This window comes from Bidens hawaiensis, unplaced genomic scaffold, assembly GCF_021521415.1.
Source record: "Bidens hawaiensis isolate Kalapana, Puna unplaced genomic scaffold, B.hawaiensis_p1.1 tig00033911_1, whole genome shotgun sequence".
Taxonomy (NCBI): domain Eukaryota; kingdom Viridiplantae; phylum Streptophyta; class Magnoliopsida; order Asterales; family Asteraceae; genus Bidens; species Bidens hawaiensis.
The window spans coordinates 86,017-149,636 of NW_027505302.1; the positions used below are offsets into that span (position 1 = coordinate 86,017).

At 38.8% G+C, this 63,620-nt stretch overlaps 2 protein-coding genes, 1 non-coding gene and 2 pseudogenes across 3 annotated transcripts; 1 reads left to right on the forward strand and 4 right to left on the reverse strand.

Moving 5' to 3' along the window:
* The first annotated feature begins 12,641 nt into the window (after positions 1–12,641).
* LOC143612213 (uncharacterized) lies at positions 12,642–24,060 on the forward strand. Its single transcript, XM_077086250.1, has 3 exons — positions 12,642–12,919; positions 23,122–23,395; positions 23,505–24,060. The coding sequence occupies exons 1-3, from the start codon at positions 12,857–12,859 to the stop codon at positions 23,654–23,656; spliced, it is 489 nt and encodes a 162-aa protein (XP_076942365.1). The 5' UTR covers positions 12,642–12,856; the 3' UTR covers positions 23,657–24,060.
* Positions 24,061–31,119: 7,059 nt separating this feature from the next.
* On the reverse strand, positions 31,120–33,661 carry LOC143612215 (subtilisin-like protease). Its single transcript, XM_077086252.1, has 2 exons — positions 31,384–33,661; positions 31,120–31,287 (listed from the first exon to the last, which is right to left on the reverse strand). The coding sequence occupies exons 1-2, from the start codon at positions 33,409–33,411 to the stop codon at positions 31,120–31,122; spliced, it is 2,196 nt and encodes a 731-aa protein (XP_076942367.1). The 5' UTR covers positions 33,412–33,661.
* Positions 33,662–36,181: 2,520 nt separating this feature from the next.
* Positions 36,182–47,181, reverse strand: LOC143612210 (pentatricopeptide repeat-containing protein At1g33350-like; annotated as a pseudogene).
* Positions 47,182–52,911: 5,730 nt separating this feature from the next.
* LOC143612218 (U5 spliceosomal RNA) lies at positions 52,912–53,031 on the reverse strand. The gene has a single exon (XR_013149910.1). It is a non-coding gene; the product is annotated as a U5 spliceosomal RNA (small nuclear RNA).
* A 2,088-nt stretch (positions 53,032–55,119) lies between these two features.
* Positions 55,120–56,121, reverse strand: LOC143612211 (lysine histidine transporter-like 2 pseudogene; annotated as a pseudogene).
* Positions 56,122–63,620: the final 7,499 nt, after the last annotated feature.

Here is a 63,620-nt window from a genome sequence, read left to right on the forward strand (position 1 = left end):
AGAGAAATGATTCTCATTCTCCATACCAATTCTCTTTCTCTACAATTCCATTTCTATTTCTATTTTCTCTCCTTTTCCATTCTCCATGCCAAACACCCCCTTATAATAAAACAAGCTTTTTATGACAGATGTCTTCTTTATAACCAGCCTCCTCTTTTATTTTCACTTCATCTAAATTTGACACCTGGCCTCACCACAATTAGGATTTAGACAGTTATGTATTACGGTTTTAGCAATTCTAGATTTACAAGCTTCCTTCCGACAACCTGCAATTGAACGATTAAACGGTTAACAAAACGTGAAGGATAATTCTCAGCCTATATTAAATCGTCACCATCGATTGTGCCGAATATCTTCGGTTTTTTGCTTTGCTTATTCGTCGCCATCTATTACTGATAATCCATCTCCTGTTAATTTTTCATTTATAGTTCCAAATTCCAATCATAGTCGATATATCTACAGTTTACTTCTGTTGTTGTATGTTGATTTGGGAACCTAATTTTGTGCAGCCGCGCCACTCATTATCCATCGATATCTTCGCGACATCATTTACAGATAATCAACATCCTCTTAATCTCTCATTTTTACTTCCAGTTATATATTTATAGTTCATGTTTATGTAAGTTTTTATTACTCATAGATGGTAATCGAGTAATTTTGTAGCACGTTTGTTGTTTATGGCTTTAGGGACTGTCGAGTCCCCTTTTTCACCCAAACTAAATATACCATGGTTCACTAAAGGTAAGGTAATTAATATATATATATATATATATATATATATATATATATATATATATATATATATATTTTGGGTTACTAAATTTCGCTTGTTTATGATGAACGACATATATTATAATTGTTATGTATTTTTTTTCTCTTTTCAGTTTTAACAGAATTTTATCATTTGTACTTATTTATGAATGGAATCATTCACCCCTGCTTTCACCCAGGTACATAATTTACAAATTGTGCAGAAACTTTAGGGTTTTGTAAACTTAAAAAAGTTGAATTTAGTATTTAGAGGCATTTTAGGTTTTCAGTTTTTAAGGTTTATATGAGTTCTGTTGGGATAGGATGTTATTCGCATTTGTGTTATTTAATTTACCATTTGATTCATCCCCAGAAGATGTAAAAAGGAAATATTGTAATGTAATATCTTTGTTTTTATGGGGTAAGTCAACCAGGATTCATATTTTGGTGTTTGCTATTTTCATAATAAGCCATGTATAATACCTCTAATATTCACAACTATATTTCTTATGGAAATGGAAATACATACTCTATGTGTACATTAGTTTGTTGTTATGCCAGGTTTGTTTTGTATCTATGTTATTATAGCATGATTAGAGGAAAAAAAATCCAAGTATATATGTTTTTGGTGTGATGCAGGCTTTATTAGGCTTTATTTGGATTACTTCATGGTTACGTACAAATTTGGATAGCTACATAGGTCACATCCCACTTAAAACCGATCCTCATGATAACATTAAGTATGAAGTGCTTTGTAGAGAACATATTTGTACCGAGAGCCATGCAAACATCTTTTCAAGTAAGTGTCTGTATTAAATATCGCAACAAGACATTCCGGTTGAAACACGTTCAAAATATTAAGAATAATTGGTGCATCATTGTTGTGGTAGGAATATATTTTGGATGGATGACTCCTCTTATGCAGGAGGGCTATTGAAAATCTATAAAGAAAAGATGCATGGGTGTTAATTAGATATGTGTGACCGGAGTGATCCATTGAGTAAAAAGTTTGTGATTTAAATATTTTTATCCATTCTTTAGGAGGTTAGCTAAAATGATTAGTCGTAACTGAGTGTAGGTTTCAGAAATGTTGGGCTGAAGAAGCTCAAACGTCAAATCCCTTTATTTTACGATGCCTAAATAATCGTGTTGGAGAAAGGTGACTTAATTACCAGTTTGGCCATGATAAGATTCATAATAAGTTATGCCAGGATTTGATACTTAACGATTGGTTTTTTGTTATTATCTGCAGATTCTGGTTTGGAGGGTTTTTCAAAGTAATTATTTCATTCTCCTAATTAGAAGTGGCAAAAACGGGTGGGTCAGATGGGCTGGGTCAAAATTTGTGGGTTGGATTGGCTAAACACTTAAAACTAATATTTTTTTTTTTCCAAAAATCGAATAGTTTGACTGCAAGAATTATATTACTAAGCTATAATCTAATTTAGCGAACAAAATGATTAAGAAGGATTTATACACTAAAACTACAATTCCATCGACTTTCAACGAGTTTGACCTCTCTTTTTTTTACCTATCTTGATGGATTATCCATTTTACTTTCTTGAGTATAAGCTAAAAAGCATAAACTGAATGTATTCCTAATATATCATTTAGTGATTTGCAATGTAATCAACTAAGGCAATATCTAATCTCAGTGACTTGTAGGTGGACAATGATCTTTCTTAGGCAAGTTCCATCTTGAGAATTCATTACTAGCTAAATGATGTATTTTGTTATTTGACTTTATTCTTGTATGAGGGTATAGTTTTCTTTGCATTTCCCTTTTCTTTTTAGGTTTTGTTATTACTTTATATAGAACTAAACTTATGAAGTTACAAGTTGTACATAAATTAAGGACATCTTGTATTAGTATAAACTTTTGCTCTCTATGGGCATCTAAATGATATGCAATTCTTATGGAAATAGACTTAATAATTTATTTTATTCAATTTTGCAGATTCAAGGTAAGGAGGGTTCTCTGGTTATGAGTTTTTTGGGTATGTATATCTTAACTTAGTTTCTATGACTTTGATGAGGAGTCACTACAGTTTGAGTCTCATGACTACATGGCTAAAATTTTTCATTCTCTTTTTCCTTTTTGAAAGGGTTTGAACCTTTTTCATTCATTCATCCAATTTAATAACATCTTACTTATTTTTAATAAAGATATATGATGCACTTTCAATTTGTATTTTGTGATAGTTTTCATAAGTAAATAATTCTTAACAATTACTATTGCTCTTGTCATTGCAAACACTTGTGTTTTGTAGGTACTAATGCTAATGCTGGTGAAATAATGTCATTAGCAATTCCTCACAAAGTCAACCCCATAGACTCAAAACAATGAAGGCAATCTTGGGATTGGTAATGCAATTTTAGACCATTTGAGCATGACATTGCCTATTTCGCGTTAACATGTATTTTCATACATTTACTCCTTTATAGTTTATATTCAAGTATATGATCCTAAAGCCTATGCCTTAATTTCTATAACAATTGTAGGTGATGAGAGGATATGGTGTTGAAGAGCCTTAGGAGAAACTAAAGGAACCTAAATTTAGTTTATAAATGTAAATTATTGGAATATGATGGAGGCAATTAAATGTATACAAAAAGGAGCAATCCAAGTAATCAATTTTTAGTAATTTGCAGAGCCAAGCCCGTTTGAGAATGGTTAATATGCAAATGATATTTATAGCTAGACTTTAATATATATGCTTAAAATGAGCATTAATGATGATTCGACAATGTAAGCTCACACTTAAAATTGGCTACTACTTTTATGATTTGATTACTAATGAAGCCTGAAAGGTATTACGGATTAATTGCATCATGCAGTTATAAATCGCTACTATTTTAAGTCTTAAATGAGTGTTTAAAAGTACATGGATGCTCAAGTAGAATAATATGCAAGTGTAAATGAAACAATGTTTAATATAATTTGTATGTACTTATTACAAATTTTTCTTAATTTTAAAATGTTTGGTACCTCGTCCCGTGTAATACACGGGTTATAACCTAGTATCTAATATATTTTAGGAAACCTAAATATTATCATGAAAAATAGCTCCAGTTCCCCCGGTTAGACTACCTTTTTAGTAAAAGACCATTATGCCCATACTAAAAAAGGTCAAAATAAAATAAGAAGGAGCATTTCGGGAAAAGAAATACAAATTAGATATCGTGAATTAGTATTTTGTTTGGCATATCCCGAACATCATAAGCATTATCTTCGCCACTATAACACTATTAAAAAAATCAAATAATTACTTTTAATTTATATAATTTATATTTTTTCAATGGTAATTTTGGATAATGACGGGTCATTGACCCACCCGTTCATTTATTTCTTAAATATCACAGACCGCCTATAAAAGAAAACATGTCATAAATGAGAAAACTCCTTTGCCTAACCCAAAACCCCTATATTTTGTTGGAGGATAATTTATTTACATTTTTAAGCCATATTTATTTCAGTAATAACTAGCAAAAGTGCCCGCGCGGTGCCGCGGGTTCACGTAAATTATCCCCTCGTATTGGTTTATGCTGTTTTGTGTGGTGTATAATAGGTTATCAGTGTGAGCGTGATGCCGCAAGTGCATATGATTTGTTAGATTTTTTTGTGTGGGGGTGCGTACTAAAATATTCACGTATGTATATATAGGATGCATTGTGTTTGTGAAATATTTATTAATAAAGTAGGTTTATGGGTTTTGTGATTTTTAATTGAATGTGTGTTAATTTGTGAGTAGTTAGAATTGAAATCTAATCAGGCATGAAAGCAATGCTCAAATTGAAGCCATAAAGTTGTCTGTCAACGAATGGTAAAAATGGTAAAGTTGTGGGCATACGTGATTTGGTTGTGCACATGCATAATGGCATATGCATATATTGGGTAGATGGTGTTATAAAGTGACTGATACTTAACTTACAGAAACAAAAGGTTTTTATTTATGGCATTAAAAACTGACAAGTAGGAATGCGACAGGAATTAAGAAAACCATAAGGCAGACATACTTAAATAGCGGGAGAGACAGGGGTCTCAGTGAAGACCGCCCTTTTTTTGTTGGTAAACCGGTTCATGCGATAGACACATCCCAACGGTTTGGTGGGGACACAAATCTGATATACTATTGTTGTGCCGGCCATAGCGAACAGTTTTTCGTTTGTAATGTAATGGGTAATGGGATCCACCAGTGCAAGGATATTGGTGGGATTGCGGGAGTTGTGAGGATCCACCGGTGAACATGAAGATTCACTTATCTCGAAGCAGAGACCATAGGTTGTATGATATGTTGCGGGTTCCATGAGTTAGGAGCATGTGTAGCGAGTTTTCAATGTTTCCCAAATGGGTACCAAAGCAAAACGTTCAATGTATGTGCCAAGCGTCATAACACAATGTTAAACGAAAAGTATGTTAGTTTTAAAATGTCAACGGGATTACGATCTGAATCGTTAGAGTGATAAAAAAAGACTAAAAAGAAGATAAATATTGTTTAAAAGAAAATAAAAGAAAACTAAGGATGTGGTTTGAAATCGGTAACATAAATTATTGTTTAAAAATAAAAAATATTTAAGTTCCGGGATGTATGATAAGTTTATTGAAATTAAGGGGTAGAAAGCCTAGTTCAGGGATGTATGATAACGTAAGTTGGTTAAAAAACGAAAATAAAAAACAAATGAAAACTTAGTTTATATTTTACTAATACGATATATAAATACAACTAATATGCGCAGTAGTGTATTACATGTCAACTCATTCCTAGTTTTAAACATTTTATTCCGTCCACCCCAAAATAGGCGTAGTAGTGTCTATCGAGCGTATCAGTGTAAGTCTAATACGTTAATTCCAACAATTTATTGGCCCCTACGTCAACTATATATGATTTAGTCGGTATGAGGCTGACAGTTTCATTATATAAGTACACAAATTTGGTATATGGAAAGAAATCAAAAATCTCTAAATGACCAAATCACTCTAGTAGGAAACCCGTGAGATGCTGTAACATGGACAATTTACATCGCATTACTCCTTGTTAGTGCAAGCCTTCTGGACTCGATCAACACCCAAAAACCGAACACAAATTGCCTCTCATTTGTCATTGTTTCCGATGTACTCGCGCATTCAATTGGATATCCTTCATGAAGAATATAATAAATTTGTAGGGTCAAGTTATTATACAAAGGCGGACTAAAATGAGAACGTTTAAAAGGATTTATAGAAAAAAAAACCCTCTAAAAAATAATGAAAATTAATAAAAAAAAAATCATAACTAAAATTTTAATAAGAAAACGAAAAATGTAAAAATGCAAAAATGTTCCACCGTCTTCCTCGTTCTAAAAAAACCTTGAAAAAGACACAATGTTGAGGGAAAAAGATTATTGTGTCTTTTTGTTTATCATTATGTTTTGTGTTTATTTTCGTCATTGATTGTGTCTTTTCTTGATATTGTGTTATATTACTCAACATTGTGTTATATTTAGTCTAGCGTTGTATTATATTTTGCAATTTATTGTGTCTTTTTTTGTTTATGATTGTGTTGTTTGTTCATTTTAGGCATTGTGTCTTTTTTTCTCGGCATTGTGTCTTTTCGCCATTTTTTGTGAACGAGAATGACGGGGGGAAACAGTTTGGTTTTAAATTTTTTTCGTTTTTTATTTATATGTATTGAGTTATGATTTTTTATGGGTTTTTTTTGTGTGAACACAAACCTTTCTCACACTTTTTATGTTTATCTCCCTTTGTATTTTAACTTACCCTAAATTTGTATACTTATAACTCTTTAGGACATAAACTTGAGATTCATCATTCAGTCATCTACAAATTCTCAATAAAATAAAATATTAAACATAGCTCGTTATCGTAATATTATTAGGGGATGTACAAATTCTCAATAAAATAAAATATTGAACTTACCTTTATAATCAATAACGTGGGTGTGATGTACCATCTTTATAACTTATGCATCAAAACACATTGTCAATGAATAAATAATATCATACTATTGAATCATAAGGTAAGAAACTATAAACATCTAACTCTATAACGGTTTATAACTAATTAATCACAATGAGATATTGCGAAAATGGATTTTAATAAGCTTCTAGCTAATGTGTTGTAACATTTGATGGGTCAACCCCGTTTGACTTGTAATATTCTTTATCGGCACCTGATATGTGCTCGGGAAACATTTTCCACTCTTTGACATCTGTGTGTCACCCCGTCACAAGGCAGTTACTTGTTTTCTCCTTTATCCTACAAATGAAACAATTACAGGTAAGCGCATATTAATACTAAGACCATCCGTGGTTGCAACACGTTGTGGCTTTTTGATTTTTTTTTCTTCTTTTTTTTTGTCATTTTAATTTTGTTTTCTTAAGTTTTATCAATAAAAATAAAAATACAAAATGCCCCCTCCAAGCATTTTGACTACACCCTCTTTTTTCAGAAAGCCAAAACTCTGACTGGGCACCACATGACGCAAAATGCCTAAGGATAGGGCTTTTTAACTACACATGGTCTAAGAACCATAATACTTCACAGGGGCAAAACTAAAATTTTTTAATTTTACTTGATTCCCGAGTTAAGGTAGACCTTGATGAACTATCTATTGTGCATCAACAACTCCAAACTTTTCATGTGCATGTCATGTCACAAAAAATTAAATAAACTATGAGTGTAGAACCAATTAACTTTACTTTTATTTTTTTCATATAATGGCGACTTTATATTATACGATAGGTAGTTAATATCAACACCTATTTGGAGAGAAAACTCAATACCATACCCCATTCATGAACCAAGTCATTCTACATTACAATTGTTGGTTAAAAATAAAATTTGAAGAAAGGAGTATCAAAAATCACATTTTGACATTTTTGACCATTCTAATTATACCCATAACTGGATTAAAATAATAAAACTAAATTAAAAGGAAATTGAATCAGAAACAACAGAAAAAAAACATAATCCTTAACCAGTGGTGTAATCGCTTCGAGCAATATAAAACTTGTTGTCGCTTCTAAATCTGCCTTCGTGCATTAACTCCTGGATTTCGTCCTTGACTCTGTAACCGTTTCACTACCTCTATCATTATGAATAAACATCAAATGCAATATACGATTAAGAAATTAAATCAGTAAAATAAAGACCAAAGCCATTCAATTAATAAAGACAACCGAAATAAACCCGTAAGAACCTTATTGAGAGGATGCAAATAAGGAGGAATGATTAAAGAGAGAAAGAAAACTATGATTTGGAATGAGAAGCTGAGGTCTTAAAGAAGACATCAACTGAAATGGATTTGGTAACGAATTGAATTTCCAATTGTTGTCAGGGTCCCTTTTTCCTATTGCATTTAATTGAATAAAAGATATGTTTGCCCTCCACCCTTTGCGTTTAAATGAGTTTAGGCCCAAAATAATAATAATAATTATAATAATAATATACATATAGATATTTGGGTATTTTAGTTATCTATATTAAATAATAATTATTATTATTATTATCATTATCATCATCATTAAAAATGCATTACTTGTGCTTTATTAGATGTACTTATTGTAGTTATTAAATAATTATTATTATTGGCCAAAATTTAACAAACCTTTTGTATGCAAAAGATGGAAAAGTACTTTCACAAAAACTAAAGCTCCGTCAAATTGTATCAAAATCTTTGAGAACGGATCAAGACAAACTTTGAGAACGGATAAAGACATTGGAAAATTACTTTTTCTACCCAATTATGAAATGTCATTTCTATCATTGTCCTTTAATTGTGAAATTACTATATTTGTACATCACTCCTCCTTAATAATATAATAATATAGATTAGTAAAGTATATTAAGATAAAAAGTTATCTGTTACTTATCTCATCATCTTGTTGACCGGTCAAAGTTCAGTTCAGACTAATGTGATATCAAAGGCCGCATCACGTGCATTTAGGCTTGGTTCTAAGCCAAGTTTTGTTCTTGGTGATTCAATGCATCCTTCTGTTAAATGGGCAGAGGAAGATGCTGGAGTTGATCAAGACGAACTTACTAAAGTGTTAATTTATCTCATTTTGTTAACTTGCATTGTTTGTTGTACACATATTTATACTTTCATTTTTGTATTTCCAAGTAAAAATAGCATTCATGAATTATGAAATGTCATTTTTATCCTTGTCATGCAATTATGAAATGATATAAGTAAAAGGATAAAAAAGTAATTTCATAAATCATGAATTATGAAATGTCATTTTTGTCTTTGGCATGCAATTATGAAATGACATTTGTATCCACCACTCTTCCTTTATATATAAATAGATAATAATAATAATAATTATTATTATTATTATTTGTTATTATTATTAGGAAAATTGGAAATAAATAATCCCAACTTTTGTGTATTGGCCGATAATAATCTCAACTTTAAAAATCTCTATCAATGGTCCCAACTTTCAACTATTTTTGTCTCAATGGAACCATATTAAAATCATTTAATGTCGTTAAGTTTTTTTTCTGACTTTCAAAATGATGTTTTAGGGATTTTGATAGACATAGCGATACGAGTCGACCGACGTAAAACTTATCTCGAAATGGTGATCCAAGCGACGAAACAATGTTTCAATTCGGGTGTTTGGATTTCCAATTAACAAAAAACAAGTTATTTAGATCACCGTTTCGAGGTTAGTTTTACATCAGTCGAATCGTATCGTTCTTCCGATCAAAAGCTCTAAAACGTCGGTTTGAAACTCGGAAAAAAAACTTAACGACGTTAAGTGTTTTTAACGAAGGTCCATTGAGACAAATAGTTGAAAGTTGGGACCGATGGTAGTGATTTCTAAAGTTGTGATTATTATCAGCTAATACACAAAAGTTGAGATTATTTATTTTCAATTTACCTTATATTATTACTAGCTTTAGAAACCCGTGTATTACACGAGATAAATTAATGTATATTTACAATGAATAATTTAATACAAATAAAAAAATTAAGTCTCTTTATATATAATTATTATATATATTAATCTTTTTTATATTAAGTATGTTTAGAATATAATCTATGGCATTAATAATTTAATCAATGGAGATTGACTAATAATACGGTATGCTGAATTTATAATCAATACTATATTTAGAACCAATATTTTTTTTCCTTTGCATCAATAGAAGAGAAGTGATTTTAGAGATAATTTGATAGTTAGAATTAACCTCAGAATGCATGTATTTAGAATTATTTTCTTTTATTAGTTAGGTAGATTATTATTATTATTATTCATTATGACTTTTTTATTATGCATAGGAGTATACAACATCAAATACAAATGTGATGAGACAACTGCGTATATGAGAAGGATACAAGAAGTATACAATAATCTATTTTAGAGGTTTAATGGTAAATGATTCAAATCATGCAATATGCAAATATAGATAGTGTTAAGAGAAAATAAAAAAATGATTTTATGATTGATATGACAAGAATGTTTCTTTCTCATGAATTAAACAAAATACTGAAACGATACACGATATTTCTTAGTCGTGAAATAAGTCATTTAAATAAATAAATTTTATTTTTATCATTTATATGAAAAATCGTCTGAGTTTTAGTCCTTTATAATAACATCCATTCAAACTCCTAGTAAAATGACACCCATATACTCCGATGTAATTTTCATAAAAAGAATTAAAACCAAAAGCTCATACTTTAATTATAATTATTAATAATATAAAGGACTAATTTGTAATATAATCTAAAAATACGATATATTTTAAAGTAAAAATTTAATTTGCTTAAAACTGTTAATAAGTTTGAGCTCAAATGATATTAGAGGGAAAAATGATATTAGAGGGAAGTGAAGATTTACGCCGGAGGCCGAAAGGTTTAAAGTCCGAATCCGATCTCAACAAGGTTTTTATCACAAAGTCTTTTCGGCAGACAAGTTTTTCTCAAATATTACGTATGAGATCGTATTTTACCATTGAATTACCCGGTAGCCGGAAATTTATTCATTGGCTTGTTAAAGAAAAAAATAAATAAAAATTAAGCCTCAAAGAGTCAAGATCCATAAAAACAAAAGTAACGAGATTCGCATGTGAAGACTAAGATTCAACGTAGGAACTTGAAGCAATCTCTTGTCTCTTTAAAACCATCCCACAATTCAGACTCTGCAAATGACTTCTTCCATTTACATTAACATACAACCCAAATCCCAAATTACATTATATCCCCATAATAAAACCATTAATTTCCAAATCAAATGTCAGATCACTCAATCAAGACACCTCTACTTCCAAATAATCAAACCCAAAGCCCAAATCAAGAAACCCAACAACAAGAAACAACCCATCTACACAAAACCCTTGAAAGATTCAAACTTTACTTAACCTTACTGGGTTTCGATCAATCTTCTATATTGCGATTTGGGGTTTCATGGGTTACGTTTTTGGTGATCGGTGTTGCGTTTCCCGTGGCCATACTTTCGTTGCACGCCAACTGTTCGACGTATTGCCTCTACGAAATTGAAGGCTTTGAGCTTGTTATTATCGTGTCACATGCTTGTCTGGCTGCAGTTGCTCTGCTTTGTCTTTCGCATAATTTGAGGAAGTATGGAGTTCGTGGGTTTCTTATTGTTGATCAGTGTAGTGGTCATGTTGAAAGGTTTTCAAAGGAGTATGTTCAGAAGATCTCTGTAAGTCATGCTTTGTTTAGTGATAATATTATGACTTCATGGATTGATATCAAGATTGTTGATCACCAAGTTTGGTTGTTATTAGTTTGATCAATTATGATACTCAGATTATTAGATGTCATGAAAGTACTGTATGTAGAGTACAAATGCAACAAATGTATGTCTTTGGTCCTGCTATCGGTACCGTACGCCACTCTCAAAAGTGTAAACGAACTGAACGTTCAAGGAACTGTTTGTGACACAAATATTATTTGTATAAAGTTTGTTGTATGTTTATTTAAACGAACGAATGAACGAACATAGACACAAATATTTGTTCAAATAAATATTCGTATTCGTTTAAAGTTAAATGAACGAACACAAACATGCCCCTGTTCGTGTTCGTTAGGTTCGTTTACACGCCTTCCCAAAAAGTGTACACAAACTTGTCTGTTAGATCAGCCGCATGACTTGTATGATGTCATACAAACTGTATGACAGGGCGAAAAAAGTTGTCACTGGTCACATTAGTCGTTTCTTTGTCGGTGGTTTTCATACAGCCCATATACTTTTCTCGCCATATCATACTACCGTATGATACTTACCATTTCGAACCTTATACAAAAGGTTTTTCCGTACCAGCTCCTTCTACCTATACCGCAGTTGAAGCACCTAAAGGAGAATTTGGTGTCTTTCTGGTCAGTAATGGAAGCAATCGTCCCTACCGTCGTAAAATAAGAGCACCTGGCTCTGCGCGCTAAGGGCATTCCATCCAGTGTAAGCATCTGGATAATCTGGAATGCGACGTGGCATACCCGAAAGCCCTAAGAAATGCATGGGAAAGAAGGTCGGATTAACCCCGAAAAAAGTGATCCAAAAATGGATTTGACCTAAAGTTTCAGGATATGTTCGACCAAAGATTTTACCGACTACCCGTTTGACCACTTTTCGCACTACCATATGGCCGTATGGTTATACAAGCTGTATGACACATCAGTGGTGTTTGGATAATTAGATGTCATAAAACTGTCTATAGAATAGAAATGTATTGTCATATTTAAGGAATGAAGGTAGTATGTTTGTTAATTATACTTTCTAATGTCAGGAATCTATACGCTTGTTTGTATTATGGGTTCTACCATGTCTTGCTTTGAAGATTGGACTTGAATCGATTCGTATTATCTATATGCACCGAGTATCATGGTGGAAGTCTTTTGGCATTCTTGCAGCGTTGAACTTTATCTATTTATCTTCATGTCTCGTGTTCCATTTGGTTTGTAATCTGCAAATTATCCATTTTGATGATTATGGAAGACTCTTGGAAACAGAAACCGATGTTTTGGTATCAATAGAAGAACATGATCGGTTACGTCATGATCTTTCGAAAATAAGTCATAGGTTCAGAATTTATCTCCTTCTTGTGTTTGCTGTTGTCACATCCAGCCAATTCGCAATGCTGTTTCAAGTCACGGAGATTAGTAACAAAGTAACTTTCATCAATGGCGGTGATTTTTCTGTAAGTTTAAACCATAAACCCTGAATTGGAATATATGCGTTTATCTGATTCTTGTGATAGGCCCTCCTGGATCTTCCCACACCACCCTGGATCTTCATACACCATTTTTTGTCCTATACGGCTCGTATACGGCTATACGGTCGTATAGGACCTGAATCGTGTCAGAGGTTGTCTGCCATCGTTTATTGTGCCTCGTATAGGCCTATACGGGTCGTATAGGCCTATACGGCCGTATAAACACTTTTTTTAAAAAAGAAATGATGACCATATATACAATATATGTGATTTATATGGGTCGTATTTGGCTCGTTTATAGACATTTTAAAAAAAAAAATGATGACCATATATACAATATATGTTATTTATACGGGTCGTATTTGGTTCATTTATTGAAGAAACACTAACCGGACCCCGGACAGATTACTGGTAACCTGGGGGTTGGATAGCTGTTTCCCACGAGGGGTTAGACCCTTGGAAGATGGTTCTTCTGATAACCTGCAAAACAGACACCGTGAGCTCGTCACTGAGAAGGGGGGGGGTTCCTCCTTGTGACCACCCTCCGGCGTGAGAATCAGACTAGATTGCTCTTTAAATATAAAAGTATATTAAGAGATTGCTAGAGCAGATATCAGGTATATTATGATGATAATATGATAATGTAATGTGTCGATGATCATACCATTTGGGGTATTTATAGCCGAAGGTAGGTTTCCAAGGAGGTATGGCCGGCTGCAACAGTGTTCCTGTTCATCAACAGTAGCCTACGCACGTGCCCTACTGGTAGTTGGTGGGTAGGCAGCGGCTGATAGTGACCAGGCCTGCTGTATACTGTTCCCTTTCCACCAACTGCCGGCTACGCACGTGGTATGACAGTAGTTGGTGAGTAGGCAGCGGCTAATAGTGATACAGTACAGGAGCATGCTGCTCGCCATGCTGTATCAGTGAGCTGTCGTATCTCTGATCAGATCTTTCGCCCATACCTCGTCAGGTACAGTAAAAGGTCCTTCAGTATACAGACTGGCTTATTTGGGCGGGAGTATTCCCCCTCCCGCCTCTGTGCGGGATTGCTCCCGGCTTTGCTCATTCCTTCAGGTGACACTGAATGATCGAGAGCTAAGTACCTAGTGCGTGTAGCCATGCTGCGCGGGTGGCCTTCCCTCATGGCTTGTATCCGAGGCTGCGGGAACAGGCGGAGTCCTTCACCATGGGAGGCATTTCCTGCGGGAACAGCTTGCGTACTGCGCGTAAGGACGTCACGTCTCTGAGCATGGTTGGTCCTGCGGATCCAGTTGGTTTTTGCGCAGACGTCCCTGTTTAAGGTGAGTCTTGCGGGACCAAATGGGCTCTACTGGGACCTACCTCTTCAAGTCCCCCCAGTCCAATGTTCTTCTCATGCGTGTTTAATAAAGTGAGGTGAACTTTTGGACTTTGAGCAAAGGGTTTTGAAAAGGGTTTTGTAAGGTTTTCCATGGGGATTCTTTCCGCGGAAGTCCTTGTCACTTGCAGAAATGCCCGAGTTTCCTGCTTGGTCTTTGGGTATGATGCGGGTAGGTCTGTAACCTCCTCGCAAGTCAGGAGCATTGAGTCCCAGTTGTATGGATTTTCCATGAGGTTTTGGTAGTTTTGAACATAGTGATCAATTATGTTAAGACCACCAATTCCATCCTGGAGCTTCAAACAACGTAGTTCTCGACGTTCCCGCTATGCGGGGATGTTATTTCCGTTTCCGCTAGCATTGCCCAGAAGATCCTTCTTGGTTTCAATTCCCAGCGGAGCGCTAGGTATGTGAAGGGTTTTGCCTTGACACTGTACCTGCGCTCGTCTTACGGTTACTTTACTTCCAAGGTATTCCTGGCGTCAATTCCCTGCGGGTGCTAGGTATGTGGAGGGTTTTGCCTTTATACTGTACCCGCACCCGTCTTGTAGTTACTTGGTTGCCGAGGAATACTTGGCTTCAATTCCCTGCGGGTGCTAGGTATGTGAAGGGTTTTGCCTTAACACTGTACCCGCGGCCGTCTTACGGTTACTTGTTTGCCAATGTTTATTTGGCTTCAATTCCCTGCGGGTGCTAGGTATGTGAAGGGTTTTGCCTTTACACTGTACCCGCATCCGTCTTACGGTTACTTGTTTGCCAAGGGGTAAGGGGTATTTTCCCGCTTACCTTTTGATATTTTCAAATTTTTTGAATTTTGAAATTCGAAGAGTTGGTGAAAAGATAAGAACAGTCCAAACCTATGAAACGTCGTGCGACGGTTTCTTCTGACTGTGTCAGGACGTGCAGGAAGTTATGGTGACGTGACAGAACATGGTCATTCCAGACGCTTTTCCTGGCGCTGTGGGCACGATTTTTCGGGCTCGTGGCCGCGAAATTACTGGCACACGTCCTGTCAACAGCTGTTGCCAGCCTGCTTTTTGCCACGTGTCATAGTTTCATTGCACCTTCGATTTCTCTCTCCTCCGCATTAAATTCACCGCATTAATTGCGATTAGTATATAAAGGGGGAGAGGCCTCTTTGTAATCCACACTTTCACCTCTCTTCTTCTTCTTCTTAGTGATTTCCGGCAAATACTCCCCTTTTTCAGGCAAGCATTTTCCCGAAATCACTTCTTTCTGCAAAAATGTCTTCTCATGATGCTAAAGCTGTAGCCGACGATAGGAGTACTGCTGGCGAGTGCCAGTGTGCTCTACCTGTCGATCAGTACCAGTACATCGTCAGGAAGTTCATGCTCGAGTCTCTCGAGCCTGAGTTTCCTGAATCCCACCAGACTGTGTACGATGCCCCCAGTGGCAAGATCGGGGTATATGCTGCATTCTTTGTTTATGGGAACCTTAGGTTCCCATTGACAAAGTTTGTGTACCGTGTCCTGGAGAGGCACGGGGTGCACCTGACCGAGGTGCATCCGATGGCGATTGCCAAGGTCCGGCACTTCGAGTGGGTGTGTCGGATTCTGGGTATTGAGCCCTACGTGGACCGCCTGATGACCTTTTATACTTGGAGGTGCGTCCAGGGGTGGTACACCCTGACAACCCGTATTAAGGGTTTGAAGATCTGCGTGACCGAGCGCAGTCTCCAATCGTGGAAGCGGGAGTTCTTCTACATCTCTGCCCGCGCCATCCCCATTGCTATGAAGTTCAAGAAGGGTCAAGCGCTTCCGAGCCTTCACGCTTCCAGCTACCAGGAGGCGGAATGGTTCGCGAAGATATCCCGGGTCCAATCTCCGGTTTACCGGTTTGCGGAGTCCGGGATGGTGCTGTTGGGGATGAGCCGGGTATGGAAGGATGCGTCCCGGTTTCCCATCCTTCTTGAATATGGTTTTAACTCTATTCCTTATGGTATGTCTTGTCTTTCTTGCTGATATTAGTTAATTTTCTAACTGTTTCTTTTTCTTTCAGAGGGGAATAATTTGGAGTCGCTCCTGTTCCCGCGGGAAGCTGACAGTCCCGTGCGGGTGGGCACTCGTGCTCTGGACGACAATGAGTTGCCCATCCTGGAGCAAACGGCGGATAGGTTTGTGGAGGTCTATCCGCCGGGCCAAGAGATCCTGAGCCACCGGCGGCCAGGTAAGGAGATATTCTATCCTGAACCCCTCAATGCTGTACCCGTTGCTGGAAATCCTTACATCCTGTCTTCTTCTGAGGAATCCGCAGATGGTCCTCCCCTTGTGCGGAAGAAGAAGGCTGTTGCCGGCGTGAAGGGGAAGGAGAAGGCCTCCACAGCTGATCCAGTGGTTCTCTCTGACTCGGAGTCAGATAGTGAAGAGGTGGCGGGGAAGCCCGGTGGTGAGGAGACCACTACTCCGGAGGCTACGACCGTTACCTCCGGAGAACCAACGAAGACGACGATGACCGGTACCAAGAGGCCGGCTCCATCGGGTTCCTCCCCGCCCGTCCGTACGTTCAGGGTCAAGAAAACCCGTAAGTACAATCGTAATGTCTGCAGATTTATCACTATAAATTTATCTAACACTTTCTTCTTTGTGCAGGCGTGGGTGTTGACGCATTCCGGGGTGAAGCGCAGGGGAGTATCCCCCCGCCAATGACGGTAGGCTCGGTCAGCCTTCCTGAGGCGTCGACCCAGGCGCCTGCGCCTGCATCCGCTGGTCCAGTTGCTCATTCCTTTGAGCCAACTGTTCCGGCAGAGATGACGTCACCGCCGGCTGTGAGTGCGATTTTTACAGCATCCTTCACAGAGCCGGCGGTTACTGCTGCTGCTTACAAGGCGGCGACCACAACGGCGACCACGGCGGCTGCCGCCATGCCCGCGCCACCGGCACCGATGGCCGGACCATCAGGTACGCGCAGGGCTTCCCGTCGATTTTTGCCACCTTCCCGTCTGCCTGACCTGTTGGATGGATTTCCTTTAGGTTCAGGTGATGGGTTTGGCGGCTATCGGCCTGTCATTGACCCTACAGGTGCGTAGGGTTCCTTTCTTTTTCCCTTATGTTTTTTATCATCTTTTCCTTACTGCTTTTGTTTCTTTTGCAGTGTCGGATTCCAATGAAGTGTATGTTCCTCGATGGAACATACGCCGAGGAACAACCCTTCGCACACCTGTGGAGTGCGTGGACTGGGCTCGCCACGCTGCTCCTCCGGGTGCGTTGGGGGAAGCCATGGTTAGCTACCAGGAGGGTAGGCTAACTAATGAGCTTCGGGTTCTCCAGGCCCGGATGCAGCCGCGCGTCGAGCTGCTTTGTCGTGAAAACGACAAGTTGAAAGCAGCTCGCGCCAAGGACATATCTGAGGCGCGTGCTCTTCGGGAGGAGAACCAACAGCTGGCGGCAGCTGCCGCCGACAAGGAGAAGGCCTTCAAGGCCCTCGAGGTTGAAGTTCAGGCGCGACTCGAGGCCCGCTCCAAGGCTGCCCAAGCTGTGAATGGACAGCTTCGGCTGGCCAGGGAGACTGCGCGAAACGCAACCGAGAGGGCTGCCAAGGCTGAAGCCGTTGCTGAGCCTTTGCGTGTGGAGAATGAGGAGCTGAAAGGCAAATTAGAGGCTCTCCAACGCGCTCATGATGCCTTGGCAATGGAAGATGCCAAGAAACTCCAGGAAATCCTGGACCAGAGGGGGGTGCTTGACCGACCCAGCGGAAGCTTAAGGGCGTCGAAGAGGCTGCCGCAAAGGAAGTTTTACTTGCCAACCTTAACAAGAGCGAAGCCGAACGTGCCCATAACGAAGCTCAAGCTGCCCTCCAATGGCTTCTTCGAGAAGCGTTGCCTCAGGTATGTTTAGTTTTATCTTCACGCTTTTCTTTTGTAAGAAAAGGTTCTAATACTTGTGTTTTCTTTGTAGGTTGTGCGTCGGGTCTTTTCAGAGACCTCTTACGATGATGCTATGACCGCAGCCCTCAACGCTTCTCATGAGGATGGGGAAAAGGCCGGCTTCTTGCTTGGTCTAGGGTTTGTTGAGAAAGGCTTCCCGCCTTCCAACTTCCCTTTGTTCAATGTGGATACCGAAGCCATTTATGACCAAGCATTGAACCAATACGCCGCCTTCCCGCATCCAGTGGTGGAGAAGGTGGACGAAGTAGCTGCTGCTGATGATGGGTTAGCTGTCCTCAAAGCGTTCCTCGAACCACCCCGTTCTTCTGACGGAGCGGGTCCAAGTGGAAGCGTCCCTGAAGCTTGATCCTGAAGATCCCTTCCCATTGCTAAGACTTGTATAGTTTTTTTTTTTTCTTTTAGGCGGGTAGTTTCCCGGCCATTCTTGTAATATATTCTTGAAATATTAATCTTTTTGCGTATAAGATTGTTATTTCCTTCTTTGGGTTCCTTGCTTTATAAACTTATGACTTGCATACTTAGTTTAAATTAGCAATTTTCCAAGTGTTTAGAATAAGAACCTTTGAACGTGGTTGATAGTGGGTTAAAGTTTCGCTTCCTCCTTCGTGATTGTGCGGGTGGAACCGTCACTTGCACTTGGTAGGATGGCTAAACTTTAACTTATATCTGACCTGCGTGTAGGTTTTCCTTTTCGAAATTTCTAAGGCATTAAGATAAGTTGACCTTTGAACGTGGTTGATAACAGGAAGTCTTGCTTCCTCTTTCGTGATTGTGCGGGTAGAACCGTCACTTGCACTTAGTAGGATGGCAAAACTTTACCCTTATCTGACCTGCGTGTAGGTTTTTCTTACCTTTTGAGGATAAGTTAACCTTTGAACGTGGTTGATAATAGGTGTGAAGTTTTGCTTCCTCTTTCGTGATTGTGCGGGTAGAACCGTCACTTGTACTTAGGATGGCAAAACTTTACCCTTATCTGACCTGCGTGTAGGTTTTTCTTACCTTTTGAGGATAAGTTAACCTTTGAACGTGGTTGATAATAGGTGTGAAGTTTTGCTTCCTCTTTCGTGATTGTGCGGGTAGAACCGTCACTTGCACTTAGTAGGATGGCAAAACTTTACCCTTATCTGACCTGCGTGTTGGTTTTTCTTACCTTTTGAGGATAAGTTAACCTTTGAACGTGGTTGATAATAGGTGTGAAGTTTTGCTTCCTCTTTCGTGATTGTGCGGGTAGAACCGTCACTTGCACTTAGTAGGATGGCAAAACTTTACCCTTATCTGACCTGCGTGTAGGTTTTTCTTACCTTTTGAGGATAAGTTAACCTTTGAACGTGGTTGATAATAGGTGAAGTTTTGCTTCCTCTTTCGTGATTGTGCGGGTAGAACCGTCACTTGCACTTAGTAGGATGGCAAAACTTTACCCTTATCTGACCTGCGTGTAGGTTTTTCTTATCCTTTTTAAGAATTTTGTTTTGAACCGTTCGACGCGCGGTTGTCGATAGGTTATTAATTCAGTTTTCTTAATGATTCATGCGGATAGACCGACACTTTCATTTTTGGGTGCTGAACTTTTTCCCCTTCAACTGACCTGCGTGAAGGTTTGTCACGTTGCTGGGTTCGTGCGGGTAGGACCGCCTTCCCATGCAATGACGACGTAATTATGCGGTGAAAACCGGCATATTAGTTCAGAAAAGTATAAATGTAAAATCATCAGCTTCGGTGTTCTTAAAGAGAATCATTTCCATTAGAAGTGGCTCTTGGCCTTTTCTTTACAAATTGGAATTGATTTACATGCAGACTGTGTAAATGAGCTCCCTTCCATGTTGGGATGGGAGTGCCATCGAGCCGATACGCACCTGGTTCGGGATCTCGTTCTTTACGCAGCATGTAGTCTCGATTTTGAAGCTGGAATTGATTCGTGTTTTCCCCAGCTGGGGTTCTATATGCACTCGCCTGCTCAGCCTTTATTACGCCACGAGGTGCGCGAGCGTCCCATCTCTGACAAATGCTTCGACCATATCTTTTACATCTATGCATTCTTCAGTGTTGTGGCCCTTTGTCTTGTGAAAGTCACAGTATTTGCTCCGATCAGCATCTTGACGATGTCGGATTATTGGAGGCTTTGGCCATGGGAGCTCTTCAGTGGCGAATATCTCAGTGACGCTTTTGGTGAGTGGCGTCCATCTGGAGTTCCGGTGCGACTGTACATTATCCCTTCCGTCCAACCGATGTTGCAAGCCGGATGAGGTGTCAAAGTTTACCCTTGACTGCCAAATGCCTAGCTTTCGTTTTTTATTTAGTCGGGCGGTGAGGACGTTGTCTTCTCTCGTCCTCTGGGTGTAGAGGTTTGTGCTCTGTGGGAGATCTCTACCCAGTTGCTTCTCTGTTTCCGCATAGCGTTTTGCTGCTGTCATGATGCCATCCCATGTGGATGGCATGCCATCTTTACCCGTTAGGGTGCGGATGAGCTCTGGGTCATGTGCGCCCTGGATGAAGGCAGCGCGAACGAGATCTTCGCTGATATTGCCCAAACTTAGCTTCTTTGAGTTGAAGCGAGTGATGAAGTTTGGCAGAGATTCATCTTCCTCTCGTATGCATTTGAGGATTGTCCATTGCTCCTCGGTATACTTTCGTTGCTGGCTGAAGTGTTGGCTAAACTTCTGTTGGAAGTCTGCCCAGTCGTAGATGTGGTTGACCGGTAGACGATCGAACCATGCTCTAGCAGCCCCCACCAGCGTCATTTGGAACATGTAACACCACGTGGGTTCCGTCCAATTACTGACGGTTGCCCCCGCTATGAACTTGTTCAAATGATCGTCTGGATCAGATATACCGTCATATGTGCCTATGTTAGGCATTTGTTTGGCACTCTTTGGGGCGATTGCTTCAGCAATGTCCCTTGCAAATTTGGACGTTCCTGCATTTGCAACGTTTGGTCTGAACGTTTTAGAGAAGTCCCGTGGACTTCCACCTGTGCTTTTTGGTTTGAAGGCTTGTCCAAAATGCCTTTTCGGTTGGGATTCCGTTTCCTTACGCTTCCCTTTTGCCCTATGGCGAGGGTTCGCGTCGGAGTCGGATTCCTCCGAGTCATCCTCCCAGTATTCGAATTCGTCGGCCTGTTGCACGGAACGCAAGCGTTCGTCCAACTCAGCCTGGAATTTCTTTTGTCGTGCCTCCGCCCATGCCTTAACTTCATCGAGAGTCTGGCGGGGGAGTCTTCGTTTCTCAAACTGGATATCGGTGGATCCCAATAGGTGATCATTTACTGCACTTGCCCCAGCTTTGGTAAGTGGGGTAGTGTTCGTAAAATTTACTTCACTTGCCCCGGCTTCGGTAGCCGGGGTAGTGTTCGTAAAAACTGTGTTGCCGGTGTTCATCCCAGTAGCTGGGTTTGTGGTTACCGGAATTTCTCTAACCATCTTTGTAGAAGTTTGAAAAAACTAGAGAAAAATAAAGTTCTAGCTTTATGCACGGATGGCGCCAATGAAGAAACACTAACCGGACCCCGGACAGATTACTGGTAACCTGGGGGTTGGATAGCTGTTTCCCACGAGGGGTTAGACCCTTGGAAGATGGTTCTTCTGATAACCTGCAAAACAGACACCGTGAGCTCGTCACTGAGAAGGGGGGGGTTCCTCCTTGTGACCACCTTCCGGCGTGAGAATCAGACTAGATTGCTCTTTAAATATAAAAGTATATTAAGAGATTGCTAGAGCAGATATCAGGTATATTATGATGATAATATGATAATGTAATGTGTCGATGATCATACCATTTGGGGTATTTATAGCCGAAGGTAGGTTTCCAAGGAGGTATGGCCGGCTGCAACAGTGTTCCTGTTCATCAACAGTAGCCTACGCACGTGCCCTGCTGGTAGTTGGTGGGTAGGCAGCGGCTGATAGTGACCAGGCCTGCTGTATACTGTTCCCTTTCCACCAACTGCCGGCTACGCACGTGGTATGACAGTAGTTGGTGAGTAGGCAGCGGCTAATAGTGATACAGTACAGGAGCATGCTGCTCGCCATGCTGTATCAGTGAGCTGTCGTATCTCTGATCAGATCTTTCGCCCATACCTCGTCAGGTACAGTAAAAGGTCCTTCAGTATACAGACTGGCTTATTTGGGCGGGAGTATTCCCCCTCCCGCCTCTGTGCGGGATTGCTCCCGGCTTTGCTCATTCCTTCAGGTGACACTGAATGATCGAGAGCTAAGTACCTAGTGCGTGTAGCCATGCTGCGCGGGTGGCCTTCCCTCATGGCTTGTATCCGAGGCTGCGGGAACAGGCGGAGTCCTTCACCATGGGAGGCATTTCCTGCGGGAACAGCTTGCGTACTGCGCGTAAGGACGTCACGTCTCTGAGCATGGTTGGTCCTGCGGATCCAGTTGGTTTTTGCGCAGACGTCCCTGTTTAAGGTGAGTCTTGCGGGACCAAATGGGCTCTACTGGGACCTACCTCTTCATTTATCTTAACGGGTTTAAATGTTGAGTTCAAGCTTAGCTCGTCAAAAGCTCAAGACTGTCTAGGCATATTTGTTGCTTACATATAATAAAAATTTGAGGTCTTTTTAACATCTAGTCAACATACATTAAAATAAAAATGCACCCCAAAATTTGAGGGTTTTTTTAAATCGTTTTCCGGCAGCGATTAAGGCAGTCTGAATGTTTATGCAAATGTTTTCTATACGGTCGTATAGCCCTATACGACCGTATAGCTTTTATGGTTTTGTCTGAATGCAATACGAGACATTTAATGCCTATACGGTCGTATAGGCTGCAAAAAGCTGTTTTGTTTTGTCCCTTTGTCAGGCATGTATACCCTATACAATCGTATAGGCCTATACGAGCCGTATAGGCATGTGGGGGTCGTGTGGGAGGATCACATCCCGCCTATTCAGTATCACGTATTTTAAATATATGTGTTTGCCAGGTGTCATCAATTGCACAAGTGGTGGGATTGATTCTGTGTTTAAATGCTGCAGCGAAAATTTCTCACCGAGCTCAAGGCGTTGCAAGAATAGCAACTAGATGTCATGCTTTAGCATCGTGTGGTTCAGATGACGTGTCACATGCAAGACTTACTGATAGATTGATAAATGACGGGTGCTCAGAAAGCGATTTGGAGGCGATGAATTATATCTCACTTCATAATAGCACACAGCTTGATTCTTATTTGTCTTCTTATCTCAGAAGACAAGCATTTGGTAAGCAAATCGTATGGATTACTTTGTATGGTTGACTTTTTATGTCAAAGTTTTGACTTTTTAGTCTTAAAGTTCAGACCTTTGATGTATGATGCTAAACTTTGTGCAGTTATGTATCTTGAAAATAATCCTGGAGGGATTACCTTATACGGTTGGACTGTGGATCGAAGTTTGATGAACACAATCTTCTTCATCGAGCTGTCTTTGGTTTTGTTTGTGTTGGGCCGAACAACCGTGTTTACATATCAGAGTTTACCATGATGTTTTTGTAGAACCCAGATTGATTATCCTCGCGACTTAGATCCAAGTTTCATGATTTTGTCATTCCAGTTTTGTGAGTAGCATTAGCATAGTTAGTTAGTTATTTAGTTTCGTTGGGATGGCAAATTTGAATATTTTTGTGCTTCCAATATTTGTTTTCGATTCGTTTTTGAGATGTGATGATGGGTCAGGATCCTATGCGAGGTTGCGTTGGTCAGTATTGTACATATAAGCTACTGTTAAGAAATGAAATGATACAAATGTTAAGTTCAAATTGTTAGTAGAGACTAGAGAGTAGTGATATGTAAGTATGCATAATAACTACAAGCAATTGATTAACTTTGAGCATGACAGGTAGTCAATTTTGATGGTTGGTGTGGGTCTCATCAATCATCATTGTATATAATTTTTATGTCCTAACGCGTGTACCAGTCAATTGTTATTAAGACTTGGAAGTATCCATTTCATGTATTATGATGTATGGATGTTACACTAAATTAATGCTTGAAATTGGTGAGATGTGTGGTTGTGATTTCTTTATATTTTCAGTGACTTTAAACTCACTAATAATTCTTTTGGATCTTGGAATAATCACTTTCAGATTAATGTAATTTGACAGTACTTTAATTCTTTGGTAATAAACAAGTATGCAAATTTTGTTGTGAAAAACGTACCATAAATTAAACCTAAAACTGTCATTATTTAGGTCGGAAACCAACAAAACGACATGTTACAACATCATGAAAAGATTATAAAAGTTGTGGTTATAACCGGGAATAAGTTGGATAGTTATATCGGTAGGTCAAGCGTTTACAGACGATGAAACCTAAGTTACATTTGTTTCAAGTTGTCACTGTTTTAAGTCGTCATTGTTCCAAGTTGGCACTACTAGCTATTCACAACTCATGTAAATCTGAGGCAACTTATGGTGTATAACTAACAAGAAAAAGTATTTTTTTTCTCGATCCCAGCTAAAGCGTTGTCACTTGGATCCCCACAAGGGGTGATTGGAACCATGGTCACCAGGTTAAAAAAAAAAGAAATGATAATAGCCTTGTACACTAAGAACTAATTTACTAAAATATATAGATATAAAAGTCTGAAACTATAGTACCTGAGAAAGCCGGGGCCCGGCCATAGTTCTTGGCGGCCGGTGGTAAAAAATATACAAATATCTATACATAATATTAAATCAATAGGCTTTAACTCAACTACCATCTTCCTATTAGTTGTTTCCTAAACTTTCCATCTATATTTATCACCTCTCTAATTTTTCATTTAAATAAAATTAATCAAAAATAAATTAAAATAAGATACAAGCAATTCTCTTTAACTTTAATTTAATCTTTAATTTAATAATGATTAACCAATTTATTTATTAATTAATTACAATTTTTATTATTTATGTTATTTTTATTATTCTGTATATACTATAATATAACTTAACCTAGAAACCTAAATCAATTTTCCTTTTTCACGCCTCCATTCTCATTGATGGTTCCATCCTGTTCCACATATCACTACCTTCAATTCATTTATCTGTCAAATTCACGATCCACCATCGATGAAGGTGCTCACCATTAGCGTTACCTCCGGCCAGTTTAATCATCAGGCTTCCTTCCAGGTTTAATTTATTTGAGATAATTAATTGATATTTCATCCATTGGATTCAATATAAAACAACCTAATATACAGAGATTACGGATTTAACTTTACTATAATTGTTTCTAATTTTATATTTATGAAATATCAATTTCTGTAAATTTAGGGATAAATTTTCCATTTGATTAAGGAATTCTTTAATTACAGAATTTCTATATTTTAATAAATTATGATATATCATTTGATTATTTGATTAAGGTTTTGATTAAGCATCCTTAAGGGTAAAATACTGATTTTGACCGATTGACTAATTCAAAATTAGTCATCAAAGATTTTAATACATGAGGCTGATTCTAATTTGAAATATATGTTAATTTATAATTATTATTACTACTTACCATATGTTATATCAATGACTCAATTTTTAAATTGTTGTTTATTATATTAAAATTGTGTTATTGTTAATACATAAAAAAAAAAGAAATTACTTAGTTATTTTTACACAGCTTATATTAGTTACTTAATTATCAAATGCTTATTAATTATATTATGTTGATTATTTTTATAAATTTCAATCATATGATTCACAATTTATATATATCATAATTGATTATAATTTTAGATATTAGATATACGGTAATTGATAATCATTCAAGATACATGGTAATTATTTAATTGATTGAATTGATGATTAATTATATTCATGTAAATAAAAAAATTAGTAACTTATTTTTCCACATTAAAAAGTTAATTCCGTATGTTTAAATATATTCTAGAATTAAATATTTGAATTGAATTATTTTGTATTTATAATATACTTTAACAACATTACATTTTAGAAATTCAAAATTTGAAAATCCCTTAATCCTCATTCGCTAATTTTCGTCCATGATTTAATGTAACTGAAGTTTCCTAATTTTATGTTTTTAATTAATTTCGTATATACACTCCTTCTTTATTCATTCCTTCCAAAATTCAATCATTTACTATAAACTATATATAAATATTTCACTTTCACACAAGAATTCTTATACTATCACACCAAATTATGCTAAAACAATTTTCTTGGTTTCTAAGGTTTATATTTTTGTTGTTTATATCATTCATTTTGTTTTTTTTAATTTTTGGTTAAAATTGTTATTGTTCATAAATTAATGTTTTGTTTTTTTTCACCACCAGGAAGATGGAGCCAACAAACATCACAATGTTGAACCAATTGGATGCGCTAAACAGCGACTGTGTCCTCAAGATGCATATTTTGAAACTATGGCGTCTCAAGGACAATTCAAAGCTCGGAGAAGATTGGTCGATAGAAATGATTTTGCAAGACGAAATGGTATATTCAAAGCCCGGACCAAAGTTCCGCTTAGTCCAAATAATATATTGTTTAACATTTACTTAATTTTATCATTTCAGCTTATGACTTCCAACTAGAATAGCTAATGTCATGGATGAAGTATTTGCTGCAAAAATGTCTTACTTTTTGTACAAGATTGGCTGTACTTTTTTTTATTATTCATGTATTTATGTATTTTTCACAATTCATGTAATTTAATTGATTTTTATATAATCAATCTTATAAATTAATTTATTTCTGTTTTTAAGAACCGAATTTGAACATTTTTTTTTAGTTTTAATATTCTCCAATTACAATAAACTTTACATCTTTTACATTTAACCAATTTTTAATTAGGCATAAATGTCAAGAACTACCGATTCGTCTAAATTATTCCGGCCAAATTAAAAAATAAACTAATAAACTAAATAGAAAATAAAAAAATTTCATCTTTTATATTTGACCAATTTTTAATTAGGCATAAATGTCAAGATAAAAAAAATTATCTAATGAAATTTATTATTAAATAAGGTAATGAAGCTAAAATCTTGACAATAATTTCGTGATAATTAAAAAATTAATATTATATTGCTTAGTTAGTAAACTTCTAAAAAAATGGAAAGTTTTTATAATAATATTTCCATTTATTTATTTATGTTTTTAAAAACCGAGATTGACCTCTCATGCAACAATCTTTTGTAGTTTTTAATAGTCTTTAATCTCAACAAATTTTCCATCTTTTATATTTGACTAATTTTTTATTAGCATAAATGACAAATTTAATGTATACTGAAAATTTAAATAATTTACTTTTGATTATACTCGAAAGTTAATAAGTTTTGTATTAAATACACATTAACTTATTTGACCAATTTAATATGTTGTTGGTATTTTGGTTTGACACTGCTTCACACCCAAAAAGAAGGGTATCCTGAGCAATTGCAATAATCGGATTTATTGATATTCCTGGTATAGTAGATGCTATTTCAAATTTATATTTAAAAAATCTTAGATATTCACTACAATTACTTGTTAATGCTAATTATTGATCATCTTTAGTTTTAATGATAGATTCCAATCATTCATACATTTATATATTTTTTCTTTTAAGAACCGAATTTTGATCACTCTTTTGTAGTTTTTAATAGTTTCCAATCTCAATAAACTTTCCATCTTTTATATTTGAATAATTTTTAATAGACATAAATGTCAAGGATTACCGATTTGTCTAAATTATTCTGGCAAAATTAAAAAGTAAACTAATAAACTAAACAGAAAATAAAATTTTTCCATCTTTTATAGTTGGCCAAACTTTAATTAGGCTAAATGTCAAGATTAATGTATAAAATTGAAAAAATAATTAGTTAATGAAATTTATTGTTAAACAAGGTAATGATCCTAAAGTGTTGACAATAATTTCGTGATAATTAAAAAAATTAATAGTATATTGCTTAGTTACTGAATTTCCAAGAAAAATAGAAAAATATATAATAATATTTACATTTATTTATTTCTGGTCTTACAAAACCGAAATTGAAGACTTTTGCAACTCTTTTATAGTTTTTAATATATTCAATTTATAAAAATTTCCATCTTTTATATTTAACCAATTTTTAGTTAGTATAAATGACAAATGTAATGTATACTGGAAATTTAAATAATTACTTTTGATTATACTAGAAAGTTAATTTGTCTTGTATTAAATACACATTAATTTATTTGACCAATTTAATATGTTATTTGACCAATTTAATGTATACTGGAAATTTAAAACTTATTGCTCCATTATTTTTTCATTATATTTGGTTTACTCAATTTATATTGTTTCCATACTTAGCAAAAAAAATTCACAAATTTAGTTGTGCTCCATATAAAAATTATTTTTTTGGTTTTAAGTAAGATCATACAAATTATTTTTTCATATTTTAATTTGAACTATAACTTTCATAAACACATTATACTAAATAAAATCAAAAGACCAAAATCATTTTGACTCGTAGATTGGTTCTAAAAGTCGGTGTGCCAATAATATTACTAAGGAATATGAATCAGAAGAACGGTTTGTGTAATGGAACCAGATTACGAGTAATTAATTTGGGTAGACGTTTTGTTAAAGTAAAAGTTATTTCACGTACTAATACTGATTATCGCACTTATATAATTCATTGTGGTCTAACTCCTTCAGATAATAAACTTTCGCTCAAATTGAAGAGAAGGTACTTTTTTTTTTCAGTTGTAGTCTGTTTTGCAATGACCATTCACAAAAGTCAAGGTCAATATCAGCAAAAATAAGATGGAGAAGATGTTAATGGCCAAGTGCATGACTTTGTAGGAGGAAAAAAAATAGATTGGTTGCATATGGACAAGATTTAGAAAGTCTATTAAACTCATTTCCAAATAATATTGTAAAAAGAGGAAGCCCTGTTTCTATAATATATTAAACTATTTTCTAGCCAAGATCATTGTGCAATTTGATTTTGTATTATCAGTATATCATATGTTGGATACATGTGTCTTTGTGGATATAAAGATTATCAATACAGATCAATAACTAAAACCAATATTTTAAGATTTATACATAATGTTGGGCTCAATGAGAACTACTAAATATTTAAGAACCACTAAAATTATTTTATTCACCTTTTGTATGTATTAAAAGATGAATACATTATTAGTATCTTAATAATGGAAAATAAAATACGTAACTATATCGAATGGTTGCCACATCCGGGCTATTATTAGCGGCCATATGGATATGTAGTTAGTGTTGCCAAAATGTATTGTTGTGCAAGTTCGTGTCATGATTTAGAACATGTTTGAGCTAATATGGGTTAGTAGCATCTTGAGTTAAATTCATAACAAGTTCAAGTTAATATTAGAGTGCATACAAGTTATGGCTCTATGAATCGTTAAACAAGTCATATAGGCCAATTGATGTTTGTAAGTGTTTAGTTATTAGCTATTAAAAAAACCAGTTTGTTCCTCTTTATATTAATCTTTGACAACAACGAAAATGCTATAACCTTGTATACAAGGAAGTATTTAGGGGGTTGTAAATACTAAATTTATGATACTTTTGTTAAATAAATAGTTAAATTGTACAGACTTTTGTTCGTGTTTATTTTAAATTACACTTCAATTAATCGTTCTTTCTACAGCTTGTCAAAGTGAAAGGTACTTAAACTATCAAAAAAAAAACATGAGGCTCACAGTTGGATGCTAAACATTACATATTGAAGAGATAAAATAATTTGCGAATTAACTATGAGATCTATGTGAAGGGAATGTTCTGGGGGGGGGGGGGTGTCCAAATGACGACGAATGAATGTACAAATTTCCGATGATCTTCTAATTAACAATTCATTATTTTCAATATATGATTTAATAGACTTTGTCTATCCTTCGATTTTAGACAAGTTCAATGAACTTACTTTCTAGAACGGACAATATTATCAGTTAAAATTATATGTGTTTATTAGACGATTTTTATATTTCCATCCGTGGCTCCCACGAGTCAATAACCTAGTATGGGAATAATCATTAAGAGGAACAATTCAAAGGCATCAAAATCAATTAAAAACATACAGTATATGTATATCTATATCTGCAAGTGAAACTAATAATATAGTAGAAAATGAATTAAATTTTATCTATATCTATAATATTATTGTATCAAATAAACAAGCTGGATCAAGCTTTAGAACAACTGAAAAAGAGCTTGAAACCAGCCGAGCTCGAGCTCAAGTTCTTGTAAGTCTAAACAAGGCGAGTTCGAGCTCAGGCTGGACCTGACTCGTTTACAACCCTGCTTGAAACTAAATTCTAGCTTCCAAAAAATGGTGATCAGGTGGGCTGTCTTAGTTGGATCTCACTCAAAAAGTGATGTCTCTACTAGATATATTTTATTTAAAAAAAAAATCAAAACCGAAATGAAACAGTTAAGCTCAAAAACAGACATTTTGTGATGAAACAAAGTCATACCACCAAAGGAGAGAGTAACTAATTCGGTTGTCAGGTTTAACTTCCTGGAATGCAATGCAATGCAGGTATTAGATTCATCTGAATTTTGAAAATGTTTACCATTGATCTTCTGAATATAATGATGGCTATTTCTTAGTTTTGTGATTTTGGGGATCATATTTTACATTTCTTCATTGTATATGCCTACCAACTGCTCGATGAAATTCATCTGTGACATATTTTCTATCTTTGTTTGGATAAAGCTAATTAAGTAATACTCACAGGTTATCATAAGGCATAGGAATTAGGATCATCATCATCATCCAATCAGTTTTCACTAGTTAATTAGTTATAGGCGAACGAACAAAAACTACATGTTTGGTTATCTATCTTGTTTACATTTTTACTTGTTCATTCTCCTTCACTTTAGAAACTTTTATAACAATAAACATATAAATTATTCGAAACATATGAAAACGGTGACTTTTCTTCCCTTCGTATTACTTATTTAATTATATATAAAAGCATATCATGGTATACAAGATGCAGGCAGGCACTAGGATCTTCATTCAAACTTGAATGAAAATGGAGTTCTAACGCTATACTTACCACTTTCATCTACCCACGTCATATGCCCTTGCCCGTACAGACCTCTCTCCTTGTCCTTAACATCTCGACTAAACGTCACCTCGTATGTTCTCTTTTGGTGTAACTCTGTGAAGCTCATGACGTCCTCTACTTTTTGAACCACAAACTTAATACTTACACCCTTTGGCACAGCAACGTCCTTGATGCTGTAACCCGAGTCTGGCAAACCAATATTACTCACATCCTCATCATTATGAACCACAACCTTAATACTTACACCCTCTGGTACAGAAACGTCCTTGATGCTATACCTTGAGTTTGCCAAACCAACATTAGTCACTGTCCTTGAGTATGTTTTGCGATCACCTCTTTTAAGAGACACCGCGAAAGAAGGATAATTTAGCTGGGCCTCCGGGATGGTCTTTGAGCAATTAGCATTCTTTCTAACGATGATTTCAATTTGTTTGGACGTATAGCCTAACCCACAAAGATAAGGAATGTAGTCCTCAGGTTGGATGTCAAATACAAGGCCTGGCTCATGGGCTTTTGGTGGGTTCACGTGACCAGAGCCGATGGCGAATACGTCAGCAGGAAGACCTCTTTCGTCTACAATGGGCTCTCCTTTTCGGTTTACTTGACTGGCAGTGGTCATTATTGCAGACTTGATGGCTGCAGGAGACCATTCTGGATGCGCGCTTTTGAGCAACGCGCTTATGCCTGCAAGATGAGGACAAGACATTGATGTGCCTGCTATGACGTGAAATGTTGCTTTTGTTCCTGTTTTGTTGTCAACCGATTGATGCCATGCTGCAAGAATGTCCATACCCGGTCCTGTAACGTCTGGCTTTAGGATACCAGGACTTGCACGGTTAGGCCCTCTTGAAGAGAAAGAAGTCATCTGTGGATCTGATTTCAACCCAACCACAGTTCCACCACAACGGATAGTGGCAACAGGAGAAGAAGTTGAGTTCAGATACTTCTTAATCTCAACCCCTTCTTTGTAACCAACATTTGATGCAAGTATAACATGAGCTTCTGCCATTATACTCTGACCATGAACATTGCCATTAGCCATAATCATGGCAACTCCCCCTGCATCCTTAACTACCGTTCCGTTGGAAGTCGTATCAAAATCTTTCCCATGATCACACAACACTACCTTCCCCTTGACATCAATGTGATCCAGTGATGCTTTTTTGCACCATGCTCCGTAAACAAGAGGCCGAAGCTTCTGGTCGCAATCACTTGGTTGGTACAAGGATTCACCGTGAAATTTCTTCTTGTTTCCAAGAACAACTGTTGTCCTGAACCTTCTATTAATTGTACTGGCCCCAACTGTAAGGATCCATGGGGCCTCATTGACTAACGATGCACTCTTCGGCCCATAATTACCTGCTGAACAACTCACGAAGATACCTTTCTGCATGGCGCTGAAGGCGCCAATTGCTAGACTATCACTATAAAAGGACGAGGAATTCGGAGCAAGCGAAAGAGACATAACATTAACTCCGTCTTCAATAGCTGCATCCATGCCTGCCAAGATGGTATCGTCCGTAAAAATCTTGTTGTACGAACCTACTTTATACATGGCCACGTGTGCTAGTGGTGCCATCCCACTAGCAGTGCCATTCCCCAATCCGAATACGTTTGCATTGTCTACAAAGTTCCCTGCAGCGGTACTTGAAGTGTGTGTCCCGTGGCCGTCATTATCTATCGGCGAAAGTCCCCTCATAAAGTTTCTTATTCCGATAAGCTTGTTATTACACCCCGCCACTTCACATTTACCCTTCCATGTTGATGGTAGAGGGGGGACCCCATGGTCATCAAAAGAAGGATGCCCGGGAGTAATTCCAGTGTCGAAAACACCAATTATGATTCCCTTTCCATGGTTTGAGTCTCTCCATAAACCTGAGTTTTGGCGCAAGCCCAGAATGTAAGGTGTACGAGTTGTGTGTAACTGATACACACTTTGAGGGCTTACGGATAAAACTCCACTCAAACGCTCCATCAACTCTGCTTGATCTGCTGTCATTTTAGCAGCAAATCCTGTAATCACGTGACGGTATGTGAAAACCATCTCTGGCATTTCGTTTGATCGTGCGGCTACTTTTGACAGAACCGAGTTATACCATTCTTCATTGTTGAGCACCTGGCCTTCGGGTGAACTTAAGTGAACAATGTAGGTTTTGAGGTCAGTGGCTTTGGTAGGAAACACATTGAAAAAGGCTGTGCAAGTGAGAACTAACACAAAACCAATTGTTGGCGACATTTTGTATCCCTGGCTAGTTATGATTTGGTGGATATATGTCACGGGCTACTCCTAATGTGTATCTATATATCACTGAGGGATACATCCATAGAAGAGAGGGGAGCTTAGTTTGTAATCACCATCGAGTGAATATGGCATTATTCTTTAGGAATAAGCTTCTAACAAGCAACTTCACTTTTATCGCTACTTATAAACACATAATATAGTGTATTATGCTCTCACTTAACTGGCTAAAATTAGAAAAGTAATTTTCATATTGCTATGTTTGCCTTCGTTTCTACACGTTTCCCTCAAGGCTTAAACCCACTGAAAGTTACTTAAGGTTTAAACCCAATGAAAGTTACTTTTCGTAGTGCTATATCTTTCTTTAAAGAGAAGGAAAATTAATTTATCACCAACACATTTATTATTTTTTTAGGATTATCCTTAATTCCTTAGTTAATTAGCAAGTTGTCGTCATTCTCTTTTTGGTGTTTAGTAAGCTATCACTTTCTTTTCCAGCTTTGAGTTTGTTTTGTGCAGAATCTTGGCCAGTTAGAATCGCATGTAGTCTTTGCTATTACTGAAGGTTTTGGCCGTCTACAAGTTTGTTTATAATAAAACGAAAGGGCCGGGGCGGATCTACTCACATAGTTGCGGGTTCACCGGAACCCATTGAGTTTCGGATTTTATATAGAACACCTATATAAAATAGGAAAGTGAACCCATATATAAACTGTGAGTGAATTCATAATCAAATTGAAACTGAAGTCTAGTGGTAACCACTTTGCTTTTCTATGGTAAAAACCTGGGTTCGATTCTCTATTTAAGCAATTTTGTTTTCCTTTTTTCATAAACATATATATATACCTTCAACATATGCAGCTTGGAACCTCAATAGTTTACATGTATTTTTCCGTCATTCAATGTAGTTTTTATAACCTATGCCTTGGTAAGTGTTATAGCCATCTATCCTTTTTAAGAAAATATGTTAACTATCCTTGTATCAGAATACAGTTATATATATAACTTGTATTTGAATGCTAAAGCTTAACAATTGTATTGAAGACAAATTAAGTTTTTCCATCAAACATGGATTTTTGATAGATACCCTACGGGTTTTGAGTCGGGCATACCCGAGGGGCATATTTATTAAACTAACGAGTCTACCCGGAACCTGCGAGTATACCCGACAAATACCCGATGAGTTATGCTCAGGATATGGGACGGACTTTAATAATAGGGTATGGGGTCGAGAATACCTAAACTCGTCTCAAACCCGACCCATTGTCATTTCTAAAAACACGAGCCTTGTTTCTAAGTATTTATATTTTCTAATGACGATGTATTTTTTATTATTGTATCGTACTTTTATTATGTGATAAACCTTAACTGACCCAAACCGTCGAATCAGCCCGAACTTTTCATGTTCGGTTCTATATCATTGGAGCATCTAAAACAGTGAACCCATTGAATAAAAATCCTGGATCCGCCACTGCACCACGTGCTCATTGTGGTCTTCGTGTGGTTATATTTTTGGTCCTGACGTAAAGATTATGTAAATTAACGAACAAAGTATTCATTGGTTATGTTATATGTTGAGATATGAATCACAATGTAATGCTATTCTAATATGGTTACTCAGTGATAAAAGTCAACGAAAGTCAATGGTAATAGTCAACAGCGGTCAAGTGTAGCTGTTCTCAAGTTTGTTCATTAGCGACACATTGTTACAATTCAGTAATCTTTTATACTCTCTTTTTGTAATCGTTTGAAGGATTCGAGTAATCGTTTGAAATATTAGTTTATTTTGTTCTTTTAATCTGATTGTTCATTATATTTTGATTCAATTCCGTGATTAGCAATAACATCTTATGGCCTGCTTTGTCACTAGTTAGAAAATAAGGCTGGATTTTGATGATTAATTAAATGAATGGTAATTTATTAGATGTGTATGTTGAGAAAATGGACTTATGCCTAAAAGAGGTAAAAATGGGTAAGAGGTTGAGATGTCATTTTGGTGAAACAAACATACTTAACGTTCAGAGGTAGCTATGATTAATACTTAGTGGCAACCTCTTAATGAGCATTGATCAATCAAAACATCTGAATAGTATATTAATATTATAATGTAATAAATAAAATAAAATTTAGGATATCTGCTTTAGCTTCTTGGAATGCAGGTATTAAATTCGTATGGATTTTGAATTGCAAAGCAGAGTTTACAATTAATCTTGAATGATCGAATATAACGATTAGTATCATTTAATTTTGTGATTTTGGGAATGCATTGAATCAAATTACACAGTTCTACATTGTATTTAATGGATGCATAAGTATGCACCTTTTCATCTTTGGCTTCATAACTTATTTTCTCGTTTCGTTTCGGTTATTTCAGTTTAGCTTTTTCAGTTTCTGATTCAATCCAAAACTTGTGATAATCTACATGTTATGTTATATATTATAACCCTAGATATAAGTATGTATGTATATATAGCCTGTAAATATAACTTCCGAGTTAAGCTACAGCTGCAGCTTCAGACTCACATTCACACTCCTAATTCTTACCTAAGTAACATCAATTCTCATTTCACAGTCAAAACTTTTACAGTATCTTGTAGAATCCATCTTCCTTTGTATAATAAATAAATAAATAAACGAACAGATCGATACTTAACCGTTGATCGATATACCTTCAAGTTTATTAGCTCAAATTTAGCATCTACTCTTGTATTATGATTCAGTATCAATCAAAGAACTTAACTTATGTAACTTGAGACCGCATACTCACTCAACCTCTATTATGTGACAACGGCTGATAATCATGATCATGATGATGGAAGATGTTTTCATCAGATAATCCAAATATACTTTCCAATATCAAATTTATATCTTCGATTTTGAAATGCGAATCATCAGCAGAATAAAACTGATGAACTTGATTATCAACTTCAATCCAACTACAGCCCGGTATCTTATGAGCCTTCTTCTCCTTCAATGATTTCCTTACTGCCCTTGCCATATCCCATTCACCTATTGCCCCATAGATATTAGCCAACATCGTCCCGTACCCACCGTTGTTTGGATCGATTTCAATTAGTTTCTTGACTGCAATTTCAGCCAAGTCCATTCGTGTAACACCCCGACCGATGGCGGATTATACATCGGAGCGCCACGTATTGTTTCATTACTCGCGACACTATTTGGGTGTCAATATTTATTAATACACTTCATTGCGCACGCGCAGGACACGACATAAAGTAACATAAATCATATTATAACTCAAAATATTCAAATAACATAAACTTGTCTTGTTACATTTTAAACTAGGTCCAAAAGAAAAGAAAACATCCTATGTGTCCTCAAGCTTCCAGAAACAGCTACAGCAAACCTGAACATGTGTTAAAATAAAACGTCAACACTTGCGTGTCGGTGAGAAATCAAGTTTAATAGATATAAATAGATAATAATAAATCTGCACGCAACATGTGTAAATCTGGTGTTTAACAAGGGTGTAATCAGATTGTGATCAAGCCTAAATAGATCATAGCTCATAGTTCAATCCGTGCTCCCAATTGAGCACAAAAACAAGAAATCATCTGTGCACGTGTAAACAAAAGAAAACCGTAAACGATAGGTCTCCCGTGTTCATCTAATGGATCCATGAAAACTTCGGAATAGGCCGAACAAAGCGGTTAATGATTCACACATACAAATAAACAGCCAAGTAAACGTCCCTACACATGGGATACTGCGCGACTAAAGTTCATAAACAAGTTTAAGACTCAAGTTTGTACGAACACATGAACATCCCAAAACGTTAAAAATAAAAAGGGATTAGGTACGAGATTACTCACCTGAAAAAGGTGTGTTGAAAGGTAAAGCAAGAACCAACTTTTAAACAAGCACAAGTTAACCTATAAATAAGAGTTTATTGGTTTATCGATTGGTTTTAAGTCTTGAATATATGTAACCATTAGTAATATGTATCTTAAACAAATTATTATATATATATATTACCGGAAATGCAGGGAGGACAGAGGAGAAAACGGAGGCAAAGAGAGGAGGCGGCTGAGGAACAACGGCAGAGGGCAAGGAGAAGAGAGCAGAAGAGAGTTTAAGTGTTTGTGTGTGTAGTGTTAAATAACAAGAAAAATAGTATTATTTATAGGGAAACCCTAGGGAACACAATCCCTTAAAAAGAGGAAAAGATCAAATCAAATCAAGCAAAAGATATTAAAAAGCATAAGAAGCCAAAAGCAAAAGATATCAAAAGATATGGTAGCTGCAGGGGACAAGGGAAAAAGGCTGACAGGAACAGAATATAGCAAAGGAGGTGTCAGGTAAAGGTTCTGGAAAAGCAGATCTCAAAAGATAATGTCAGTCACTTTTTCTGCCAACCAATAGGGTTGGTGCGCATGCTGCGCCGAAAGTGGCTTTTCAGGCATAAGGCAGGTTAGGTCAACAGCACAGAAGATAAGATACAAAGCAAACAGGCTGGATAAAACAGAAGAAAAGACTTGAGGTCTAGCGCGAGAAGACTCGAGCGCACGCGCGAGGGCGAAGGCAGACAGAGAACAATCCTTAGCGCGCCGCGGGAAGAACTAAAATCCTTAGCGCGCCGCGGGAAGAACTACCGTTCTTAGCGCGCCGCGGGAAGAACTACCGTTCTTAGCGCGTCGCGGGAAGAACTACCGTTCTTAGCGCGCCGCGGGAAGAACTACAATTCTTAGCGCGTCGCGGGAAGAACTAACGTTCTTAGCGCGCTGCGAGAAGAACTACAATTCTTAGCGCGCTGCGAGAACAGTTCGCCTCGCGTATCGCAGGAACAACTGGTCTTCACGCAGGCTTCCTTGTAAGGAGTCTGGCGCGTGGAGCTGCGCAGACATCCTTAGGCGGGAAGAACCAAAGGACAAGCAAGGAGTTAAGAGAAAAAGGGTTTCAAGGCTTAAGGGTTAAGCAAAGGGGCGGGACGGCGACAAGAGAGAAGAAGAGGCGGGACGGCGACAAGAGAGAAAAGAGGCGGGACGGCGACAAGAGAGAAAGAAGCGGAAAGAAATTATTATTATTAGTAAGTAATATTAAAATATATATATATATATAATTTATTTAATGTTAAATCTACAAAGATTAATAATAAAATTTTAAATCATAAAAAGAATCGGATTCGAAAACGGGTACCTGGGTCGGGTCGGATAGGGCAGTTGTCACAGTCTCCCCTACTTTAAGAAATTTCGTCCCGAAATTTATCTCGAAGTAGGATGCGCAGAGAAAAGGTGCGGGTACTTGATCTTCATCTGATCTTCCCTTTCCCAAGTGAACTCGGCTCCGCGCTTGGACTGCCAACGAACTTTAACAATGGGGATGCGACTGCGCTTGGTTTGCTTTACCTCGCGATCCATAATCTCAACAGGCTTCTCAACGAAATGCATAGACTCATCAACTTGAACTTCATCAAGTGGTATGTGAAGGTTCTCATCAGCTAGACATTTCTTGAGATTGGATACATGGAACGTTGGATGCACATTGCTGAGCGCGGGCGGCAGGTCAAGTTTGTAGGCAACTTTTCCTACGCGCGCGAGAATCTTGAACGGACCAACATAACGAGGCGCAAGCTTACCTTTCTTCCCGTAGCGGACAACACCCTTCCAGGGCGACACTTTGAGGAGAACAAGATCACCAACTTGAAATTCGAGAGGCTTCCGCCTGCGATCTGCGTAACTCTTCTGTCGGCTTCTGGCAGTCAGCAGATGATCACGGATCTTGGCGATTTTATCGGTTGTCTCTTGAACTAGTTCGGGTCCTGTGATTTGAACTTCACCCACTTCGCTCCAACAAATCGGCGAGCGGCACTTTCGACCGTAAAGTGCTTCAAATGGGGCCATACCGATGCTGGAATGATAGCTGTTATTATAAGAGAACTCGATCAGAGGTAGGTGTGAATCCCAATTACCTCCAAAATCAAGAACACAAGATCGGAGCATATCCTCAAGGGTTTGGATGGTTCGCTCAGACTGTCCGTCAGTCTGAGGATGATATGCAGTACTCATGTCCAAACGAGTTCCTAACGCAGATTGGAGAGATTTCCAAAAGCGAGATATAAAACGGCCATCGCGATCGGATATGATGCTCAAAGGAGTACCATGACGGCAGACAATTTCCTTGACATAAAGATGCGCAAGTTGCTCAACACGGTAAGTTTCACGAATGGGCAGAAAGTGGGCAGATTTGGTCAATCGATCCACTATTACCCAAATGCTATCATGTTTGCTTGCGGTCAAGGGTAACTTGGTGATAAAGTCCATTGCTATACTTTCCCATTTCCACGTAGGAATTTCTGGTTGTTCGAGTAAACCAGATGGGCGTTGATGTTCAGCTTTTACCTTAGAACAAGTCAGGCATTTAGCTACGAACATAGCAATATCCTTTTTCATACCGGGCCACCAATAAGTAATGCGCAAATCCTTGTACATTTTATCAGCGCCAGGATGAATGGAATACCGAGTTTTGTGCGCTTCACTCAGTAGGACAGAGCGAAGATTCTCATCATTGGGGATCCAGATGCGATTGAGATAGCAGAGAATTCCACTCAGATTAGGGACAAAATGCGCTTCCGCGCCACACGCTAACTCGGCGCGAAGGTTGCCATTGCTGATGGATGCGCGCTGCGCGTCACGAATGCGTGATTCAAGATTGCTTTGAATCGGCGCGAAGTGAAGCTGCGTGCGCTGCAAGATACAGTTAAGTTGGCTGGGTTTTCGGCAGAGCGCATCGGCTACCACATTAGCCTTTCCAGGGTGATACCGGATCTCACAATCGCAGTCGCTGATGAGTTCGTTCCATCGACGTTGTCTCATGTTAAGTTCCTTTTGATCAAAAATGTGCTGAAGGCTTTTATGGTCTGTGTAAATGATACACTTAGTCCCATAGAGGTAGTGTCTCCAGATTTTCAAGGCAAATACAACTGCACCAAGTTCGAGGTCGTGAGTCGTATAATTCTTTTCATGAATTTTAAGTTGCCTTGACGCGTAAGCGATAACCTTGCCTCGTTGCATAAGTACACAACCGAGACCTTGGTTGGAGGCATCACAATACACGACAAAATCATCATTACCCTCAGGTAGCGCTAGAACAGGAGCTTCGCACAACAATTGCTTGAGCGTTTGGAAGGCTTCTTCTTGCTTCGAGCCCCAAATATACGGTTTGCCTTTGTGCGTTAAAGCTGTTAAAGGCAAAGCGATCTTTGAGAAGTTCGAAATAAATCGCCGGTAGTAACCAGCCCAAAAAGGAACGGATTTCGGTAGGAGTGGATGGCGTAATCCAGTTCTTGATTGCTTCAATCTTGGATGGGTCGACATGGATACCCATCTTGTTAACAACATGGCCAAGAAACTGTACTTCATCCGACCAAAATTCACACTTGGAGAGTTTGGCAAAGAGTTGCTCGGTTCGAAGCTTTTGCAACACCAACTGAAGATGTTGCTCATGCTCGGCCTTGGTTTTGGAATAAATCAGAACGTCATCGATAAACACAATCACGAATTTATCCAAGAAAGGCCTACACACCCGATTCATTAGATCCATGAAAACAGCGGGTGCGTTGGTTAAACCGAAGGGCATGACCAAGAATTCAAAATGGCCATAGCGAGTTCGAAAGGCAGTTTTGGGAATATCCTCTTCGCGGATGCGCAACTGGTGATAGCCAGAACGGAGATCGATCTTGGAAAAACAAGAGGCACCTTGGAGTTGATCAAAGAGGTCGTCAATACGCGGTAAGGGATACCGGTTCTTAATGGTGAGCTTGTTCAGCTCGCGGTAATCAATACACATACGAAACGAACCGTCCTTCTTTTTAACGAACAACACCGGAGCACCCCAGGGCGAAGAGCTAGGGCGAATGAATCCTTTATTGGTCAACTCTTGAAGTTGACTTGCTAATTCTTGCATCTCAGCGGGTGCAAGACGATAAAGAGATTTGGCTACGGGGGAAGCACCAGGGACAAGATCAATACGAAACTCAACTTCCCGAGCGGGAGGTAAACCAGAAAGATCATCGGGAAAGACTTCAGGGAAGTCACGCACGATAGGGATTTCGCGAAGTTTCTTCTTTCCTTCATCGGGTTTGACCACATGGGCTAAGAATGCGATACATTTCTTCCGCAAGAGTCTTCGGGTTTCAGCGCAAGACATAAGTTTAAGACCGTTAGACGGTTTCTCGCTGTAGATATGAAGATCACCATTTTCTCGAGGGATGCGAATCAACTTCTTGGCGCAAATAACTTCAGCGCGATTTTGCGAGAGCCAATCCATACCAATAATAACATCAAAACTTCCAAGAGGCATGGGGATGAGGTCGATTAGAAAATCGTTTTCGTTAAGGTTAAGCGTGCAATCTTTGATTACGGAGTTTATTAAAATAGTTTCACCATTAGCCAATTCAACTGAAAAGTTTTCGCTTAAGTTTATGCGCGGTCGCGCAAGTTTCTGCTCAAATGCGAGAGAAATAAAACTTCTATCGGCGCCAGTATCAAAAAGTATAGATGCATAATGTCCGTTAAGTAAAAATGTACCATTAACCACGTCATTATTCGCTTGCGCTTGGTGCGCGGTTATATTAAAAGCTCGTCCGCGCGTCACTTGGTTCGAAATTTGGTTAACTGGGTTCGCTTGCGTAATCTGAACTTGCAGTCTCGGGCACGCGTTCCGGAAATGACTGGGATCACCGCAGTTATAGCACGACCTGGGTCGTGGATTAGGGTATGTTGGTTGTGGGTTCTGCAGGTAGGCTGGTGGTGTTTGCGCTGTTGGGTTGGAGGGAAGGACTCTACAGTTTTCCGCTTTGTGACCAGCGCGGCCACATCGGTGACAAAGTCGACACGGGACTTGAGGTGGGTGGTGAAGTCTACAGGTTGGGCAAAAGGGGTGGTTTCCTGTGTAAGGTTTCTTAGTTGACGGGGTAGGGAGTGCTGGATTGGTTAAGGCATAGTTGTGGGCTACAGGAGGTGTTGGGTAGGTCGACAGTGGGTTAGGCGCGTAAACTGGAGGTTGGTAGGTGGGTTGCTGGACAATGGGCGGGCTGGTAAGCGCATAGGCTTTGCGCCTGCGCTTGAGGTTATTACGGTTTGAAGGTTCTGGTTTGGTTTCTGTTGGTTCTGGGACAGTCTTGGTGGGTTTGGTCTTCTCAGATCCCCGCAGGAACAGGGTTCCTGCTCTGACATGGTTGTCGCTGAGCACAGCGGCCAACTCGATAGCGTCAGAGAGGGTTACTGGGTTTCTGGCCCATACAGAATCTTGAATTTCCATGGGGAGACCCCCAAGGAACTTCTCGATGGCTCGGCGGGAAGGGGTAACTAGGTGTGGGACAAGCAAGCTTAATTCATGGAAGCGCGTCGCGTACTCGCGCGCTTCGCCACTGTACTGTTTCAGGTTCCAAAACTCTTCCTCCAGGCGCTTTACTTCGTTGGGAGGGCAGAATTCTCGCGTCAAGATTTCCTTGAATTCCTCCCAGAGCATGCTAGAAGCAGCCTCTGCGCCACGCGCATGAGCTACTCCGTTCCACCAAGTAAGCGCCCTTGATTCTAGGACACTTGAGGCGTATAAGGTTCGTCGGTCTGGAGGGCATTGGGTATGGAGGAAAGTGTTTTCAATTTTCTCGAGCCACTGGAGCATTACGGTGGCTCCTTCAAGTCCGGTGAATTTCGGAGGGTTACCCGCATTGAAGGATTTAATATTGTATCTGGAGGGGTTGGTATTAGTTTGGTTTAAAGCTTGGGCTATCGCAGCGGCCATTTCCTGGGAACGTTGCTGCCTAAGTCTGCGCGCGGCTTCTCTCCTCTGATGACGGCGATATAGCGGAGGCATTCTATAAAAGTTTTAATTTTTGTTAATATCTAGGAAATTGTTTTAGCGCAAAGTATATCGTCGTAAAGCTTGTTTCGCGGAGTTAAATGCTATCAAGTTTTGAAGTAAAACAGGAATTTAAATGCAAACTTAATACAAGTAATAAATTCGAATTGAAAATCGACAATTCATGCATCACCATGACTTTCCGAGTTCTCAATTTAAAATATCGAGTAAACGAGCATTGAAGGTTGACAATTCATGTATCACCATGACTTTTCAAATCTTCAATTTAAAATATCGAGCAAATGAATATTGGAGATTGACAATTCATGTATCACCATGACTTTTCATATCTTCAATTTAAAACATAAAGTTAATGGTAATTGAAAATCAACTATTCATGTACCACCATGACTTCTCGGATTTTCAATCCCCACAACAAACGAATATGCAAGTAAAGAAACAAATTGAAATTTAACAATAAAAATCGAAAGATCGCGAAATAAACATGAAATCATGTGCTGCGTATGCGCAAGCATATTTTATAAATATCGAGTAATTAACAATTAGCGCGCAAACATGAGATATTTCTCATGCGCGAAAAGGGACTCTTAGGTATTCTAGGTCGTTACGTCTAACCACCTATCCTAAAGTCACGGAGCTCTGATACCAATCTGAAACACCCCGACCGATGGCGGATTATACATCGGGGCGCCACGTATTGTTTCATTACTCGCGACACTATTTGGGTGTCAATATTTATTAATACACTTCATTGCGCACGCGCAGGACACGACATAAAGTAACATAAATCATATTATAACTCAAAATATTCAAATAACATAAACTTGTCTTGTTACATTTTAAACTAGGTCCAAAAGAAAAGAAAACATCCTATGTGTCCTCAAGCTTCCAGAAACAGCTACAGCAAACCTGAACATGTGTTAAAATAAAACGTCAACACTTGCGTGTCGGTGAGAAATCAAGTTTAATAGATATAAATAGATAATAATAAATCTGCACGCAACATGTGTAAATCTGGTGTTTAACAAGGGTGTAATCAGATTGTGATCAAGCCTAAATAGATCATAGCTCATAGTTCAATCCGTGCTCCCAATTGAGCACAAAAACAAGAAATCATCTGTGCACGTGTAAACAAAAGAAAACCGTAAACGATAGGTCTCCCGTGTTCATCTAATGGATCCATGAAAACTTCGGAATAGGCCGAACAAAGCGGTTAATGATTCACACATACAAATAAACAGCCAAGTAAACGTCCCTACACATGGGATACTGCGCGACTAAAGTTCATAAACAAGTTTAAGACTCAAGTTTGTACGAACACATGAACATCCCAAAACGTTAAAAATAAAAAGGGATTAGGTACGAGATTACTCACCTGAAAAAGGTGTGTTGAAAGGTAAAGCAAGAACCAACTTTTAAACAAGCACAAGTTAACCTATAAATAAGAGTTTATTGGTTTATCGATTGGTTTTAAGTCTTGAATATATGTAACCATTAGTAATATGTATCTTAAACAAATTATTATATATATATATTACCGGAAATGCAGGGAGGACAGAGGAGAAAACGGAGGCAAAGAGAGGAGGCGGCTGAGGAACAACGGCAGAGGGCAAGGAGAAGAGAGCAGAAGAGAGTTTAAGTGTTTGTGTGTGTAGTGTTAAATAACAAGAAAAATAGTATTATTTATAGGGAAACCCTAGGGAACACAATCCCTTAAAAAGAGGAAAAGATCAAATCAAATCAAGCAAAAGATATTAAAAAGCATAAGAAGCCAAAAGCAAAAGATATCAAAAGATATGGTAGCTGCAGGGGACAAGGGAAAAAGGCTGACAGGAACAGAATATAGCAAAGGAGGTGTCAGGTAAAGGTTCTGGAAAAGCAGATCTCAAAAGATAATGTCAGTCACTTTTTCTGCCAACCAATAGGGTTGGTGCGCATGCTGCGCCGAAAGTGGCTTTTCAGGCATAAGGCAGGTTAGGTCAACAGCACAGAAGATAAGATACAAAGCAAACAGGCTGGATAAAACAGAAGAAAAGACTTGAGGTCTAGCGCGAGAAGACTCGAGCGCACGCGCGAGGGCGAAGGCAGACAGAGAACAATCCTTAGCGCGCCGCGGGAAGAACTAAAATCCTTAGCGCGCCGCGGGAAGAACTACCGTTCTTAGCGCGCCGCGGGAAGAACTACCGTTCTTAGCGCGTCGCGGGAAGAACTACCGTTCTTAGCGCGCCGCGGGAAGAACTACAATTCTTAGCGCGTCGCGGGAAGAACTACCGTTCTTAGCGCGCTGCGAGAAGAACTACAATTCTTAGCGCGCTGCGAGAACAGTTCGCCTCGCGTATCGCAGGAACAACTGGTCTTCACGCAGGCTTCCTTGTAAGGAGTCTGGCGCATGGAGCTGCGCAGACATCCTTAGGCGGGAAGAACCAAAGGACAAGCAAGGAGTTAAGAGAAAAAGGGTTTCAAGGCTTAAGGGTTAAGCAAAGGGGCGGGATGGCGACAAGAGAGAAGAAGAGGCGGGACGGCGACAAGAGAGAAAGAGGCGGGACGGCGACAAGAGAGAAAAGAGGCGGGACGGCGACAAGAGAGAAAGAGGCGGAAAGAAATTATTATTATTAGTAAGTAATATTAAAATATATATATATATAATTTATTTAATGTTAAATCTACAAAGATTAATAATAAAATTTTAAATCATAAAAAGAATCGGATTCGAAAACGGGTACCTGGGTCGGGTCGGATAGAGCAGTTGTCACAATTCGCCTGTAAATCTTGCAACCATTCAACAAAGAGCCCCATACAGCTTCATCGGGTGGGCATTTCATTGTTTTAATCACTTCCATTGCTTCTTCAAACTTACCAGCCCGACCAAGAAATCAATAAAACACCCGATATGATGAATATCAGGCTCGATTCCATAGTTGTTAGCCATAGATGTGAAAAAGAAACGACCCTTTTCAACTAATCCACCATGGACACACGCGTTTAATAATCCTACAAACGTAACATTATCTGGTGTTACATCATGCTGAATCATTTCCTCGAATATTGCTATTGCTGTCTCGCTTTGTCCATGGAGGGCGAAAGAGTTAATAATTGAGTTCCATGAAGTTAAGTTTCTCTTCGGCGTTTCGTCAAACACCTTCCGGGCTTCTTTCAAGCTCCCACATTTTCCATACATGTCAACTAAACCGTTAGCCATACGAGAATTCGGACCAAGCGCGTTTCTAAGAATATACCCGTGGGTCGATTTCCCAAGCTGCAACATGCCCGTATGGCCAAATGCCGAAAGCGAGCACAAAACCGTAACATGATTCGGTTTCAACCCATTAACAACCATCCTCCTTAAAAGCCGAATCGCTTCCGAAAACATCCCGTTATGCGTGCACCCCGCGATTATCGAATTCCAAGACGGGGTATCTTTATCCGGCATTCGTTCAAACAACTCAACAGCACTCTCCATCTCCCCGGCTCTCGTATACCCCGAAACCATAGCGGTCCACGACACCACATTTCTGTCAGACATTTCATCGAACAGTTAACGTGCAACACCGATATCCGACGAAACCCTCGAGTAGGCATCTAACAAAGCCGTTTGGACAACTGGGTATTGCTCATAACCCGTTTTAACAATCTGGGTATGCACCATTTTAGTCCCATTGGATCCGAAAACCTCTGGGCAAGATTTCAAGACATGTGGGTAAATAAAGTGAGTAACTTTGGGCCGTTTGTTTCGAACCATATGGCGGTATAAAAGGAGAGATGAATGATGATCTGGGTGAGAGGAATAAGCGGTGATCATGGCGGTGTAGAGGTAGACATTGGGTGATACAAGAGAATTAAAGATTGAACGAGCGTAATCAAGATTAGATAATGAGAGTACGCAGCAGCGGAGGAGTTTGAAGGTGAAGAACTGGTGCTCTGAATGACCAGTGGTGATTAGATACGACTGAAGCTGCTTAAGTTGATTAAGGTGCTTGATTTTTTCGAGTATGCTTAGGATATGTGTCGTTAGATTGGATGCTGATGCTGTTGCCATTAAACAGCCTCTCAAGACTTCAACTTAGCATCCAAAATGAGTAGTTTCAAGTGTCATAAAAATATCATTTTTTTTAAGACACCCAGAAATCCATCCAAAAACCTAAAAACATCCAAAACCATGGTCACCCAAAAACAAATTTAATTACCATATTTTTGTATTCAAGACCCAAGACCCAACACTTTTACCTTCACCCCCACCACATGTAAAAAGTAATGTTTTTCTTAGTTTTTGGGAAAAATAATTATTTGAAGGTATAAACTAGTCGCACTATAGATAAAATTGACGTGAACAAACATCTTAAAAACATCATATAAAAATGCTTATTGAGTATGCTCTTATATTCTTAGGGGGTGTTTGGTACAGAGAATTGGGGGGTGAGAAATAGAAATGGAAACAATTCTCTTGTTTGTTTACGAAAGAAAGAGGTGAGAAATGGAAATAAACCATTTCCATTTCCCTGATTTCTTTTCTCTAAAAAAAGCGGAGAAATCATTTCTCTAGGGTTTCATTTCTCACTTCCATTCTCTTCCTTTTCACTTCTATCAGCTTCCTCCTTCAGAGCACCGCAACCCAAAACAAGGTATGGTTCAAATTTCCGATTAACAGATCCATAAGCATTCAATCTATATATATCAGCTTCCTTTTCACTTTATTATTATTAATCGTACCACATCCATAAGCATTCAATCTATATATATTTCACAATCGAATATTAACCGATTAACAGATTAGCCTCAGCAATCTCATTAGGTTTAGTTTATGTATGCACTCGAGCTTCGTGTTTCTGTTAATTTGTGTATATTTGTGTGTATAAGTTTGTAATTGTGTGTATGAGCAGTTTGAAGGGATGTAAACGAGCCGAGCTCAAGCTTGACTAGGCTCGAATTCGGCTCATTTTGACTTACTAATGCTTGAGCTCGGCTCGTTTCGAGGTCGTTTTCTAAAGCACGAACTGGGTTTTGAGATGTTGAGTTCTGTGTAGTTTATTTTCTTGAGTTCTTCTAGAGAAGTTAGAAGTATGTTATGGTTGTCCCTTGAGGCAGCAGCAGAACCCATATACACAATATAAACCCCATCATTATATGCTTCATCTGCCTTAATATCTCCTAACAAACATGTTACAAACAACAGGCTGCAACAAAAGTAGAGACCTTTCATGTTGTGCCTGTTTTTATTGTATCACACACTTCTCTTATATTTATATATAAAAACATGTCACATGTGCAGTGTCTAGAGAGAGAAAAAGAAGCACTAAGCCTTGAGAATTTGAAGTGGGCATATAGATCATTGGGTGGGTACATACGCACGCACATTTGGATTAGATCATTGGTTTAGAGTCAATTTAGGAAAAATAGTAAAAAAAAATTGAATAGCCATTTAAATTACTGACGGACTACTGACTCATCCGATTATTTTCATTTTATCCTCAATAGAAAATCCATCATAGGTGAGAAATCCACTAGCAAAACCTAGAAACCTCTATTTTTATTTTAGCGTAATCAGATAATATTTGAACTCAATACCTTCTCTTTTTAAATTGAAGTCTTTAAATGTCTCCCCTCAATTACTTGCGGTAAAAATCATTGGCAAAAGGAAAAAAATAGCATATGATGTCAAAATTTTGCACTTTAACTTTAGCTCAATTTTGAGTTCTATGTAGTTTCTTTTCTTTCACTTTAGCTCAATTTTGCACTTTAATTTGCTGCATTTTGGTGTGCATTTTGGCTGCGTTTTTGCATTAATTTACCTGCAATCTCTCGTGAGGTCTAGTTTAGTGTATAATAGGAACTATGAACTCTTTTGATTTGTTATATATATGAGGTCTAGTTTGTTTTTCTTGAATTTTCTTATATTTTTATGTGTAGATGGCAAGATCACCTTCCAGACAAAGAATAGTTGCCATAGGTGCATTTTATGTCATTTATGTTACGATTCGTTGGTGGATGTTGTGTACTTATCATTTGCGTCGGTCGATTGAGTCAATGACTTTACGTAAAAAATATTTAATGAGTTACCATAATAGGCGTGAAAACATGGTGAGGATGGTTTATGAAAGTGATGTTACGAGTGTTGTTAACATAAGAATGAATATACATGCATTTACAACACTTTGTGATATGCTAGAAACTAGAGGGGGACTAAAGAATAGTAAAAACATGCTAGTCGATGAGCAAGTTGCAATGTTTTTACATACCCTTGCTCATAATGCAAAGAATAGGATACTAGTCAACAGATTTCATCGGTCCGGGGAAACTGTAAGTCGGTATTTCAAGTTAGTCTTAAATGCTATATGTCGATTACACAAAGAACTCTACAAGTCACCCGTGCCAGTGCCAGATAATGAAACTGATGAAAGATGGAAATGGTTTAAGGTTAGTCAAACATATTTTTTATTAGAGATATTTTTTGCTAACATACATTAGTAAGTAATGATTTCTTTTAACTCAGGGTTGCTTAGGAGCATTAGATGGAACATACATTAAAGTTAAAGTCCCTGCTATTGATAGAAAACCATATAGGACAAGAAAAGGGCAGATTTGTACTAACGTACTCGGAGTATGTACGAGAGACCTTTTATTTACGTATGTCTTAGCGGGATGGGAGGGTTCTGCAGCTGATAGTAGAGTTTTGCGTGATGCAATCAGTAGACCCAATGGTCTTAAAATAACTCCGGGTATGTGATAGGCAATTTTCAAAGAATATACATAGATTTAAGTATGATAATTAACATAGAGTTTATGGTTAATTGTAGGAACATACTACCTTTGTGATGCCGGTTATACAAATGGTGAAGGATTTTTAACTCCATATCGAGGTCAACGTTATCATCTTAACGATTGGTCTCGTCCTCCTACGAATGCTAAGGAGTTCTTTAATATGAGACATTCATCAGCCAGGAATGTTATAGAAAGATGTTTCGGAATGATTAAAGATAGATGGGCTATTTTGCGTGATAACTCATATCATCCCATAGAGTCCATGCCACGTATCATCATTGCTTGTTGTTTATTGCACAATTTCATACGAACAACAATGAGTGAAGACCCTCTTGATAACGAAATCCCAGTAAATCACACACAACCTGCAAATGACCATGACAATGTTATTTCTATGATCGAGCCCTCACAAGAATGGACCGATCGTAGAGACCTTCTTGCTAATGAAATGTTTAATAGTTGGACTGCGATGCGTACGCAGCGTGCCAACAATGTTTTTTAATTATGTTTGACAATTATGTATTTTTTATTTGTAGAACCAAGGATGTTTCTTATTAATGTTTATTTATGCACTTTATTTGTTTCTTATTAATGTTTCTTGTTATATTTGTATTTGTAGTTACATGAATTATGATTTTTAATTGTATAATTATGCATTTGTACGTAGACATGGCAGATTCAAATATAGTGAGAGGAGTTACTCGGAGCAAGCATACCTGGACAAATGATGAAGATGCAAAGCTAATTGATGCATTAATGGAGATACATGCATCCGGAAAGTATGCTGGTGCTGACAATGGATTCAAACCAGGTTATTTAAATGGTGTTCAACAATTGCTAGATGTAAGTCTTCCTAACTCTGGCCTCAAAGCAGAACCACATATAAAGTCTAGGATGAAGACATGGAAGACACACTTTAGCATTGTATATGATATGGTGCATACAAGTGGGTTTGGTTGGGATGAACAAAAATGTTGTATTATTGCCGATGATAGTGTTTGGAATGAATACGTGAAGGTATATTCTAAAAAATATGTTTTTTAGATTTTAAAATTTTAGTCTAATTTATTTGTAATTGTCTTGTAGTCTCACAAAGGTGCTGTGAATTTTCGTGACAAGTCATTTCCTTTCTATGACAAATTGTGTACCATATTCGGTAAGGATAGAGCTACTGGTAGTAAAGCAGTTGACCTTGGAGAAGAAGATGTTGTTCAAGAGACGCAAAAAAGCTCACCTGTTGATATTGAAGACTTTGATTTTGTTGATGAAGCCGTTCCAAATGTTGATAGATCTGAATGACAAACAGGAAGTGTAACAAGCAAGCGCAAAAGAGGTAGAAGCACGGATGCAGATGAGATATATCGAGAGTCTTGCAAAGATATCAAGGAAGTTTTGCTTCGATTTGGGGAGATGGTGGGTGAACAACTTAGCAAAGAAGGTATGGAGGCTCGTGAAATCTATGAAAAGGTTAGTGATGAGTTGAAAGCTTTACCAGGTATCACAACGAAAAAACGGTTCAAAGCAGCTCATTTGATTGGTAAAGATGTGGATCTAGGACGTTCTTTTCTTACGTTGACAATAGAAGAGAAAATTGAGATGGTCGAGTTGTATACCGATGGTTCAATGGGATAGTTGTGTATGGTTGAAGTATGTTTTGTATGTGAATTGGTTTTAACTATGGTTGATGTTTTTTGCTTAAAAACTATGTTTTGTATGTGAATTGGTTTGATCAGTGCATATTTTGGTTGGAATTTATGCATCTTTTTATATGTTTTTTATTTTTTAATAAATATTTGTTATGAAAAAAATACTTGTGCTAATGATAAAGTTGATATAATTCTCTGTTTATTTTCTATGTACCAAACAAGAGAAATGATTCTCAGCTATATTTCTCAACTGAAATCTCTGTACTACCAAACAGAACAGTCAATTCTCATTCTCCAGACCAATTCCCTTTCTCTGCAATTCCATTTCTCTATTCCATTTCTCTACAATTCCATTCTCTGTACCAAACACCCCCTTAGTTTCATATCTAAAGCTGGAGTTCAAACATCCACAATGTGTTTTTTATGTGTCAAAGTGGCACTTGTCCAACCAATCACAACATTTCTTTCTTCACATCCACTTTATAACATCATTTCTCTCATCACTCTTCTTTCTCCTAGTCACTCTCACATACTAGTTTTTTTGTGAAGAACAAAGGTCATGTGTAGTGGAGGGGCTACATTCGGGGCGATTTTTGACACGTGACGTCACGTCAGCGTTTACATTTAGGGTGTAGTGATTTGTAGCCTAATAATTCCGCTACATCATATATATATATATATATATATATATATATATATATTTCACACACACACACACTAATAAAATATTATCTCCAAACCAAACAACGAAAAATACATGCCCCCCCCCCCCAAAAAAAAATAAATAAATAAATAAAAATCCAAGGCTAGATGCGGGCGAGCTTCCAATATCGCCCACTACACATGGTCTAATCATCACCCTCTTTCATCCGCATCACCTCATTTCTTCTCAAAAACACTTCTAAAAACATCTACTGTGAATGCTCTTATGTTTTGTGAGTAATTTTTGAAGCTCATTTATAATAGTTATTATAAAGCTCATACTCTTGCTCGATGTTTGTATCTCAGGCTCGTTTTCTAAGTGAACCTTAGTATTAAGCCCAAACGTGTTTAAACTCCACATGATTCAAGTTTGGCCCTGGCCAATCTCATATTTAACATCATCGAACATGCTTTAGTTTTTAACACCTAATATACTTTTGAAACTTTGCCAACAAAAATTCGATTTACATAGTATTGTTTTAATAACTAAATTTTATAAAGCAATTTCTAAGATGTAATTACAATAAATTTAAAACTATGTTTGTTAAAGAGTCCTTTCAAAGAGAAAGAGCTCTTCAAAAATAAACATACGCTATTTTAGCACAACAAGTACACAGTATTCTTTAGTAAAAGACAAAAGAATAGTTCGCTTTGTGCTTATTGCATAGCTGCGTGCCTTTCAACTTTGCAGTTGAGTTGCTTATATACACACATCCTCTCTAGCTAACTCTTTTAACCAACCGATGTGGGACAACTCATAAGCTCTCTTTCTTCATTTCCTAGGGACTTATATTTGGATGTTATTTTACTTCAGTTTTCAAGTTATAAATTCAAGTTTGTTAATTATTGATGATGACAGGATGAAAGAACTTAAAAGCTACATAGAAGATTAGCAATTTTGTAACTTATAACTTCACTTTGAATCACGAGTCTAGTAGGCACTTGTTCGAATCAAAGCAGTCTGTTAATACAACTTGTTTTCTTGATACTGTATCTTCAAATTTTGTTATTGAAAGCCACATAAGTGGTAAGCTAGAGTCATCATTTAGTGGATTGTGTCTTTCATTATAGTACTGTTCGCGACACCTCAACATTTCATATATGAGAAAACGCACACAAACAACAAAAGCGGTAACAAAATATAAAAATGTTGCACACTAAAAGGTTATATCTTAAAAAGCACATACAATACAAGTCAAGTTTACTGTATATTGGTTCAACAAGTACAAATCACATAACGCCCGTGTCGAACTCCAAAACCATCTTGCGGGCGGGCCTTTCACACGCGACATTTATTTCTTTATTTATAAACGAAGGCTATTTAATCAGTCTTTTCTCCAAAGAGAAGCCGGCTTGTTGATGCACAGGGTCACATTTTATTGCACAAAAACAACATACATACTTCTTGGATTTTTGTGAACAAACTTCATCTTCTTCTTCGTCATCGTCATCTATATATGAAGTTTCAAAGTAGAAAACGGAAGCTTTTTAAGAGAATATTTTGTAGCTGCCAGCTTGCTTAATGAGTGACCTCAGGGCTCCAATGGGTGCTAAAACCATCAACAGAACACCAAATACTATGCAAAACTGAAACATTACAAATACAAATTAGCAACTCGTAGAACAAAAGGCTTATCAACTTATGACTTACCCAATTTGCGCACCAACTTAAGCTCCACTTTCTTGGCCTTTTGACTATTAACCAAATAACACAAGGAAGCTGCAAGTAATGAAAACAAGGCTTATCAAATTATATTAAATGATTTCTTAACATTTATTTCCAACATATTTATTTAAAAAGAAGAGTTACATAATAGCTTGTTGGTGCCAGTGCAAAACCTCCAAAGAAACCAAGAAGACCACCAAAGAAAGGTATTGTGATTGCAACAAAAGCGGTGAAAACTGCAAACATCCCAACATATGAATCAAAACAAAGTTACTGCTCATTAACGGATCAAATTGGTAATATACGAAATGGAAACGAGTCGAATGTGTCAAAAGAGTTCAAATACCATATTATTAGTGAAATAATAATAATAATAATAATATGAGATCAAAGTCTTACCAACAAATGATGTACGGACAGTGAATCGAAGGGGAGCACTTGGCTTGAATTTCCTTGATTTCACCAAGTAGGTTTCAATCATGTCATACACTGTCATCGAAAAAATCTGATTTTTTTTTCCGGGTCAGTTCAAGAAAGAAAAGGATGTGAAATTAAATACCAAAAAACACAATAAATGCATAATGTTTAGTCATACCTGATAGCCACCAATGATATGAACGATGACAAAGATGTTAGCCATAGCAATAAGCCATGGTGGATGATCCAGAGTGATGAGGATGTTGTCATCAACTTTGTTACCAAAAATATAGTACCCAATAATCGCAACTGGGAAATAGCAAATGGCAACAACAATATAGGCACAAAAACAACCTTGCCACATGGGTCCCTTGGATGGCTTTTCGGGAGTCGAAGGGATGGTTGCTTGGATTTCCAAGACCACATTGTGACCGGCGTATGCAAAAGCCACATTACCCAAAGCACTGAACATGTCAAACATTTGACCGACATGAGTTTTTGACCTCAACCTATACGACACGTCTGCATCAGCTCCCCTATTCCAAGAAGCTATCCAAGAAATAAATGAATAACTGCAATCCCATTAAACAGTTACGGAGTATGATGTATTATGCGTTTTGTTGTGTTATAAATTATAATAACAAAATGGGATAAATTCATTATTTTATGGTTATATTAATTAATATACCTCAATGACATGACAGCAGCAGCCACAGAGACAATAGTGATGGAGTTGAAGTTTGGTAAATGAGCAAGCGCAAACTGAACGGACGAGAACATCAAAATGTAGTAAGTTGTCCTCATCGGTGTACAGTTGGGACAAAGCAACTGCTGGACCTTTTCTATAGATTTGCCTCCGGTAACCATGTAAACAATGCAAGTACCAACTTCCACTACAAGCTGTTGAGGAACAACCAGAAAAAGCCCAAGCTTTTCACCAAACGCGTGTTGACCTAGCTCGTGGTACCGGTCAAACCGCTTTCCAGGAACCATTTCATGCATCTGCACCATTTGCGATAACGTGTACAATGTAATAATCCAAGACATGGTTAGCATCGTTACTCCAAAGCCCCTGCATCATATCAAGTCACATAAACAAACAAACAAATAGGGCGTATTCGTGTTCGTTCGTCTAACTTTAACTGAACAACTGCTCGAACAGGAACAATTAAACGAGCAAGGTTTTCTTGTTTGTGTCCGTTTGTTTAGAAAACGAGTGTGTTCATGTTCGTTTATTACTAATAGTATAAATGAACATAATTGAATATAGATGAACGGGTTGGGCCTAAATAGACTAAATTGTGGTGGGTGATATTTTTATTTCCACTAAACTGTAATGTGCCAAAAAATTAAAATTAAATGAATATATTAACGAAGAAAGTAAATTTACTTGAGAAAAGTAATCTAAATGAACAAACGAAACATGTGGTTATGTTCATTTGTTTAACTACATGAACAAAGAGATTTGACAGTGTTCATTCGTTTGTTAACGTACCATCCAAGTTCGGATAGGGCAAAGGGGAGACTAAGGACACCGGCTCCAACCATGGCGGTGACATTGTGAAAGGCGGCGTAGTACCACTTGGCTTTTCTGGACCCGGTGACCGGAAGCCATTCATCGATGGCTATTTCCTCAGCGGTTCGTGTATCGAACTTTGAAACACCACCGGACTCCATAGTTGTTGTCTACTTATGAATGTGGGAAATTGAACAAAGTTTGAGAATAAATAGAAGTGGGTTGCAATGTTTTGATGACACATGTATGTGTCATTAGAAGTTGGAAATTTTGTGGAAATAGAAGTTTGGCGGCAATGCTGCTATTTCTCTCTCTAACTGTAATTTGAATCAACCATGACCACAACTGACAATTTCTATACTTAGAAACATTTTTTTTATCTAAATTTATTACAAACTTATGTATTCAACACCTCATTGTTATTGTTGAAACATGAAATGAATCTGACCTGATCCATGACGATGTTCCCCGGTCTTCGAGATAAACGAACCACGACTCGATCTTCTTCTCCGGTAGCTTAAGATCTGCAATGGTTTTTGGGGGTGTGGAGGTGACTGCTAAGAAGTCTCAAGGATCTCTTGTTTACAGACACAAAAATGGTTATGGTGGTGGCTCTTATTGAGAACAACAACAACCCTTAATAAGGAAGTGGAGACCTCCTTATATAGGGAGCTTCATGGCCACCATCATGGTACCCTAATGGGCCTAGCCCAGTTAGGGTTACCTCCACAAAACCCCCTCAGCCCAATAATATTGTATTAGTCCATATAATAAAATAAGCCAAACATAATAAATTAAGGTCGTAAGCCGGGTTTAGTACCATACCCCTACAAGCCCCCCAAGTCCAGTGTTGCTCCTAGGCGTGCAAGCGTTTAGGTGGAGCGCTGGACTTCATAAGGTATGTTAGGATATGAGGCGATTTTTTTCCCCTTTCTTCGGCCTTGTCTTTATTGTCTTTGAGTTTTGAGAGGTTTTCTCCATGATGGTGACATGTTGTAATCTTTATGATAATGATGGTGCACTGGCATGAATAGGATATAGCACGCATCATAACAATAGTGGCGCGGGGCCTGATAAAAGATAGAGTGCGCATCTCGATAATAATGTAATGCAACTTGTGCGCGAGGCAGCTTACGAGCTATGAAAATAATGAAGCTTGCGCGCGAGGCTACTTACGAGCTATAAAAATAATGAAGCTTGCGCGCGAGGCGAGCTATAAAATAATGAAGCATGCGCGAGTTGCGGCTTATGAGCTATAATATGATGATAATGACCGGCCCACAAGGGCCTCTTCTACGCAGGATGACTATCCCAACTTGTTTTCAAAATAATAATGGAGGCACAAACGGCCAGATAATAATAATGTCATAGGTGCTTGTGCGACTCGTAGTCGAACCTGCAAAAACATATCAACTAAAAGTGGATGTATTACAAGGTTCTCATCCTCGGGCAAATTATGAGGTGTGCCCAACCTACGTTAGCGCGTGGCCGTTTGGGATATTATTAGGCTCCCGACCTTTATGTTTGGCGCGTGGCCATGTGGGATGTTATTAGGCTCCCGACCTTTATGTTTGGCGCGTGGCCATGTGGGATGTTATTAGGCTCCCGACCTTTATGTTTGGCGCGTGGCCATGTGGGATGTTATTAGACTTCCGACCTTTATGTTTGGCGCGTGGCCATGTGGGATGTTATTAGACTTCCGACCTTTATGTTTGGCGCGTGGCCATGTGGGATGTTATTAGACTTCCGACCTTTATGTTTGGCGCGTGGCCATGTGGGATGTTATTAGGATCCCGACCTTTATGTTTGGCGCGTGGCCATGTGGGATATTATTAGGCTCTCGACCTTTATGTTTGGCGCGTGGCCATGTGGGATATTATTAGGCTCCCGACCTTTATGTTTGGCGCGTGGCCATGTGGGATATTATTAGGCTCCCGACCTTTAGTGGGTTTATGAGGATTCCCAACCTTTAAATATGGCGCGTGGCCTTATGGGTTTATGAGGATCCCAACCTTTAAGTTTGGCGCGTGACCTTAGGAGCCGGAAACGATACCCGTAGTTTTGTTTGAAATTTACCCGTCCGCAGCTTTTTTTGCTACCATCAGAGGCAGGCGGCGCTTTGGTCGCAGCCCGCGGCGCGTGCATGTGGTCAGTGGTGACGGGAGTGAATGTCACTTCGTAGGGTCCATAACTGATACGCCGGATGTTTCACGTGCCCACAGATGCTGGAGCTTTCATGAGGTTGCAGAGGCGACCCGCGCCGTTTTGTCCCACTGACTTGCATTAGTGACCTGCGAATGTTCCTAGGTGACCAGCGGCGTTCATAGTGATCCGCGGTGATCGGTGTTCGTCTAACGGAGTGTTGATCTGCGGTGCGCGCATGCATGGAGGCGGAGTGGTGATCCAAGGTCGCGTATGCATGGCGGCGGAGTGGTGATCCGAGGGCGCGCATGCATAGTGGCTGAAAGTTGAGCGTGCATGCATGGCGGAGAGTTGAGCGCGTATGCATGGCGGGAGTTGAGCGCGCATGCATGGCGGGAGTTAAGTGCGCATGCATGGCGGAGAGTCGCGTGCGCATGCATGGCGTTAGAGTCTTGACCCTCAGCACTGCGCATGCATGGCGTCGGGGTGTTCCTCCGACGCGGCGCATGCATGGCCGGGAGAGTTCGTCCGCAGCGCACTTGTATGGCGTCGGAGTGGTGATCCGTGAGTGCGCATGCATGGCGGCGGAGTGTTGGTCCGCGGGCGCATGCATGGCGGTGTGTTGTGAAAATGAGTAAAGGACTTAGAATATATTTTCTTGCCTGACCCCAACTGTGGAGGTGGTGTGGTATTTATAGTATTAGGGTTTCCAATGATTGGGCTCAGACCCAATTAGGGCCTTTTTGGCCTCCTCCTATTGCTTTGCGCCACGTGTACTTAGGACACCTGGTGCTTTTTCATTGATTAATCTCTGACCAAGGTATTTTACCTGGCCTATGCGCCATCACGCGGTGGCACATGGGCTTTGCTGAGTTTTCCACCCTTCATTGGCAGCTGTCAACATCAGCACATTCTTTATTCCTTAAAAGATACCTTCTGGAAGGTTGTCTGATGAGTACAATCATGGTTGTCCTTATCCTGATTTGGATTAGACTATTGTCTCATTTGTTGTGTTGTCCTTTATGCGCCTATCCCGGGGATGCGCAAGGTCTTCTCTTTATTCTCACGCGCAGATGTTTCATGCGCAGATGTGATATGCGTGAGCATGTGATATGCGTGAGCATATGTAATATGCGTGAGCATATGTGATGCGTGAACATATGTGATGCGTGAGCATATGTAATATACGTGAGCATATGTGATGCGCCACGCGCAGATGTGATGCGTGAGCATATGTAATGCGTGAGCATATGTGATGCGTGAGCATATGTAATATGCGTGAGCATGTGATATGCGCCACGCGCGGATGTGATATGTGTGAGCATATGTGATGCGTGAGCATATGTGATGCATGAGCATATGTAATATGCGTGAGCATGTGATATGCGCCACGCGCAGATGTGATACGTGAGCATATGTGATGCGTGAGCATATGTGATGCGTGAGCATATGTGATATGCGCCACGCGCATAGGTTTTGGCTTTGTGTCTTCATGACATCCTGATTTCAAGCCTCTTGTCTATATCTTGTGGGTTGACCCGCCCCGCTCGATGTTAAGGCGGGTGCATACCCCTTCAAGCCCCCCCAGTCTAATGTGTGTCTTGTCTCGCGCGAGCGAGGTAAGATAGATATTAGACTTAATAGTTTGCTTTTTTAATAGGGCTTGTTTTTTTCTTTTTCTTTTCTTGTACGCGCGTTGCGCGAAATTCCATCCCTTTGGTTAAAACGAATCGTCAATGCATGTGGTTGGTTGGTGTTGACATGCATCAGAGATGGAGACGTTATGTGTCAGACCTTCGTGTGCTCGACGCCAGCGCGCATGCGTGATGGCGCGCTGCTGCTTCATGGCGGTGGAACTCATGCATGGTGGCATGCACCATGGCGGCCAGATGGTTATCCGCGGTGGCGTGTACGCGTGGTGGCGCAATGACATTACGCGGTGGCGAGGTTCACTTGTCGTGGCCCGTATGAATGTTGGCGGAATGTTAATCCGCGACTGTGCGCATGTATGGTGGAAATGTATTGAACCACGGTGGCGCATACGTGGTGACGATGTACTGAACCGTGGTGGCGCATGCGCGGGTGGCGATGTATTGAATCGCGGTGGCGCATGCGTGATGGCGGTGTATCGAACCGCGGTGGCGCATGCGTGGTGGCGGCGTATCGAACCGCGGTGGTGCATGCGTGGGTGGCGGCGTATAGAACCGCGGTGGCGCATGCGTGGGTGGCGGCGTATCGAACCGCGGTGGCGCATGCGTGGTGGCGGCGTATCGAACCGCGGTGGTGCATGCGTGGTGGCGGCGTATAGAACCGCGGTGGCGCATGCGTGGTGGCGGCGTATCGAACCGCGGTGGCGCATGCGTGGTGGCGACGTATCGAACCGCGGTGGCGCATGCGTGATGCTTGTTGAATATAAGGTATGCTTACACATTGAAACTTGAACAAAGTTGTAAGAAAATTATTTTTACTTAATCCTTAACAGTTGTCATATTTCAAGTTATTTTGCGATATTCTGAATATGCTGACACGTGCCTTGGCATTTCATTATTCCTCTTTTGCGCGACGTTATCGTGCATTTATTATAGGGAATTATGAATGAGTTTTTTAGCCTTTACGTCAGTATGTGTTACTCTGCCTATATCCATTATAATCCCATGCGCGGCCCCGACCTGAGACCTTAACAACTATGCTTTGGCATGTGTTTTGCCTTAGTTGTGCTTAGGTATTTTATGGTCCAGCTGCGCAATACGTAGGATGGATGTTCTGAGTAATTTGAGCTAAGGCTCATATTATTGGGCTAAGGCCCTGACGTTTTAGAGTTAAAACTCATCAACGCGTCTGAGCTTGGAGCTCGCGCATGTATGTTTTACTTCGTTTTATTTTTAGTTTGATGTCAATACAATGTTGTCATATTGCTCAAAATTAATAAAGGGAAGTGTGAAACATGTATGCAAAAGGTAATAGAACGCATTAGTTTGGTGAGGGGAGTCCATATTCTTGGTAAAGGTCTGTTAGGCTCTCCGCCGCCTTCCTTCTTGTCACCTTCTCCGCGATCAAGAATGTCTTTTTGGGGTTGGGCGTGCATGCATGGCAGCGGAGCGGTTACTCGCGGGGGCGCATGATGTATGAAGGCGTAGTGCACTATCAGCAGCGGCGCACAAGCATGTCGGTGGAGTGCAACATGTGCATGGCGCGTATGCATGGCGGCAGATTGTTCATCTGCGGAAGCGCATGCATGGCGGCGTAGAGTTGATCAGCGAGACACGCATGCATACACGGTAACGCGATGATCCTTAGCTCGCATGCATGGTGACGTATTGCTGAAACCCATCGGCGCACATGAATGGTGGTCGGGTGCTTACCTGCGGAGCTTGCAGGTGACCCGCCTTGGTCAGAGTTTGTTATGTCGGAGCACGGCGCCCATGAATGGTGTCGTCTTCCAAGCTCATATTGTACTATTTTTGACCCGCATGGGGTCGTCTTCCAACCCGCATGGGGTTTTGATCCGCGGTGCGCATGCATGGCGGCGGAGCGGTTACTCGCGGGCGCGATGCATTGAGGCGGAGTCTTGATCTTCCGCAGTGCCCTTGCATGGCGACAGAGTGGTGACTCGCGGGCGCGCATGCATGGCGGCGAAGTCTTCTGCGCAAAACCAAAGGCACGACCCACATGGTGGGTTTTTGCGAACGCGCATGCATGTCGGGAGTGTTGTTCGCTGGAGCGCACGTGATGACGGAGTACTGATCTGCGATGGCGCACGTGCGGCCATCACATTTTTCCGCGATGGCGATGGCGCAGTATATGATGTCTCTTCCATTTTGAGGATGAGAGAGTTAGATCTGTGATTTTAAACCTAAAATCCAGATCTATAAACTAGATCTAGATCTTTTTCAGCTTCATTTTTGCACAGATCTGGAAGCATCTTTTAGATCTATGGATCTTTTTGAGCTTTAATAGAACAAATCTTGAAGCATCTTTCTGTAAACTTCCAGATCTGGATTTTTCTTGGGAGAAAGAAAATCACAGATCTGGAATAATGGATGAACAGATCTGAGAACCGAGACGAAAATCGAAGGGTAGCTCGTTGCCGTCCCACGGATGGCGCCAATGTAGAAACATGAAATGAATCTGACCTGATCCATGACGATGTTCCCCGGTCTTCGAGATGAACGAACCACAACTCGATCTTCTTCTCCGGTAGCTTAAGATCTGCAATGGTTTTTGGGGGTGTGGAGGTGACTGCTAAGAAGTCTCAAGGATCTCTTGTTTACAGACACAAAAATGGTTATGGTGGTGGCTCTTATTGAGAACAACAACAACCCTTAATAAGGAGGTGGAGACCTCCTTATATAGGAGCCTCATGGCCACCATCATGGTACCCTAATGGGCCTAGCCCAGTTAGGGTTACCTCCACATAACCCCCTCAGCCCAATAATATTTTATTAGTCCATATAATAAAATAAGCCAAACATAATAAATTAAAATCGTAAGCCGGGTTTAGTACCATACCCCTACAGTTATATTTGAGTAACACTGTCATTTTAGTTCATATGGTTTATGATTTAGCCACTTATGTGAAAAAAGCTATTAGGAGTTTGAATTTACATTAACATGTGAACAAATAGTATACTCTTTTGTGCATGACTTTGTAAATAGGATAGGAAGTTTTAGTTTGTATTCAAACTTAAGTCATCTGAGTATTTATTTTGAACTTGTTGGTATTTTGATTCTTAATAACGTTTGATTTAATTCATGTTCCCTTAACGCGTGTCACACCAAGAGTAAAGTGTACATTAATATGCAAGTTGTAACTTTGGTGTAAATAGCTAAACATGTGTCGGGCTATTTTCATGCATAAACTCTTGAAATGGTTATTAACAAGCATTCAGATAAACTTTGGTGATCGTGTTTAGCTGATTATTACATAAAATTAGAAAAAAGGGGTTAGGCTCAAAACCAATCCGATAAACACTTAACTATGCCCCGTTACACTCGTATTTGTCTATTTAGAATCATTAGTTCATTACCTGTCCTAATTATTGTGGCTAAACATGAACATCTTGAATATTCATTTGTTATTTCCAGTGGCGTATCTACTCTTTGAGGTGGGGGGTCGGCCGACCCCTGTGAGAAAATTTTTTTTAGTGGTATATATGTGTTAAAATCTCGACCGACCCCTGTGAAATTTTGACACCGACCCCTATGGAATTTTGAGAACAACAAAAAGACCCTGTGAAAATTCTAGAACAACCCCCATGAAATTTCGAGACCGGCCATAATTTTAAATAAATTTACATTTATAATTATATAATAAATGTATATAAATAAATTTACACCCAAATGACCAATCAATTTATTCCTGAGTTTTAAGTCCAAGCCCAATCATGAAATTTCTACAATTAATTGTATTGGTTTATCGTTTATTGAGGCTGCTCTGTCGCAACTACAAACGATGAAAATACTTTTACGTGATGTATTATATGATGTTTTTGTTAAGCTTCAAAAAATGAAAACTCGT

Excerpts from the sequence above, each read along its gene's own strand:
- LOC143612213 (XM_077086250.1), top strand. The coding sequence starts at position 12,857 with ATGCTGTTTCAAGTCACGGAGATTAGTAACAAAGTAACTTTCATCAAT. Across the intron at positions 12,920-23,121 it reads TCAATGGCGGTGATTTTTCT|GTGTCATCAATTGCACAAGT; the intron begins GTAAGTTTAAAC and ends TGTGTTTGCCAG. Across the intron at positions 23,396-23,504 it reads TCTCAGAAGACAAGCATTTG|TTATGTATCTTGAAAATAAT; the intron begins GTAAGCAAATCG and ends AACTTTGTGCAG.
- LOC143612215 (XM_077086252.1), bottom strand. The coding sequence starts at position 33,411 with ATGTCGCCAACAATTGGTTTTGTGTTAGTTCTCACTTGCACAGCCTTT. Across the intron at positions 31,288-31,383 it reads TGGTTCATAATGATGAGGAT|GACGTCATGAGCTTCACAGA; the intron begins GTGAGTAATATT and ends CAAAAAGTAGAG.